Here is a 72,089-nt window from a genome sequence, read left to right as displayed (position 1 = left end):
TGCATCAAAGTCACACACATATAAGGAGAAAAGAAGTGTTTTGACATTTTAAGCGAAGACGGATCGATGAAGAGTTATTTCATGAGATCAAATAGTGAAGGTTTTAAAGAATCATTAAATTGTCAAGTTGAAGTTATCTATTTTTTTATTTTTTGTTTTCGGTATGGCAATTGTTGCTTGGCACCAGAATGCCGTGTGATGCTTTTAAGTGACACGGGATTTGGATATATTCTGCCTAATACAAGCTTGAATTGATCTCCATGATGTGGTCATCACTCTAAAACCTTATATAAATGCACCCAATCATACTGAACAGAGGAATGGCTGGTTATTTAAGCTCCCTTTGGTCACGTGGTCACATCACTCTCAATTTCCCCCTCCCCCTGCCCCCAGTTTATTTTATTTCTGATGACGTCATTAGGTTACACTGTGATTGGTCAGTATAAGTAAAAGCTAAATGCATTTTCACAGTTATTTTAGGATGAAACGACTTCAGTATCCATTTATGCCAATATACGTATAGGCATACAATGATTTAAACCTTTGGACAGCATGCACAGTACGGTACAGTATATAAATACTGTTTAATACAACTGTACAGTATATGTACATACTGTGTAATCCCTATCTACACAGTGCATACATACTGTTTAGTACCCATGTACAGTGCATACATACTGTTTAGTACCCATGTACAGTGCATGCATACTGTTTAGTACCCATGTACAGTGCATACATACTGTTTAGTACCCATGTACAGTGCATACATACTGTTTAGTACCCATGTACAGTGCATACATACTGTTTAGTACCCATGTACAGTGCATGCATACTGTTTAATACCTATGTACAGATTATGCATATTAATTAATACCTCTGTACAGTACATGCACACCGTTTAGTGCATGTCCACTGTTTAATACCTATGTACAGTTTATGCATACTGTTTAAAACCTATGCGCAGTGCATGCATACTGTTAAATACCTCTTCACAATGCATACATACTGTTAATTACCTCTATACAGTATACATGATAATGCTATATACATCTGTAAAGTTTTGTAATTCATATTCATATATATATATATTTATATATATATATATATATATATATATAAATATATATATATATATATATATATATATGCACAGTATATGCACGATAACATCTGTATACTATGCAGTAAATATATTACTTTAAATTTCATAGTTTTTCTTCAGCTCAGCGGCTAAAGACAACGAACCGCTTCTCAAAAGAAAAATTCAATTTGTCACGAATCAAACGTTATCCTGTGATTTCTTAGATTCTGACTCAAAATTAATATTTTGTCAATTTGAACTTAGTAGGCTTATACACTCTTTGTGTTTTGCTTTATTTTTTCTTTTCTTTTTCCTGTTGTTAGTTTGTTCATGTTTTTTGTTGTTGCAGAAATTATTGATTCCAGTCATTTAGGAATCGAAATTCATCTTGAATTTATCGAGATGTTTGGCGTAGCTGCCAAACTTCGTTTTTTTTTTCTCTCTCTCTCTGATCATTTGCTAGATTTTTCTATTTTTCTTTGTTTTTTGTCTTCTTATTACAATGTAATTCAATCCACGGTATGAGATAACAACAGAGAGAGGAAATCTCAACAGCTTCTGGCTTAGTCCAAGAGAATGGTCTATACACACAAAACACTATACATGCACTTGTAGTGTATCAAAACATACCCTTAAACCATGCAAGATTTTCCGATCGATATTGATATAAAATTACTTTTATTTAGGCTCGGAGATTTAATCAAATATGTTAACTTCTTCGCAGGAAGCGAAATTTGAGACTTTTAATAAGTTTGGGATGAAAAGTAGTGATGAACAAACAGGACTTTGTAGTGGTGTTTGTCATGTTCATTTGTATACAATGACGTTTTCAATAAGTTATAATAAAGAAACCAATTTAAAGAGTTAGGAATTGGGAAATGATCTGCAAAAGTTTTGTCTAAATTACGCGTCACTTTCACAATCCAGTCATAAGGCTGACAGGCTGCTGAGGTAACGCTTACAAAACACTAATAATGTCCAACTTTATGTAAGTCAATTCTTACATTAAGGCATATATATGCTTTAAGTTATCTTCAATCAACTGGGGACGTTGAAGCCAACTTCCTGTGTAGGGGAGAGGAGTTGGGGGGGGGGGGTCTGGGAGCAGCCTCATCAGAGAAAAGAAATTGTGCTAATAACCACTTGAATTTGAAAATGTGTGACGTTCAAAAGGTGGGTGGGAGTAATAACCCCCCCCCCCCCACACACACACATCCCCTGGATCCTCGCCTTATAGAGAGCAGTGTCTATAATTTGCCGTAGGCTTATTGTACTTATCATTGTTCTAAGAGTTGTCAGATTCAAAGATAACAGGATAGGCTCTAATTAAGAGCTCTCTGTGTGCGTTTTTCTGCTGCTACTTGTCGATTTATTGGACTTTCGATACCGAAAAGTGTGTGTCCCACAAATTTGATGAGTAGCAGTTATGTATTGTAAGCATTTGACTTTGATGTCTAATTTCGTCAGCTATTATCTCACCTCTTGTGGAGAAACGTCACAGATGATTTTGACCGTTAGCTAACTCTCAAGTCTTGACTGTCATAAATTTGTCCAAATAAATTAACACCGACATTGTCCACTGATGATTACATGTTTATTTGCACTAACAAGATGGGACACAGGCGTATTACTTCAATTTGACAAACAAAGTTGTTGTAATATTGTTGCTATGCAATTTCATATAGTAACAAAATACAGAGAACCAACTTGACGTAAACATATGATTATAAATCAGTTCAAGATGGCCTCTTCAGTAAAGGAAGTGACGTCATTCGTTTGCTTGAATGTATGAATCGCAATCGCTAGATTTATTATTTTCGTTTAGAAAAGTACAAAATCGAACAGATTTTGTTGCAGTTTTTGAATGTTGCTTTCTTGACGTCACACTCTAACAAGTGTTATGAATTATAAATTTTCACAATTTTCCATTCAAACAGACCTTACAATAGGCCCATTTGCCTATCTCCAAAATAATTATCGAGTGCGTGTTTTTTCTTTGTTCTTGAATGAGAAGGGGAGAGGGGGGGGGGGAGCTAGAGGCAGGGAGAGATGTGAGAAGATGCTAGGAATGGAGAAATCTGTTTCGTTCTCTCTTACATTCACTGCATCCGAACTTCTTCAAGAATATATATATATATATACATATACATATATACATTTCCGTTAGATTGGTCTGAATTGATTAAAATATTCTGAACTGAAGATATTTCAAAGCACGTCCCTCTTTCTGTATCCCTTAATAAGTTACCAGTTGTCATATAACTTTTAATTTTATACTGTATTTATTGAAGGTAGCATGTACGCCGGTGCTTTTAATTAAAGCATTTTCGATGCATCGTGACGTCCGTCCGACTGGAAGATGTCCTTGTTTCCATCCAATAAAGTGTCCACCAAGTAGGATATCGTTATTTGAAGGTGAATACAGATCAGCTACCTGAAGTGTTTATATTCAATCCTCAACGATCCATTCATACACACGTTATGAATCAAAAATTCAAAAATTCTAGTTTGCTTCAATTTTCAGCCGCCGATGAAATCAATAAATCAGTCGCTTCGGTGACACTCAACCTATAATTTGTCTTAATTATGCTTCATCCCACTGTTGACACCAGTTTATTTGTTGAAAGGGGAAGATTTATGCGTCCAAAAATCGGAAGTATCACCAAGCTACCGACCAGAATCAATAATAAAGGGTGGTATACAATGGTGTCTGTAAATTAAATAACAGCGCAATATATTTCACAAAAATAGACGAATCTGCCAGACAGTCAAGAGGCAATCTGACCATTTGTCTTCAGTCCCGTCCCTCGTTTCTGTGGGCCCAGAGAAAGGATAAGTTATAATTAACAGATTGTCACACGACCTCGTTGTTTCAATTCTTCACTATGTCACTGTTATGTAGGACATCACCGAACATGCATATCCCATTGGTCATAAATGCAAGCATGGTTTGAATTCAAATTCTTTGAGAAGATACCAGTCTTTCGTGGGTTAAATGAAGAGAGGGGTCATTAGATATTGATCAGATACAGGCAAACGAAATACATAGAAACCAGATGATTTGTGGATCTCATGAGTTAATCATAAAATAGTATAATTATTGTCGTAATTGAGTCATTACATAATTTCCGTCATGGTGAACCTACCATTATTATACAAAATTATAATATAGTCATCTTTGAATATTCATGTTATGATTATACATATATGTTATAACTTAAACACAATTCATCATGTAATGGTTTGGTGACTGTCAAATAGACTTCTAATAATAACCCTTGAAATATTAAGTAGAAGAATTGAAAGTAACATATCTGAATAACCTTTAAAATAAATATTAAATAATCATGCAATATTCATTATAATAAATCATCACAATTTTCAAAGTGAAGACTATACCTTATTTGTTTACATTTAAGTAGGCTGTTTCACATCATTACATAGGATGTTGTCCTCGTAAAATAAAAAAAAGGCTAAATTTACGAGTTCGATCTGATAAAAGCATGTTTACGCTTCCTTTTCCAAGCTTATGGTGAATTAACTCCAAACTTAAGACCATTTGTAATAATTGCTAACATTAATTATATTTTAACGTGCAATTAACAACTTTTCTTTATCACAAGTCTGCTCGATTTTTTTACTTTCCTTTTTTGATAAATTTATTTCATAAACCTTATCGATGTTGTTTATTGAACTTTATACGTTTTTGCCTTTAAACGGAGTAGGGTGACATGCACCCACTTCGATACTTCTTTACTGTGAACACGGCTGAGTATAAATTAGATATAATGTCAAAAAGATGAACTACCCGAGGTCCATTCGCGAGTAATAAATGGTGAATCTACGTGTTTTATGGCGGGTTTTCGAGTGCAGTGCACCAGAAATGTTCAGACTGAACATTAAAGTGACTTCTTACGTGATTTGTGTTTCATTCCAGGTTTCTTCATATAAATAAATCTGCTCTTTTTACTTGTTTTAGTTTTTATTGTTGACAGACTTAAAATGTAATGTTGAGGAATAAATTGTTAATAAATTGGCTCCATGACTGCGCAGAAACCCAAGACAATAATTGTATCATGTTATTAGATATAGATTTCAATTAACTGAACAAGACAGGTATATCATATAATTACTTCCAAATGAGATGGTTTAGGAAGCGGCCAATTAAAACGAAGCTGGTCTACCGTCCGCGCTCCGCTCCTCCTCGCCCGGCCCCGCAACACAAGCCCGACCCCACCGAAACGCCACCGATTGAAATTGATCTTATCTAGTAAGATGTAATAAAATAAAGGGGAATAAATTGATAATGATATAACAAAAACTTGAGCGTAGCCGAATATTACCCGAACCACTTGAGTTTTTTGGAACGGAATACAGAGCTGTTGAAGTAATGGATAATGCGATAATAAATCTGATTCTTTAGCAAACTCTAGAAAAAAAACGAAGTATTTGACTAAAATCAACACGTGTTCTGTGTTAAGAGGAACTTCTGGTGGCTAAAACTGATTTACTGCACATCTTTCTGCATATTTAGGTCAAATTCATATCCTCATAGCATTTTCTATGGGCAATATATATATATATATATATATATTTGCAAAGTTGGCAATATTTTGTGATTATATCTGGCAAGAGTAAATGTCATTGTTGTTGTCTTATTTTCGTAAATATTTATCTGTGGCAGAGGAAAATAGTATTTCTACTAAACAGTTGCATTGTGATGACATTCTTACTACAGAGAACACTGACAGCTTTGAGCAAACATTCCAAATGTATTCGTTTTCAATGATAATCATGATGAAGATTATAATAACAAGTAAAAGATCTTTGGAGAGCGTTTCCTTGTATGACGTCACAGACACCCTACTGCGATCTCCTACTCGCGTAAAAGATGGTCTATAGCTTCTCAGCACCCGATACACACAGAGAACACAGTAACTACTGTTACTCTTAAAGTTTTGTACCAAAGTAAAAACTGGATCGTGCTATAAATCGGTAGCATGTGATATTATGATTACAGTAAGAACTGAGGATATGTGTAATCCCAACAAATTCAGTTGTTTGGGATCAGATTTGTCAGCACAATCCTGTTTTTTTACTGTGGTGCAAAACTTCAAGATTTACAGTAGTTACTGGAATCTATGCGTGAATCGGCTGTTCTTACTCAAAAGTAAATATCATCCAATCAACCATATCTAAAGTGAAGGACAAGATATTGTTTATCAATCATCAGCGTGGAATAGCTTTCTCATCAATATCAGTGTTACATTGTCTCCTCCCCTCCTCCCCCTCCCCTCCCCGACCCGACCCCCAGAGCATCCATTTAAGTCAGTATTGCGAAGTGTTCATTTTGGTTCTGTGATTCTTAATGGTGAAAATTAGCAAACTATCTTTCATCCTATTTCAACTCTGTTTTATTCTTTGTTCACAGAAACTATAACCATGTCTCGACCGGACATAAGAACCTATCACCTTATCGCATTCTCATTATGCGCATGCGTACTACTTGCATTAACAACAGCGACACCGGTGCGGCGTCACGCAGCAGCATTCCCAGGCTATTTAGAAGAACCAGAGTACATTCCACTCAGAGAAATCAGACAGAGGCTGTTGGCATCACACGGTAACCGGAAAGGAAAGGGCAATTTTGGCAATTACGGTATGACGATGTTCGGTAGGAGAAGCGGTGATTTTGATGGTGAAAATTTCGGGCCTATTAGAATTCCAGATTTTGATGCCACGTTGGATTAAAGAGAACTTGCTCAATTTTAGCTTGAGAGAGATAGAGAGAGACAAAATAAGGAAAGAATGAGGCAATTTTTTTTTTTGGTGTGGAGACTATGCCTTCCAAATGGAGTAACAACGATGGTTACTACTTTCTCTACTGAGGTTGCGCAGTTGAAGCAGTTTATTGATCCACGACGCAGATGATGCAATGGTTTCTAACTCGTCTTTGCACGATGAATTTTAACCATTCCCCTTATTCAGTAGGTCATATTTTCGACGATTTCTGTACAACGACAGGGAGACACGAAAAAAAAAAGACAAATCTTGTCAAATATTTGAAGACAAAGAAGAAGAAGAACGTTTTATGAAAAAAAAAATGTATACATTATTCGCTGATATTATATTATAAACAATAATTCCCGATTCGTAAACAATAGAGTTAATGTTACGATCAGAAAAAAAAATTGGCTATGGTTACTTAAATTTGGTACTCATTCCATTTCGTTGTTGTTGGTTTTTCTGATGATGAAAAATAGAATTGAAACGAAAAACAGATCTTAAATGGAATAAAAAGGCTTCCTTACAACACAAGAAAAATGGTACGAAAGAATAAAAAGAAACTACTGATCGAAAAAAAAGTACCGCTTTTGATAATGTTCCTCTATTTATCAGTAACTGATTAGGGTCTACAAAAATAGGTCAAATAAAAGACGAGATATTAATTATTCAGATTTCAATTTACATATTCTAATTGTGTTTTATGGCCCCATCTCAGTAAGACATACTTTTCCTTATTAGCCAAAATCTAATTAATCATACACACAGGACTATTTGACGTTGGCACAGAGTAATACTGTCACGATTTCAGTTTCTTGATGATGAAATCAATCAAAACCACGTGGTTATATCAGAAAAAATATTATAAAATAGGTCAGTAAGCTTTGCTGACTTGATAACTTAATTCTCAAACAGCAAATGAGCCTGCTTGAGTTGCCTATTATATAGCATATATCTATGACTAAGAAATGTTTCTTTCTCATAAAAATTTTAAAATTTTCATTCGAACATTTTCTGTGGTATGTATTGGCATGAACATTCTTCAATTACGAGACGTCTGTAGCTTTTAGTCAAGCATTTCAGGACGGTGACACACATTTTTTTGTTTATGTAACGATCGATATCTCATGCAAGTAAGAATTGCGAGATTGTAACTTTAGTTTCGTTGATTAGCGAGCTCTAAATTAAAGAAGTGGGGGTCTAAGGTCTAGGTTTGCACTGTTTGATTGAATATTTTGACTGCTTCGTCTCTATGGCGATGGCAGGTGGCGCTGGTCGATATCTAATTTTAGAAATAAATACAGGGTACCGGGAGTATGTAGCTATTATAGAGGGGTTGACCCTGATTTATACTCGACCTAATTTGGAAAGAATTGCAGTCAATAAACATCAGTACATATGCCATCCTATCAACAAGGTGCCACTCTCCTATTTACGACATGACTAAATATGACGTCATTTTAATCTTATAAGTCACAGTTCTGAAGACATGATTTTCGCTGTGTTACACTTCGACATTTTTTTTCAATATAATTTCGAAACGTTGCATTGCGACTAATATTTTATGTTAACAGTTATAGTTGATTTCAGGGGTATAATCGTCCTCGACTAAAGGAGAACGACTGGGCATAATAAAGTCCCCCCCCGCTCCCTCCACCACCCTACCCACATTTGAAGGATCATTAATCTACCAAAATTATGGGTTGATAACATTTATATCAACAACAAGAAACTTGCCATCATAACTCTAATCTTTTGCTCAAGGACGAACTGTGTACCGTTTATATAATATCTTTATAAACGGACGTCGTTCGAAAACGGAAGTTTTAGCAATATAACCAAATTTCACAAACTTGAACTCCGATATAGTGGCATATGAACAAATTTTAATTAATTATGAAATGTGCATATTCAACCAACATTAAGCCCACTTAAAACACAATTGTAGCCCCTTTTGTTTTCTCCCGCATTTTTCTTTTGACGTTTTGATGACGTCAGATTTGTCGACGTATTTATTTTACTACACATATTTTTGCTCTTATTATTTTCTTTGAATGTAATTATAAAAAAAATTACGTATTAAAATTACAACAAAATGAAACAGAGAATAAAGGCATTGTTTTCTTGCTTTGATATATTGGAATTTACAAACAAAATCTGCCAACTGTCGATCAAGTGGATAAACAAATAGCCTAATAGCCTTTTCGGTTGTGTGCATCGTATAAAATTTTCATAGGAGATGTTTTGAACACTTTCAATTTGGCACGGCTGATAAACAAAAAACACACTTAACTTTGGAGCCAAGATGGATGCCTTTCGTAAACAAAGTGTAATTAAAATGGGGCTTTATCCTTTGAGTTGATCATGTGTTCACCGTCCACAAAATGACGGATTAAATTTATTAGTTTTTGCAATATTTCCACAAAATAAAATTATTCGTATCGGTTAACCTTTAACCGACAATGTCAAAGAGAATAAACGGCTATATGTTATCTGAAATGTTGATCGGAAAATTGTTCAAATTCCTGAAAATGACGTCATCGACGACATTGGTTTCTTGTTGAATAATTGAATCTCTAAAAGTTCTCCAAAATTTATTCGTTGTTTTGCCTTGTATTGTCACAGACCAAAAGAGAGAAAAAAAATGACCATAAAGCATTTATGACTTTAATATGAATTATGAATATGAATTATAAAACTATTGAATACGGTAGTTCTCCAGCATTATTATCACAATTATTATATTATTCAATTTATTTAATTTGACAAAAAAAATAGTATCTTATTTATTTTGAAATGTGCTAAAACTTTAGTAATTATGTCTCTTAAAAACAGTGAATATACGATTCCGAAAATGCGATTAAATACGATTCCGAAAAAAGGAGAAAAATGTGGGACCATTTTTAAGCCAAACCATCGGAAATGAAAGTCTTTATCACAGATTATTTTCTGCTGATGTCATTTTTGAAATATAAGGATATGCACTTGCTTGTTTGAAACTAATTCTTGCAATGACCGCATTTTTTTGGTGTAAGTTTTAATTTGTTTATTTATTCCATTTATTCCATATTTCATGACTGCTGTATACAATAAACCATCAAAGTGGAGAACATTTTTTCTTTTTTGAACTGTATAATTGTAACATTGGTCATAAAGACGGTGCATCGTTAAAAAGTCGAAAAATGAACAAGAATAAAAGTAAAAAATGTCCATTGGCTGTTTTTGTTTCTTTGTTATATGTTTCCCTATCTCTATTGATTCTGAATGTCATATTTGAACGCAATAGCGATTCGTCCGCTAAATTCACTTAAACACTCGTAATTATTTATATTTTCATATCATAGACATTAAATACGTCTTTATAGCTTAACCATGGACATAATTTAGTATTTTTATTATTATCTTTATTTTTTAATGAGTACGATAATTTAAAGTCATCGATTATAAAATATCGGGTTTTATATGAATCTTTGCTTTATGTGAAGTGTTTGCCGATATTACCACAACAGTTATGATTAAATAACTACATAAATATATGACTATATGAACACATCGTACATGATTGAATGACTTCATACATATAAACATGGCTGCATGCCTATATATTACATTTACATGATTACATGCCTACATAACTACATAACTAGTGACTACACTAAACATGAGTACATTACTTCATATACATAATTACATTGTTGAATGACTACATACCGTACGTACGTGACTACAAGGCTGTATGATTACTTGGCTGCATGAATGCATGACTAAATGACTACATCATACATGATTACATGACTTCATATACATGATAACATTGAAGCAAGACTACATACATGACTTCAACGGCTGTATGATTACTTGGCTGAATGAACGCATGACTGCATGACTGCATGACTACATCAAACATGATTACATGAATTTATTAACATGATTACATTCATGCATGACTACATACCGTACGTACGGGACTACATGGCTGCATGAATACATGACTGCATGACTACATTACACTTGATTACATGACTTCATATACATGATTACATTGAAGCAAGACAACATACCGTACGTACATGACTACATGGCTATACGATTACATGGCTGCATGAATGCATGAGTGCTTGACTACATCAAACATGATTGATTACATGTTTACATGACTTCATGTACATGACTACACTGCTGCATGACTACACGCGCATGACTTTATTGCGGTATGATTACATTTCTGAATGAATACATGACTACATCACACTTGATTACATGTTTGCATGACTTCATATAGATGACTACATAGCTGCATGAATGCAAGGCTACATAAATATTTGATTATATAACTATATTATGAAACAATGACTGCATGACTATACACAGATACACTACACGTGGTATGTGACTAGATAAGTGTGTGGACTATACGTGCTTACATGGCTTCATGACGACATAATTATAGCATGTGACTGTATTCATGAAGCACGGAATTGCTGTATGATGATATTAGCAACGACGATATTTGAATGATTACTTAAAGCACGCACAATAATTTTCGTACATTGTAGACAGCTTAAAAATTGCTATCAGCCCAGGTGATATTTCAATCACACTTTTATTTATTTATTTTTGAGAAATGACCCTTCAAACAGTTGAGGTTCGTCAATTAAAGTGACTGAACTAGAGACAATAATCATTAGGTCAGTTTCTATATAGATGCAACACAAAAAGCGGAGAATATTGTTAGTTGCATAATAAACAGTTAGAGGTGAAAAATGTTTGAAAATGCTTGTTATACAATATATATATAAATATATATATATATATATATATATATATATATATATATATATATATATATATATATATATATATATATAAATATATATATATATATATATATATATATATATATATATTTATATATATATATATATATATATATATATATATATATATATATATATATATATATATATATATAATATATATGTAGAAAGCAAATATCCGTTACCGTTAGTACAATACCGACTGTGTACACAGTTTCGCAAAACCGATACTTGCTATTAGAACTAAAGCAAAGTATCACAGTTATGCATGATACAGAACAGTGTTGAATGGAGTAAATTTGCTTTAAATGAATATTCATGTGGCAGCCAATATAACACTTATCCTGCAAAGGGAAAAATATTCAACACTGTTAATTGAGAACCGCATTTCAAGATCTCGTCATTAACTCGAGATATGATTGATGGTGATGGGTGTTATCTGTTCTCCTTCTCTCTCGACTGGCCAAACCTTGTACTGCCTACACAACATGGATTTCAGTATATATGTGATCTGTGACGTCATCATGGCGAATGTTCTTCAAAAGTTTAACCTCCCCTACGAAAATCCTTCTACTGCCGATTTATCCTTAAAAATAAAATGACGTACCTATAAAATGACGTAAATAAAATGACGTGCCACGTAAAGTGACGTACCTTGGGATGTTCGCTTAACTGAAAAAATTATGTGTTTTAGAAATTTCATCTAAATGCAACAATTTGGTACAAATATGATTTTAAATTTATGGATGAAAATGACTTGAATATTTTAACGACAAAGTTGAAAGTATTTATTTGTTCAACTCAATTGTCATGTGTAATGAGTTGAAGCCATCATTAACCCTGCTGTTGTCAGATGCATTTACAAATTATCATCAAATTGGCAAAAACAAAATAAAAAATAATCATCATTTCTGCGGCATATAAAAATATATGAGAATATGGTATTTACCAGAGAAATATCCAACACTTTTGTAAAAGCAACCAGCATCAGCCACCGAATTATCTCTGTGAGTGATATTTTAATTTGCTAGACGACAGGTTTTGTTTTGGGAACTATGCGAGTCAAAATTAGACTCTTTTATACCAAAAGGCGTCGAACTGCTCAACTATATGAAACAGTTATGTTTTTTTATTTTATATTTTACGTATATGGGCTCTAAATCACATATGGCGTGGTGGAATTAACAAAATGAACTTTACGCTTGACTGAAAAAGAAAATATACCATAACCAACTTTACTAATGTTTTCCTGCCAGTAATGTTCATAAAAACATGTCTAAAAGACAAAGATAGAGAGAGAGAGGGGTGGGGGGGGGGGAGAGAACAAATGTTATTGTTATGAACTGATTCATTGTTCATAATGCCAATTTTAATGTAGCTTCTTCTGATAAAATGACGACATCTCTTTGAAACAAGGACTAAGAATTATTTTACAATCGTCTATGAATGAACTAAGGTTATTACAATTGCATTTTTCATGGTCTTACAGTCACCGCCGACGCCAATTTCTTATTAACAGAGACCTTCATAATTATAACCATAAAATATTAATGATTATAGGTTATAGATTGAAAAAGGAAGGTTGAACGGAATATTGTAAAAAGAGAAATTTTCCAACTGCTAAAACATTTGGAATGCATTCATATCGCTTTCAAGTTCTTATATATATATATATATATATATATATATATATATATATATATATATATATATATATATATATATATATATATATATATTTATATATATATATATATATATATATATATATATATATATATATATAAATATATATATATATATATATATATATTTCTATATTTCATATTTGGAATGTTACTGTTAGTTCAACTATATACTTTGGCTTTCAATACAAGCAATGGCTTTCAATACAACAAACTTTGGCTTTCAATACAACAAACTTTGGCTTTCAATACAAGCATAAATGAAAACCAACCGTTTGCAATATGTTAAAACAACGCTGAGTACCACTTTACAGAACACATACTTTTATAGCCACTATATTATTATGATGACCCACATTTGCTCATGTTGTTTTTATACAATACAGATGTTCGTAAAATCAGCCACCTTGTTGACAAATAATATCGGACGGTCGATGCCATCGCTTGACAATTGAATTATACTCAATAAAATGTTCAACTCTTTTTTAATTCTCAGACTGAAATTTGATGTTACCATTGATTATAGTTTAACCCAACATATATACAATGTCAAACATCCCCCCCCCCCCACACCCCAAAAACAACGAAAAGTCGAATTCTCTGGAATTTTCATCACTTCAATTAGATGAGGCTCCGCAAAGGTTTTACTAGAATGTTAAGAACCCAAACATTTTATCTCTCTCTCTCTATCTCTCTCCCTCTGTCTTTCCTGTCTGACAAAATACCCAGACAAATGGTTACTTGGAAAAAATATTGCACGTTCGAATGAATATATGATAGTCTAAACGACAATTTTGAAGACTGCTTAAAATGTTTTCCGAACATTGTTGTCTCTTCTGAAATACGGTTAACCGTATATAAACTTATTTTGGAAGATACGTATGTATAGGTATAGACATATGTTGGTTTACGAGAATTCGAATAACCGCTATTTTTTTCTGGCTAGTATCCCCCATTTCCTTTCTAGCAAAAGCACTTCACAAGCTATGATATCCGAATAATCCAAATAACCGACGGGGAGAATCAGAATAACCGACAGGAAGAATACGAATAATCGACAGGAAGAATACGAATAACCGACAGAGAGAATCCGAATAACCGTCATGAATATTCCGAATTTTCGACAGATAGACTCCGAAAACCGAGGGTTGTTATTGCTTTCGTCCGATCCTCAATACCCCCAAATACGTATTTAATTTGCATGACCGACACTTTTCACGAGGTATGGTTTACCAGAAATCGAATAACCGAGGAACATTTATCAACATACAAAATATGCACGTCAGAAGCTATAAATTTATGACCCAGAATTCCCGTAACCGATGATTATTATCCGTTCATGCAGTTAACCGAGTAAATATTTACTAAGACACGCACGTCACCAATTATATGCATTAGGTTAACCATTCGAATTACTGACCAATCGTTTTTTGTTTTAAACATAACACCCAAATAATTCACCTCAACATTATCCTCCTCAATAGCTTGATGGTGGTTTACCAGAATTCGAATAACTAAATGCTATTTCTGCTGACATTTTCAACTAATGTATACTTCGACTGTTATTGCATGTCTGTTGCTATAGGCCTATGATTGTTAACAATAATTCCAAGGCCAGACGTAAATCTTTGCTGACGAGGAATCGTAACTAATTATTACTTTGAAATGAGTTGCACGACTTACAGACTATGTGATGGCTCTTTTTACTGACGCCTTATGCTTGGGAACACTTAGTTTCAATTACATGTTAGTTCGGAATCAAAGTGATAGCTGGATGTGAATCTTATAATACAATCTCCCCTCCGAAGATATATACGAAATGGTTTTCTAAAATTTGAATAACAATAATCTTTGTGACGTAGTATTGATGAATATTTATGTTAATTAAAAGACGTTCACCCAATCATTGCGCGCAAACTCGTGCGGAAATGTTTAATATTCGTTAATGAAAATGTCAGATGTAAACCCTAAATGGTATACCTAACTGTGTGATTGGTGGTAGCTGCATGATGCTGTTAGTACACATCGAACGCTTATAAGCCTAAGTAGCATTTGACCATGTTGAAATTAAAGAACTATACAACAAATTTGACCGCCACAGTATCCCCGCTGAAATTAATTTGTTTAACCCGGTACGGCCGAAGCTATATGCAAAGCCCCTCCCCCCTGCAAAAAATGATAACGATGATGATGATGATGGTGATGATGATGATGATGATGATGATGATGATGATGATGATGATGATGATGATGATGATGATGATGATGATGATGATGATGATGATGATGATGATGATGATGATGATGATGATGATGATGATGATGATGATGATGATGATGATGATGATGATAATAATAATAATAATAATAATATCGTTCCTGACATGATATCATAAACAATATTAACTTTAAAAGATGATAATCGTTTAAAGTATTTATCGTGGATTCAATAAAGAAATTTCAAGAACAGAAGAACATTTGTCATTTATGTTATAGGATTAATGACTCGGCTCATGAAATCTGAAATTCTTTACCGGAAAAACGAAGGAAAATGCATGTGTCATTTTAATGTTGAGGCAAATATTCTTTTACTGATTTTAATCTCACTTGATAGAATTCACACTGAGGGAGACTTTCTGTGGTGATGGAGCAGTACTTCTATGATTTGGGGATTTGCCCTTTGGACTAAATAATGTGCAAGAAAGCTAGGCGTATATATATATATTATGATATCATAATATATCCTTTCAGTCGACACTATCTTCTGATTTATTCATATCTTTGGTGAATAAGGTTTCTTTTATCAAAGGAAGTTTTTCTAACAAAACTTCACAAGAGCACCTCCGTAATAAGTCATGAATTTTATCAGATGTAAACATCGTTTAGGTTAGAAATTGTCGTTACACAGGGTAATGTAAAATATCTTCAAAAGTACCACAAAGTAATTGGTACGCTCAAAGGGTACTGGGTAAATGTCATACAACACATTTCAAATAAAACCTAATGGCGTAATTTAAGAAGAAATATCTTTTTTATACTACGATTTAAAAACCTATACTACTAGCTTGAGTTTACTAATTTACATTAAAGTCTTTATTTGTCTATCTGATCACATGGACAACTTCTTTCTAACAGCTAAGAAAATATCTAATTCCAGATAACACAGATGTATGTCTTCACACACACATACGTCTATAGATGACATCATCGAAACTCATGGGCTTCAACAATTTTTTTCTTCTATATTTCATTACAAGATTGACTTTATGTCGTGTGAACGTGTTTGTGCGAATGCCGAATTCTAAAGTATTGTATCACTTTACATAGCCTAATGTTGGCATTGGTTCCAGTGTAATTAGCATTATTAACGTATGACGATCTTCCGGTGATCAATTGATGGTTTTAAAGATGAAGATGAAGATGGCGATCAGTATCATGAATACGATCACAAACATTATAGGAGTGTGAGCTCAGCTCAGTGGTTACAACGCCGGTGCCTTCCAATCATAAGATTAATGTATGTCTTCCAGTTACAGTGTTGTTGACAATTGACAATTTAAAATCATGGACGTCAAATATGAATCTAAGAGACTGACTTCGGTCAGCTTGCGGCTTTGATAAGCCAATGAGGCTTCTTCGCGAGTTCCTGCTTGCATGAGGATCTAAAATACATACATACAATACATACATACATACAAACACGGTCACGATTAAGATCACATAGACAATAGCAATGACGATCAGATCCCTTTATTTTCAAATTATACGAAGATAAAAAAGATCGGAAACGAGACAACGGTTATCATTGCGGAATTGCGATCGTGATACAGACCGTTACTATAACAAACCACACGCATACAATGATCTCCAGTTTGGATCTCACTATATAGTAAAAATACGAATACGATCATTGTAACGGATGCGATCACAACCAAGATTACGAAGATCATATAATTAGGGAATGATTAATATCACTATCCCGATCGTTTACGATCACTGTTTACGATCACAAATATGATTACGGTAAAGATCGCTTGTAACCACCACGATGTTAGTAATCCAAATATAATGATAATGATGTCATGGTCGATCCCTCTCCCTTGGGGTGGGGTGGGGGTTGGGAGAGGGGGCACTGGCAGTATACATTCTGACTAGGCTGTTGCGTCTTAACATTGATTCTGAATTAAAATCATGTTATACAAACTCGGACGTAGGCAAAAAAAATGTTTTATAATACTTTTATACTTTTTTATTTCAGTTTTAATAAAGGAGTGGACATAGCGTAATTAACTGTATTTCCAAATCGTGACTGTACAAAAAAACAAATACCCTTAAATTCCCAAACGTTAATAAATACAATTACGTTTCTTGCTCGTGAAAAGTAATCCTTTTCATCCCTGTCTCTCTCTCTGTCCCTCTCTTAATCTGCCTTTCTCTCTACGGCGGTTGATCATACACAGTCATGTTTAGAATCCTGACGTAAAAGGCTGCTCGGAGAGATGCTAAATAGAAGAGGAAGAGAACGGTGGAGAGAGAAGGGAGATGAAGAATTCATTTTTCAATTTCCTTATCAACAAAACTATCTCAGAATTAATTAGACCCTTCAAGGACGATTGATTACCATAACTAGGATCAGCAGTATCTTGTGTAATGTTCACTCGCAAAAAAAAAAATTAATTTAGCTTTCGGCACCTGCTACCGTATATGTTACCATGTTTGTTCGGTTCTGGTCTGACATCTATTTGACATGAAAACGAAGAGAAACATTGAAAACAAATGAGAGTGGAAGCTTAAAAGCAAAAGTCAATTTCGGAATTATGTCTATATATGTCATTGATTTTGATGTAATATAAAATTAAGAAATGAGGTACGTTTTGCAATAATAGCGAACGATGGTTATACTTTATGATTTTTATATTTTTTTGCTCAATGACTTCCAACAAAATTTGAATCTATTTTCTTTTTAACTCGTTTTAGATAATTAGTTACGGTTCATGTCAATTAGACTGTAGTAATCTAAAGACACAGATAATTTATTCTTAGCAACGCTCCAACATAAGATTTTCTTATCATGGAGCTAAAAAACAGCTTCGGGTAAACCTTCAAATTTGACCATCTCAGGGACAATTTGACGTCGTCGTCGTCCTATGAGTCATGACTGACCCTTTGTGACCCTATTGATGATGACGTTCCAACCACTTCTATCCTGGGCATATCGGTGAGCTGCACAGATGTTCATGCCGGTGATCTCTTTTATTCCGTCAGCCCATCGAACTTTTGGCAATTTGAAGCTGGTCTGAAATTAATCCTAAATGCCATGTTGTTACGTGCATAAATAACTCTAATCATCTTTTCGGAAAACCTCGTTTAAACGTTTTTGTAGAATAAAATATATCATCCCATTTATGAAAAGTCTATACTCTATGCGCTACAGTATACTGTGCAAGTATGAGAGCGTTGTTTTCTAATTGCTAAGGCAAACTTGCAATCTAAGGATTACAGGTTCGAGTCCTAGCCAGATCATTACGTTCAGTCCTTTGGGCAAGTTATACTTATCCTCTATTGACCTTCTTCAACCAGATTTATTAATGGGGACCTACGAGGTAACTTGTAAATACGATTATGTGTGCCTAATTGTGGCTGCCTCCTATGGGAATCCCCTAGGCGACACATAAATGTAGCCAGCAGTAGTGCCCCGAGAGCGACTGTTTGAATTGTGAACACTTAAGTGCATCTGTTTTGTGTTCTGACTGAGAACAATAGAACTCCAAGTCCTCAGATGTCATTTCAATAGAATCCTCACGTCCTCAGAAGATTTGTTTTGTTCAGGGGGTATTGTTAAGGTTATGATACTCGGATAAGAACAATGGAAGAGACAATGGGGTCTCAGTCTGAATGTTAAACACACATGGGTGGATGAGGGTGTGTGTGTGTGTGACATGTTACCAATGACCATGCAGGGCTAAACTGTTATAAAGTGACGTGAGAAGGGCTTACCTTGATAAAAGACTGTGTAAACCTTCAATTTTTACTTTTACTGTTACTTTAATATAATACCCTGGTACATAACAGAACATTATAATGAACTATGTGTAAGTCTAAAGGCTTGGACGAAACTCCTAACATTTTCGTGAGGTCAGGTACAGGTTTCTCGCTGCCGAATGAACTCTGAGTTGCGATTCCATGTTCATTCAATACATGTTTCAAACATCTCAACTGGCCTTTAATTTAATTTGGTATTTCCCAAGGGTCAATAAGCCAACGGCAGCTCATTTGAAACCTTATCCAAGTGATGATCATGGGTGAACATCAGCTTTTTGATCAAGATTCTTCTTTGCTACGATGATTCATGTTCAGAGAATTACGATATATGTATATGTTATTGTCACACTCATTCCTGCTCTCGGGACCGCTACTTTTACGTCCCCTTTCCTATGGAACACCTCATCTTTTGACCACCTTCTCGAATAGAAGGGAGGTGAAGGCATCGCAATCAACATAAATGCCGTGTAGCTGATGTAAACAAAGTTGTTCTCAAACTATTGAAAAACAACATACCAAAACAATATATCCTAATTTTCAAATGAGAACGTATCAAACCCACGGAAAACTGCGTTCACCAACACCTCAGCAAACTTTGGTGGGGTTGGTGGGGATTTGATTTAACAGTGGAAATCCGGTTGTTGGGTGGACACGCTAACCTCGACACTTGTACTTATGCACCCGAGGAGGGCGTCGTGGTCAAATGGCTAAGACAATGGACTTAGGCAAAGCAGTACTTCATATCATTTGCCTCTCTTTACTCAAGCTCATAGATTTGCGTGTGCTGGGCTGCACCCTGTGGGAAGCCCCCCCCCCCACCCAAGGGGAAACGTTGATATGGCGAACTGCAACGCGTCTGGGGCGACTGTTTGAATTACACTTACTTAGTTGTGTTTGGTGTGACAAGCTACCAATAAACTAAGGGTTGAGTGATGTAAAGTCGAGCCTTAATACAAACCTGCTAACCATGAAACTTTTAACTCTTTTTAACCTACGAGTACACAAAAGTCGGTTCTTATAACACCTTAAATTGCTTCTTTCACAGTTAAAAATATGTATAAAATGCGACAGTTGGAAGTTTTATTCCTTGTTAATTAATTTTTTCTCCCAAACATGTTGTCTTATTTATTACAATGAGACAACCATGCATCACTTTCAAATTATTTATTCTGTTTAATGACATTAACACGATCGCACCTAACTTATATAAAAAATAATATAATTTAATAATAAACTCATACTTTATTCGGTTTTACTCTTTTTTTTTTGTCTTCTTAAAAATACATTTGAAAACACTCGAATACGAAATAAAAGTTCATGTGGCAGATTTGATATTAAAGATGGCAGCCGGGACCTCTATGAATAACATTTCATGACGATGAGATGAAGATACACACCGTGTTATATCGATTGATATCGTCTCATATAATGTACTTAGGATATGAGAGGCTGGTCGATGGAATTAAGGGGTGTATTAGTCTATTATTATGTCTTCTTCCTAAAGGGTTTTTCCATTATAATGTAGGGGTGTTGGTTTAAAGGCATTGAAGACTCGCCCAAACTGCGTGCGGCCATCTGAAAAAGTTAACTTTCTGTTGCTTGCAAGTGACGTTTTATTCGTGTCGCTACAAAATGCAGACACTAATGAAACGTGATACCTTGTTATCATTAGCTGGACCTGAGATGTCCATCACTGTATCGTTTATACACTGTGCTGTGGGTATTGACCGCAGCTGTATGTACTGACTGTACACTATTGTCTAACTACCGACGGTAGCAAGCTGTGTGTGTATATTTCTGGGATCGACGGTGGTGTCTAACACTTCTGTTACACCTCATTCGAAACTAGGTCAGATTACCGGCATTAGACGTTTCTTTTGGCGCGAGTCTTCACACCCTTTAAAGATATCAAATCTTGGGTTGGCAAAGTTCTACAACTGATACTACAAACCCATACCAAATATAATTAAAATGTAGATTAATTGATCAAACAAACACACCTATCAATTAGATATTTTTCAACAACTATTTTTATTTTGTGACTTTAATTTGAATTCCATGCAACAACCAAAATCAGCAATATAATCACCAGGATCTAAGGAAAACATAGAGTCTGTCTGACTCTATTAGTTCACCAAAATCTAACCAGGAACAAAGCCTCTGCGATTTACAAAAGAAACAATGAAACAAAGTTTACATTAATTTTTGGAAAACGACACTTTCTAAAAATTATTGTTTTTGAATGGTCCGACTAATTAGGAACAACCAATTAGTTGGAACAATATAATCAGATTGACCGGTATTCAGTATTGTCAATCAGGGGGTTTCGGAGACTACAAACCCTAGCCCGGGCTCAAGTAGGGGGCGAAGGGGTGCTGGGAAATATGTGATAAAGAATAGTGTATTCTCATTTTCATAATAATTGTAAAATGAAGAGTGCAAGAAGATGTTCCAGAGATATAATTCTCCATGGGACTGGGACTGTCGCCCCACGTACGTATGGGTATCCAGTCACGTGTGTATGAGAAATCGACTGTTTTATTGTTTGAACCCTATACGCATGGCTATGTACAGCATTAATATATTAACAATGAATCGGTTTTAATAAAATTTCCGATACAAAACACCGCTCCTTTGGTTTCCTCTTCCCGAGAAATGAATATTTTGTCGGCTTGGTATTAACGCTGTTTAATACGGAAGTCCATAGCTTTCGAACTAACAATAAGAACAACGAAATTACCCTTGATTATCTTAATTACCCTTGATGATCTTACTTACTCTTGATTATCTTAATTTCGTTTGCACTGCTGTAGAGTAAAACAAGTCTAACACTGAGTTGCTTTCATCCGAGCCTCACGAAATCCATTGACAAAATTGGTTGGTTTAAATAAGATCGATATAGTGGTTCGCTTATATTCACAAGGGATCAACGCTAACAAACATCAGCCGAATTGTGTATCACATGACAAGATATCAAAATCTATGCTTCCTTGGGGAAACAAAAGTAATTTGCAGCAGAAATATGAATGACGCCGCTTCAAACTTAAAGTAAAAGAGCGCCCTAAAAAATACAAAAAACGAAAAATCCATTTTAAACCATTTTGTCACTTCACACTGAAACGCCGAAGTGCTTTGATGTTTTAAACTTAATATCATATTATATCTTGTGTAATAATATATTGCCCACGTCTTATAATTAAATTCTTGAACTTCCTTTCACCCTATCAGATCGAAGTCAGATCATTTGCCTTGAAAATGTGAATTGATGTAATCGTTCAAAGTGGCTAAAATCGGTGACTATCAAGGTAACGCAACCTTTATATGTTGTAAAATAGTTTGTTGATTGTTCATTATATATTGATATATATATATATATATATATGTAAATAAATATATATATATATATATATATATACATATATACATATAGATATATATATACTTATTTGTCAATGGTATATATACATATATATATATTTTTAAATATATATATTTATATATATATATATATGTGTATATATATATATATATATATATATACATATAAATATATATATATATATAATACAATAATAATAATATAGGCTTATAAGCACAACTACTACAGAAAACTGTGTGCACTGCTGTGCTGGAAAACAACTAAATAAATCTCAAAGTAACGATACAAAAGTTAAACCTGGTCGAGATTCTGGCTGAAATCAGAACCATTGACAAATAAGTATGTTTTATATATATATATATATATATATATATATATATATATATATATATATATATATATATATATATATATATTATATATATATATTATATATATATATTTATATATATAAATGTATATATTTATATTTATATATAAATATATATATATATAATATAAATATATATATATATAAAATAATATATATATATATATATATATATATATATATATATATATATATATATAATATATATATATATATATATATATATATATATATATATATATATATATATATATATATATATATATATAAATTACACATACATATAAGCTCGTACTGGATATATGCTGATAGCCATTACAAAATGCATGTGTGCTAAAAACGTGTTGGTTAACACAATATTGTGTTTTATTTCCTTCTTTTCCCGAGTTTTCTTACTATTTTGTTAAAGCTACGTTCTTGTGTCAAAATAAGTTTCTATTCTCTTTTCATGGGAATTGTGATAATGGACCAGATTCAACACCGTCATGGCCACACGGTCATCCTCTCGGTCTATGACAATGTTCCATTACATTTAGTGAACTGGGTTGGGTTTCGTGCACAGGCTTTAAAAAGAAATTATTTTCATTTATCCATGAACACAAAAGATAAGTTTTCATACCTATAGAACAGCAATGTTAAAAGGTGTTGTTTGTTTAGTAATCGTGTTTGCGTCCGAAGTACGCATTTTTGAAATCTTCTCGCTACTTTCTTTTCCTTTTGTCTCCTCTTTTTAAAAAAAAATAAATATAAAAATGGCCATAAAAACCCCAATGAGAATAGATCAAGTAAAATTTGATAGGGTTGTACCTTGATGTGACATCATGCTTCAATTAGTTACACACATCTTTTAATTATTCATAAACTTATCGGGCCGTATCATGCGTGGCCATTATATTAATACTTGATTGCACAAACAAAGTTAAAAACATTTCGTTACGAAGAAATTGAGGACTTTTTTACTGCCTTGAGTAGGGATTCCCTTTAAAGGAAGTTAACAGTTCAATGAATTACATTTCCGTAAATGTAATACAGTCTTTAGTTCCCGTTCTACGCAACGATGCTTGCCCACCGTACACATACTTGGACGTTTGACGTCATGTGACGTCATTATATAAGTCATCATAAAGACGTCTACTTTATTTCACATTTCATTGATAACTACTAGTGGGATTCTGGACTTTGACGCTATTAGAGGGCAGTATATACATTTAGTTTGAGAAATATGATCCGTATGTATTTGTTAATTGACCAAACGCAGAATGTACTTTAAAGAAAGAGAGTGAGGTAGAGAGAGATAAAGTAATTTGACAATGTCCTTAAAGGAAAAGTGAAGACTTCTATAAAACGCAACACTACGACATCAGGGGCGTATCCAGGATTTTCCAATAGGGGGGGCGCCAGGCATGAATGATCGCCGTCCTGGGGGATGGGTTTAAGGGGAGGGGTGTACAATTTTTGCTTTCAAAGAAGGGTTGAAATGCAAAATGGTGTCATATGCATGGGCGGCGATCCGTACTTCCGAGTAAGGGGGGGGGGGGGGATATGACCTTGTTAACTATCTAAGCGTAGCGCCACCATGAGTTGGCGCGAAGCGTACAAGAAAATTTTGGGATTAACAAACCCTCTAGATGGCCGGAAACGGCACTTCCCGAGGTTTCCAAGCGGCATATACCCAACTTTAAAATAGGGATGTCATGTCCGAAATATCTCATAATCAGGATCCAAAATACTTTTTTTAAATTTCGGGTGTTATTTTGGGAAAATTGCCCCTGTCAATCTTGTTTCAGGCGCAACGTTAGAATGTTCGAGAGCTCTGTTATATTATTCGATGAAGAAAATGGCCTCATGCAGGCTATTATAGGCCTATACACATGCAATACACAATTACACATAGTTACATTCCTAGGTACCGATTGCTAGGGCATCCAGGTGAAACGTGTATTAAGCATTACCCTGGTTACATGAGATTCTCAGCTGTTCGAGGGAACATGTACGTGTGTAGGCCTACTATAGGGCCTATATGAATACTATGAGGGTGCATATATGTACTATATCAATACCGTGGGCGCAATAATACATTTTGTTGTTATAGGGCCAATGAAGCCTTACAGTCAACTATTTTTGCTTTATAAAGACGCTTTATTTGAAAAGATCGCACTGCGTTTATGGTAGGCGAGAAATGAAGCTAAAAAAGAGCCGTACATTAACGAAGATGCATAAATGTAGGCATGAAAATATTCTTATCCCTGGCATTTGGTGGGGGGGGGGGATATGGTGCATTACATCCCCTCCACCCATTTTCATGGGGGGATATATCCCCCCTCCACCCAGGATCGCCGCCCATGGCCATATGTGATCCATTTTTCGACCTTAATAATAAGCAACATTTCCAGTAAATATGGACACAAAATGCACAATTTAGTATGGCTGGCATGTCACTTAGTGTTTATAGTGATAATACAAACACAATTACCATCTATGTTTCTAAAACTATTATGCCGCCGAACTTCGCCAGAACCTTTTTTTGGCAAACAAAAAATAAAGCATACGGGAGGGGGGGGGGGGGGTTGAGCGATCACCGACATCTCACATAAAGGTCGTCATCAATTTTTTTTTTTTTTTTTTTTGCTAAACTTTTTTTTTTTTGGTGACGGCCAATAGGGGGGGCGCGCGCCTGTTGCGCCCCCCTGGATACGCCCCTGCGACATGATAATCCCGGTCCCCATTAGGCCCGTAGCCAGAGGTTCTCTGTTAAGGAGGTGGGGGGGGGGGTCCTTTGACTAATGAGCGTCAGGCTGGGGAGAGTTCTAAGGGAAGGGTGACACCCCTCCCGTTTGAGAACATTTTCTTTGGTTTCTTAGATTCAATGGCGCTATCATAGATTTATATAATATATTTCCATTGTCCTTGGGGTATATGTTGGCCATTATGAAGAAAGTCTGTTTCATAAGGATGGGGAAAGAGAACGTGCAATGTCCAGCCATCCACCAACCCCCTACTCCCAGCCCTGAGGCTACGACCCGCCCTGGGTATAGGGCTTTACTACTGCAATGAACCAACCCAAGACCACTTGAAGACAGATTCAATGTGTTCATTACTCTAAATCTTCCTCATGAAACATTTTCTCGACGTTCTCAAAAGTTTTTTTTTTTATCAAACTCATGTCAAACAGAAAATTTGTCATACTTTAAATCGAGAAGACAGGTCATGTGACCTCCTATCTGTATGAAGGACGTGTTTGAAATATGCATTTTATTTTAGTACACTCATACACACAAAAGCGACAGACCATCAAGCTGGGAGATTCAATGTATTAAATTAACCCACGTCAAGTCACGTGCTGGTATAACGCGTATAGCTTTAATCAGTTTTGTTCCATTTTTAGATTTCTCGGAATTTATCGCTTTCGTCACGAGCTATGCGCTCACGCATTCACACTTCTGCGCACGTCACGCTTATGTAATACTAGTCCGCATGGTATGGGATCATCAAGTAGTAAATATCTTATAAATATTAAAAACAATTAGAATGTCATTCATTCATTAATTCATTACTTCATTAATTATTTAATTCATTCATTCATTCATTCAAGTTCATAGAACTTTATTTCAGTCACTTTTGACATTAACGACTTAATAATACATAGAACATGATACTTGAGAATGCGACCGAGGAGTGCCCGACAAGAAGCTTGGAGTAGTTTATAAATGTGAACACCCCTTTACGAAATATGAATATGTCTAAAGAAGAGACAATACAACCAGAGAGTGAAAAAGCACAAAGAAAGGGGTCACGGCTATTTAAGGTGAAAAGGCTAAAACAGAAGTTATTAGTCACAGTTGTTTGGTAATAAGATGATGTTTAAGGGCACTTTTAAAGCAATATTTGAGAGACATTTGATAACATTATCGGGGAGTGAATTCTAGAGTTAAGGCCTTTGGAAACGGACACTGTGTTGAGAGGAAGTGAGTTTAAAACATGGAATCAAAAAATGATTATATATGTATTTTTATTTACACACACACACACATATATATATATATATATATATATATATATATATATATATATATATATATATGTTGATACTAGATGAGACTAGTGGAACACTAGTAGTTGTTCCTACTAGTGTTCCACTAGTCTCATCTAGTATCAACATATATTCCGCTCTGTCCAATGGACATAGAGCACTCTGCGCCAAGATAGACGCCAACCTACTCTCTCTCCACCTCTCTCTCTCTCTCTCTCTCTCTCTATATATATATATATATATATATATATATAATTGGAATCAATATAGTATGTTATAAAATAGAAGCCTGTTTTACCATATCTGCCGGTTTTTCCTTGATGCAGAAACTTGATTATTAACTTTTGTCGGTCGCTGTATACACAGAAATGAGCAAAGCCATCTAAGGATATTGAATAATTTAACCAAATTATAACACAGTGTATCACAAATTTAAAAAAATATCAAGCTCTTTTTGATGATATTAAATGATACAAATTTTGTTGGCAGCTTCCTGGTATAACATTTGAATAATAATATAGGGATCTCCAAAATTTAAAATATGAGGTGAAACGCCATGAAGATTCGTATATGTACACTCAGGTGTGCAGTACGAGCGTCCAAAGTTACACACATGCTGTTTATGAATAGCGCCATCTAATTTGGTCGTCTGCCACACGCGCGCCTTAGTTATGGTAGCATACTAAATATAATTTCCACCATTAGTTTGTAAATTAAATAGCCAACGCTAGGTAGTCTCTAATCCCATGGAGGTAAAAACAGCTAATCCCTTGTAGAATATTCCACTACGTTAACATTACACCTCATTGGATAACTGAAACGGTCATCAATCATGGCCATGCATCTAAAAGATCAAAATCACCTTAAAGTTTCCGAATCAGGACCATGCAGATTATTAGTAACAAAAGCCGTGACGTTTAGTCACCATATGTATTTGCATTCGTTCTCTACGACATAGGCCTACACTTGAGACAAAATCAAAACAAAAAAATTGTCACCGAAATAGATATTTTCCTTATTCCTGTTTAAAACTTTCAATGAAGGGGAACGGACGGATTGATAAGGATTCATAATTGGAGTATGCCGCCTAAAATTTAAATTAGATGGCGCTGTTCATAAATAGAGAGCAGAGCCGTATATTGTCAACTGTCTTCCATATAGAATGTTCTGTTCCAGATTTGATGTTGTTTTTGTAACAACATCAACAAAGTATCTCATATCAACTAAAAACATTGGTTTCGCTGCCGCTATTGGAAGGTATACTTCGCGAAAAGACCATCTTTGAACTAACACATGGTGTTTGTGGTTTATGCAAATTCAAAATGTTTTTTTTGTTTGTTTATTAATTTGCATATTTGTGTGCCATTTCGTCTATTTTTATGACGTCATTGTGACATAGGAGGTGAAACCTGTTACTGTTACCTTTTATTTTGTTCATTCATATTTTCAAAATTTGAACACTGAAATCAATGCCTGCATGTGTATTGTCATGTTAGAGACTGTATAGTTTAAGATAAATTAGCATTTGCAAATAAAAAAATAAAAAAAAACAATCGGTCGTTATCAAAGGCCACGAAACTTTAAACATAAGGATTTTTTTTCGTGCTGTCACAATTAAATTTTAAAATTAAGTATTTAATCATATGTGTGGCGAAAATTGTGATCCCCAAATGGAAGAAAAGTATTCTTTTAATTTTTTGGGGGGAAAATTGTTCATTACAAGCGATTCTATATCTTCAACAGATCTGCATTGATAATGATGGAAGTTACGTTCCCATTCGATCTGTTTATTATACAGTAATAGTCACCTTTATTATGCTTATGCAAATGTTGAGTTTCAGAGCTTAAGTTTAAAAGAGGAAATACACACAACTCATCCATGTGAAGAACAACTCCCTCAAAAAACTAAACAAAATCTCCGATACTTTGGGAGATATGGTATCGGTTGAAATTTTTTGTCTGTAATGGGAGCTGCCATTTTGTAAATTCTTATTGTCAGAATGCCATTCTAGGAACTGAAAACTGTTTTACTTAACTCTTTGTTTATTTTCTCTTTTCATATTTTCAATGCCAATTGTTAACAGTGTTGATATTGAAACCAATGACGTCATTAGGTCTCTTTCAATGTTGAATGCTAACAGTGCTGATATTAAAACCATTGAAGTCGTTAAGTCAATATTTTCAATGTTGAATGCTAACAGTGCTGACATTGAAACCGTTGAAGTCATTAAGTCATTTTCAAGGTCAAATGCTTACAGTAGTGATATGGAAACCACTGACGTTATTATGTATTTTTTAAGGTCAAATGCTTACAGTAGTGATATGGAAACTACTGACGTTATTATGTATTTTTTAAGGTCAAATGCTAACAGTGGTGATATTGAAACCGATGACGTCATTAGGTCATTTTTAAAGTCAAATGCTAACAGTGTTGATATGGAAACCAATGACGTCATTAGGTCATTTTTAAGGGCAAAAACTAACAGTTGTGATATTGAAACCAATGACGTCATTAGGTCATTTTCAAGGTTTAATGCTAACAGTGCTGATCATGAAACCATTGTAGTCATTAAGTAATTTCCAAGGCCAAATGCTAACAGTGGTGATATTGAACCCAATGACGTCATTAGGTCATTTTTAAGGTCAAATGCTAACAGTGGTGATATTGAAACCGGTGCCGTCGTCATGTTAAGAGTTTCAATATTTTAGAATCAGCATTTAGTGTCTCTCTGTTGTTATTCTTCTCATATTTTCAAGGTCGAATGTCAAAAGTATTTCAACCATTCTTACCATTCATTAGAGGTTATATGGTTAAGAGGGTTCAATCGTTTAGAATCAATATTTGAAAAACCCACCTCCATTACAGAAAGTAAATATTATAATAATTAAAGACAAACATAACAAATTGAAGCAAATATGGCTCGATGATGTCATATTTGGATCATTTCAAAATCGTCAGACTTGTAAACAGAGGAACATTTTGAAATCTGTGAAATCTCCTGAATATTGGAATAAGATTTGTTTGTCTCTTAGAAGGTTGGAATAGTTGTTAATGATAATTTATCTCTATTACATAAACTCATAATGATGGCTGTGTTGATGTTTCCTTTAACTGCAATGGCGACACTCCGGGCTATGCTGACGATAAACATTGAAAGAACACACTGTATATAGTCTTCCCCTCATCACGACCCAACTACGGTTTAGAAAGAAGGAAAAAAAAACACCTTTAGACTTACTGAGTTGCTTGGAACGACTCGGAGACCAAACGACTTTACTCATCTCTTTAAACGTTTGCTTTGGTCAGTAGTTCAAGTTTCTCTTACTCTGTACAGCGCATTTAGCAGATAACTAATTCTCTGGATAATGGGGCTTTATAAATTTTATTATGATTGTTATTATTATTATCATTATTATTATTGTCATTGTCGTTGTTGTTGTCGTTATGATGATGATAATATTTTTATGATGATGATGTCGTTATGTTGATGATGATGATGATGATTACATAATGATCTAGCCAGGACTCGAACCTGTAAACCTTAGCTCACAAGTCTACTGCCTTAACCACTTGACCACGACGCTGTCTGACCACATGATCACACGATCGTAGCCAATAGGTCGAGAAGCGATCACAACCCTACGTAACTTGATTCAGAGAGTCATTAAGCCCTAACCACTCCCTGCTTGATTTTTAGGAGAAAAAATGTGTGAGTTTTGATAGCAACCTCTTCTCTAAGCATATTACGTCGACATTTGAAATTTACACCTTAAGTAAATTATCACTAGTGCACTCCCTTTAAGTGTAACATATAAAACAACAATAACAACAACAATAAATAAACTATGACTGCATATACACTTATCAAAGTGCAATAATCTACAAAAGAAAAATGCATTGTTAATTAATATTTAAAACACTGTAAATTACTTTAACTTTTAACTCGTATTTATAACATATCCACGATAAGCCACGATATACCTTTAATAATTCATTTATGACCATTTATGAACGCACGTAAAAAAAAATTGTATAAAGTATAATCATATTGCGGCTCTACAATAGTACAGTGTACTTTATAACACGTTTCTGACTCATTAGTTTGGGCTCGCCCTCAATACGTCGGTTACTGGCGCCCGAAACAGAGACCGAAGGATTTGTACTATCTGGTTTTGAAATATAAATCGGGGTTATTCAATAATTTAGATGAAGCATTCGTTAAAAGCAGACCCTTCTACGATTTTTTAACGCAAAAGTAAAGTAATGCATTCAAATTGGGGCACACACATTTTTCTTTTATATAGTAAGTCGTTTTATATGCTGCTGTAACCGTTGTAGCCAATTATATATAATTGCTATAGATTAAAGGGAACGTAATCCTGTGTGCATAATTTATCCACAGTCTTCACATGCTGGCGCGAAAACGGCTGGGGTTGGGTAAGTGGGGGGGGGGGCGGTTGAAGGTGCATCCTTCCGGCCTCCCCCGCTTTTTCAACCCCACCAAAAAATGTCCAAACATTGATTGTAGTTATTGGCACAACCTTGCGTGTAGACGTAATTTGTATCCTAAAAATGCACCAGAATGCTTCATTTTACGTCTAAACCTTAAGAAGTTTTTTTTTGGAGGGGGGGGGGGAGGGGACTGCCAGACTCCCTGCATGGATATCGGATTCACCGTGACCTAAGGTTCACACAATCTCTTTTCTTTTTATTATAATATCATGGATCCAAACCCTGACATGGGTGGGGCTATTGCTAACACCCTCTCCTCTCTATAATATCCTAGATCCACCCCTGACATGGATGGGGGGGGGGTTTCAAATGACTAAGATCATTTAATTTATAGTCAATACTTTTGTTTGTTTCAGCTCAGAAACAAAGCACACAGTATGTATTGGCCATCAAACTTAAACCTGATCATGTGACGTACCAGTACCTATACAGGCCCCCTGTCGGATTGACCTTTGATACCCCACGTGAAGTACCAATCACCCAGTTACTGTCTCGATATAAGGGGCTTGGGGATTTGTTTGGTTTTCGTCCTCCGATTCTATATCTTAGGGGATTTTTCTGCAACGTTATGCAGTTCGTTCCGAGTGAAACAAAAGTAACAATCCAAAGTTGCAAAAGCAGTTGTGACGTTGGCACGCAACCCCTTTAACTGGGATTCATGAAATATTATGCTTTTTTTCAATCTTTTTTTTTGGGGGGGGGGGGTTGGCAAAACACCGATCGAACATCTTTTCTTTCTTCAGTAGGTTTGGTTAATGTATACACCAAAACCATAGCAACGAAAGCACTTAAGAAACGACTTGCGTTAATTTAGAGTGCGTTATTGCCAATTTTGTAAATGTACATCAGCGTATGCACGGAAAAGGCTGCCAACAAAATCATATTTTGTTTTCATTTTTTTCCATATAAAACGTGAGTTTAGTAGCAAATTTACATTATGGAAACTCAACACTCTACTATAGGCCTACCTTTAGCTATTACAGTTAGCTATTACCAATGTCGAGATGATTGAAAGGTTTGTGAATTATAGATATAAAAATATGTAAATAGAAGGTATATTACTTACAAATCTATACGCGTGTGTGACCTTCTCTTTATGCGGATCGCTTTTTGTAAAATCGAGCTACAGAAATTGATTCTCTCAAAGTAGCGTCTGTGTTCATGGAAACTTATGGAAGGCAAACAACAGTTAAAGAAAAGGCTTATAAAGTGTGGATAAATATAATAAACAGTTAGCGAGGCTGACTTTTCTATTCTACAATAGGATTTTCTAGCAAACTGAAACGAAAGCAAGCCAAGGATATGGAAAGTAGCAACTTAATCTAGATCCGTATGGCTTGGTATTCAAAGTGAAGAGCGCGATCCTTCTTTATGGTCAATAAACACACACACACACACACGCACGCACACACACACGCACACCCACACACCCACACACACGCACCTATGCATACACACGCACACGCACTTGTGAGGGTCGCCAAAACGTCCGAAGAAAGGAAGAAATATGCCTTTATTTGTGGGGAGAAAGTGGCACGATTGACTTAAAAAGTTGGAAAATGTAACACCGCTTTGCAATTGTAAGCATCCTGAACCATTTCTCAATAGGGATGGGAATATCTCCCCGTGGACACCTTTCCAACATCCGCGGGAGGGGGAGGGGGAGTGGAGGGTGGTTGTCGCCAAGATGGTGAATGTGATAATTGCAGCCATGAAGCAAAACAGGCTGAATACCGGGGGGTGGGAGGTGGGGGGAGGGGTATATTACCTTTTTGTTAAATTTACAGTCTGGCGATGTCGGATAGGTCCGAAGAATAGACTAGGAACCAAAGAAATTTGTAATCCATCAAAATCGCCACTGATATGAGGATTATAAGGCATAGAAATGACTAACAAACAAAATATGATAATCAATTTGTGGGATAATTATATTTTCTGTACTGTACAACACGATGAATACAAACAGCCAATTGATTACAAACTCGCAGATCTCTTGGATAGCTATAGTTAATTTGAATTGTTTCATACATTTTAATTAGGCGAATTATACTATAAACTATGAATATACCCTCCAATTAGCCTAATGATAAATGACGGTGATAAATTATTTTCATAAACGCTAGTGGTATACAGTTTTTGTCCGTTTCTTTTCTTCATTAGGTTCCAAACCAGTGATAAAAGATGATAATATAAACGTTTGTACACTTTTGGGGCATTTGCATACAATTTCAAGAAAATATATAGGAAATTTGAAGTCCTTAATTTGTCACCTTTTGGTCAATATAATTGTAATGTGCCAAAATATGTCACTACATTCCACTTATTATTTAAATACCCCCGCCTCCCCTCTCCCTCTCTCCTGCGTAGAGAAAGAGATTAAAAAGTTTCAGAGTTTAACATGTTCACTTTTTTTCCTTTTCACTGTCAGTAATGAACGGAAGCTTAAAAGTGCCATCAACATAAGAAAACTTTGCCCCAATAAGTCAACATTTTTCAGTAAATTGTTTAGATAACAAGATAATATCTTCTCAAAAATGTTGGATTGCTCAGTTGCTTTAACTGAGCAACTGAACATTATGCAGAAAAATGTTTAATTGACAACTTAACAGATCTCGTCAGTTCAACATTTTTCTGAAAAAATGTACAATTTTTCCTTCATTCCATTCGAGCAATTAAACAATTTTTTTTTTGTTTTTTTTTTCGTCATTGAAGAAAAGACGATATATGCATGATCGACTGTGTTGCTAAGACTTTGAGCAAGGCCTCGAGAAAAACCGACGGTGTCAATGTGTCGTAGAATATTTGGTTTAGGTATGGGCAGCAGGAAGGTATCATACTTGAAAGAGTTTTTGTGTTTTATCAAGGATTGAGTAGTGGTGTTGCAATGTGGGAAGCAATCCATATATAGCCCCGAGGGAGTTCTAACCATAGAACTTGAAGTAGAAAGAATGACATAATGCGACATATACTGAAGCCACTCAACCAACTGGTGGCGCTTTGCTTGTACGGCAAGAAAGTGCCGGCCGCGTAATACAAACACTACGTCTTTGACATAGCTAAAGTGATAAAGTTGACACAGATAACTCGAAATGGTGATATCGTGTGCAGCCTTTGGGTGTCAAAATCGTCAAAAATGTGGCAGTGGACTGCAGTTTCACAGGTCATTCTTAGGAAGTGATAGTAGAAGCAATTACATAGGAATCTAATTACTTTATAAGTGTCGTCTGCTCAGCTGATGCATTGTTATTCACTGGACCCTGGATATAATTAGACTAGGCCCCTAGACTGGCTACAGCTGTCCTTTCGGATGCGATATGACTAAAGCATTATGGCAACAATTATCACCACCTCATTTTACTTAAAACTGTATCCCTAACGATAGATCCACATGCCAGAATAACATGGGATGACGGTTATCATGTCCTGGGCTTATAAATAACAATTCGATACTAGGGATATAGGCTTAGCCTCACTTAGGCCTATGTACGTAGCCTTGCCCATGGTCTAACTTAGGTAAGCCTAGGTCATAACTTAAGCCTATAATATTTCAGTCTATTAACATATCTATAGAGTTGTATACAAATATTGAGACACATCCTCCATTTGCAACATATTCCCAACACTGTAAATGGATGGCAAAATGGCAAGAGCAGTATAGGCCTATAGCCAGTAATCTGAGTTTTGAGGTAGGCCAAAGCCTACTCAGCCTAGCCAGGTACTGTATGTTCTGGACAGTAACTTTATAGGTTATTTGCCTTACATTTCTCAACTATGATTTTAAGTCCCAATTCACTAACCATGTTCGGACAAAGCTTTGTAAGCAAAACGACACACTCAATCCAGTACTCGTGCTAACATCTCATCCTTTGATGACTGTGACTGAATGTAGACATCCATCAAACGTTTTGCACTCTCTCTTCATGGGATCTGTTATCTCTGCATAAACTACTACCCACTTTTAAACTGAGAACTGCATGCACAGACTAATATGGAGGTATTACACAAAAGAAGGTTTGTGTGGCAGGGGTGGGGTGGTTTGCTTTCCCACGGCATTTTCCAAGTACAACTATGAAACTATCTGAGTGGAGCACTAAAATAATACAAGCAAGAACAATGTTTGCCATGTGCCTCTCAGATCCCGGAAATGAAACTTTCCAGACATTAAAAGTTGCATTAACTCGCCACTTGCTCCAGTCATTTGAGGCGAAAAAAAAAGTTTTCAAAATTGTTTCTTAAGTCAGGAGTATAGCACTTACCACTTTGGTCGCCATAACAGGTCTCTGTTGTGAAAAGTACACATTCACCTACTCTTTCGAGAAAAAAAACGGGTAAAATCAAGTTCAGTTACAAAGTTGAAGGCACAATGTATGTATGAAGACGTACAAATGATCTGGCTTTTTGCCGTACAACGCAAAGCGCCCTCACATGTTGTCAAGGCTTCACTACTTAAATACACGGCGACATATTGTGTCAGCATTCTTCCTAGTTAAATTTCTATGGTTCTAACTCATCCCCGATAGACTGTATATGAATCACTCGAATGTCCATCTTTTTCGACCCGACTGATGATGGAGGTGGGAGCCCCTCTCCCCTTCCCCCTTCCCCACTCCCCTTCCCCACTCCCCTTCCCCACTCCCCTTCCCCACTCCCCTTCCCCACTCCCCTTCCCCACTCCCCGGGCAGCGAGTTTTTTTATGCAGGTAGGTTCGTACCATTGTGTATATTGAATAGCCAATGACAGCCAATTTCATTTTGACGTCATCAAATATGCACGTGTAAGATTTGTAAACAATGTCAATCTGATGTTGTATGAGCATTGTGAGTTCGAATCCCACATCTGCCGAAAATTTTTGTTGTTGTCATTAGTTCGTTTTTACCTTTTATTTTCTCCCAAACCAAGCATTTTTTTGTTCAGAAATCTATTTCATTTTTATTACTTCCCAAGTGCAACCTTTACTGTGAACTCAACCAAGAGCCGTTGAGACTTTTAAAGGTGGCAGCACCTGTCTCCTCATGGAATATCAAATTGGTACTGCATGGTCCAGTCAACTGCACAGAAAATTTCCTCAGAATAAAGAGAATTAGCATGATTAGGAACTGGTGAGGCGTTCTCATATTCTTTGGCAATGTGGCTGCAAAATTGTTTTGCATAAGGAGAGGGTCAGGTAGCACCTTTCTATTTTAATGGAAGCAACCGAGAAGGAATACATAGAGGAAAAAAGACCTATTTATTATCAATTAATAATTTATTTAATTCAAATTCATTTTATATATTTTCACATATTTTAACAATCATATCCTTATTTTTAGAAAATAGCAATACTTGGAATTTTTTTTTAAAGGAACTCTAGAGGCAGCCTGTTTCGAGGTAGATTTTAGTTCCGTCACTATACAACAGGTGTCACTAGTCACTACGAATTTATGAATTATGGATATGTGGACATTTATTGCATTTTACTTGAGAAATGATGTATCAATGTTAGCTCCTCATGCCCCCAATTTAGTGTAGTAATCCTATCAATATGCCAGTAAGTAGCTGCATCTAGGGGCCCTTTAAGGGTAGTTGACCCTGGTATATTCTCAGTCTCAGTTTGACAATGCATTTTCTGGTTGACACTAGTTGACAATTTTTGATTTGCCAACTGTCTTACGCACCTATGTTATGATTTACTGTGCGTCTTACCCAAGCTCCGATTGCCTTTCACACACTGGGAAAGACTATGGGGGGCTGCCTTTCTTCTCTTAGGCAAGACACTAGATTTAAGATCTCCAGATTTCCTTTTACCGAGGCCATGCTCATGCTCAGTAGACCGCTTTGTGGGCCTCCCACTAGTGAGACACTTGCGACCACCAACAGACATGTTCTTTCGCCGCGCAACTGCTGTTGGTTGCACCCCAATTCGTTTTAAACCTGACAACCGATTTCTTGTCTTATTCTTTTGCGGAAAGACACCCGAAAGACCTGCATATTTGCCAAAGGTCATGAGGGCTGACACTGTAGCCGAATCAGTCGACAACTTTTCACCATTCTTAACAAATTCTTTGACTGCAGGGAGAAATATACCAGGGTCACGCTTGAGTTTGTCAGCTAAGGACTCTGCAAAGGCCAACAGATTGCGCTTTGCCTCCAACACTTCAGTACGTGCTGTGATTGGCGGCTATTGGCCATTCAATGTACACAATGGTACTATAATAGTAATAATACTTGTGTCAACTGCAAATTTCGCAAAACTACTTCCTGAACAATTCTTATGCACAAAGATACGTTAAGAAGATCACTAAGATTTGATTTGATTTGATTTGATTTATTTGATTTTCCACTGGATATATACATGTGGAGGGAAGTCCTCTAAAAAGCCAATTCAGGCTTAACAAGGTAAAGGACTCCCAAGAAAGAAAGAAAGAAAGAAAGAAAGAAAGAAAGAAAGGGAAAACAAAAAAAAACAAAACAAAAAACATATATACATAAATGAAAATATAACTAGTGTCTTAATAAAGAATAATTAATAACATACAATATAAACGATGTATCAATACTGAGAAATTACTTCTTTTTTTAGTGCTTTTCTAAATGTTTCTTTAGATGGTTTAGATTTTATAGTAGCAGTTAGATCATTCCATGTCCTCATAGCACGATTCTTTAAACTTAACGTACCAAATGTTGTATTACATAAGTTGTGGTGTGCTTGACCGGCACTTCTAGTGCGGTGACTATGTATGGCGCTGTTAATAGTAAATAAGTCATGAAAGGCTGCAGGAAGTAAGCCATTCCAAGCCTTGTAAAAGAATGTGGCTACATTCAGCCTAACAATATCGTTAAATTTTAATAAGTTGAGCAATTTGAAAAGTGAGCTGGTGTGTTCAAGATAGGAAATTTGTGGCAAAGAATTCTTACCAGGTTTCCAAAATTTTGGAACGAACACAGATTTCATATTAAAAAACTAAAAATGTAGTCGGTGTATGGCTAAAGCTAAAGGAATAGCTTCGCTAGAGATTACTGCAGCAATGTTGTTGCATCAGGCTAGCACGTCAGGTTGAACTTATCGACTTTAAATATTAAGTGTTTCATGCTTTCCTTGTCATATTTGATGACGTCAAAATAAACTTGGCTGTGATTGGCTATTCAATATACACATTAGTACGAACCTACCTGCATAAAAAAAAACTAGCCCCCGGGCATGCCACTGCTTCTATTGAGTAAAAAATCGCACACAAACATGACACGGTCATTTCCATTACACTTTGGCCCGGGGGGGGGGGTGGAATCGTGGGGTCAACAAAACTCCAATGTCAGTCACGCCTGAAAGAAAGCGAACGAAAACATATAGTTGCATTTCCAAAACCTGGATAGACTATAGAAAAAATAACATTCGAGGAAAAACAAAAAAAGAAGATACAAAAGTTAAAAATTCAAGCATATACGGCCAAGTGATGTCATATTTAGACTTCTTTATTGAGACTTATGTTCAAGTCTTTAGTCTGATCTTTTGAGAGGGAATTGAATCCTAGAATGATTGTGTTTTCCTCCTTCAAATGGAATGAGATTCTTCTTATGACTTTATATTATGATGGTTGGACAGTTGTTTTTAACTTTAAGCTGCAGTTCAAAGAAATAAAGAACCGTTTCATTTGATTTCTTCGTGTGTATTTTTTTTTTCATTCGAAAACAATTATTATTCCGAGAAATAAAAATATATGGAAATGACGCCATGTTTTGTCGCGCTTAGTAAATCAATTCTAGAGGTTTAACTGTGTTCTGATATATCCCCCCGACCCCCCCCCCCCCAAAAAAAAGTTAGCATGAGAAGAAGCAGGTAATAATACTACCCGACTGTTTCACATTTCAATGGGCTGGGTGTAGGGAGGGGGGGTTCAATATTATAACAATGTTGAAGGAATGTGATGTTTGCCTCAAAGGGAAATCAAACACTGTGCTCGGTTTCCTGCAATCGAAATTTGAAACACTCATATCAATCATACCAAAATTCATACCAATCATACCAAAATCATACCAGGACTACCCTCATTAAAGATGACAATAATAAACAAAAAAAAAATTAAAAAAAGTAAGGAACAAGACATCGACGAATGACGTTGGAAATGTGGAAATTTCTCAAATATTCTCCCGGCCCCCCCCCCCCGCACCCCACGAAAAATAAAAAGGTAATAAATCCCGTGACAATCAAAGGTCACACAGTATCGACATGGGTAGTACTGGCTGCCACACCCTGGCAAAAGTAACATGTATAATATAAAGTATCTGGTCACACAACTGACCCTACGCAGATCAAGAACGCCAGTGAGCACCCTGATCTCTCCATGCCACATGAAGGAACGACCAAACAGAAGGCATGTATGGCGGGCCATCAGTCTCAAATCGTGGGGAAACGACATATACCAATTTAAATCGAGATATACCAATTTCCTTCGACTTATACCAGTTAAATCGGTAGAAGTCAATTTAAGCTGCTAGAAACTGGTATACGTCGAAGGACATTGGTATATGTCGATTTAAATCGGTATAAGTCGATTCCCCACGATTTGAGACTGATGGCCCGCCATAGGCATGACCTAACGCACGACATAAACATGAGGCACCCTCTCATTGGCCAAGAGGAAACACACTCACACTAATTCTTACCGATCGTCACCGATTGCGGTTGTTGCTGAATGACAGACATGTGTTCTACAAAAGAGTGGTGATTCTAACACTACGATAATAGTGTAAACAGTGCTCGTGTGATCAATATTCATCGATATATTATTGTTGTTGCTCATAATGGTGTGCTCTCGGGTAACCGAGTGTTCTCAAACGACAAAGGAAACCATTAAAACAAATATCGTTCATCTGCAGAGAGTACTTATGTGCCTCTTTTCAACTCAACGACGTGTACGTACGCTACAAGTGTAATAATGCAATATGTATAATACACTATAATTATAATCATGCAATACGTGTTGTAAAGATATTAAGCCGAAAATATGCGGGCTCAGTTTCTGTGTATGGACGATTCACATAAACGGATCATTTTTGCGCGATATAGTTATCCTGCAGTAACGCATGATAACGCTTATTGAAAGTTATGTTTACATGTTGAACGCTCTGCATACATGCACGTAATGTTTGAAGAAAAAAATAAATAAGGATTCACCTCGAAATCAATCGGCCAGCGAAAGCTTTATCGTCTTCATCAATCGATATTAGGAGACAGAGAGGATGTACATATATTTACATGTTCATGTACAAGAACCTTTCGCCACCGTGTGTTTTGAAGTTATTCTCGAGAAATGGAATACAGAAACTGTTTATTAATAATTTTTATCTTTGGTAAGTGGCTATACGTTTATTGTAATTTTGGTTATGTATAATTTTATGCATAAACATTGTGACCATATATATATGTGTGTGTATCTAAAGATCTATAGATAGATAGACAGACAGACAGACAGACAGACAGACAGACAGATAGACAGACAGACAGACAGACAGACAGACAGACAGACAGACAGACAGATAGACAGATAGATAGATAGATAGATAGATAGATAGATAGATACATAATGTAATAATTAAATTCTTTATCTCGGATGGGGGGGGGGGGTGAATCGATCTGATTCTTGAATAGGGAGATATTGCCCCCTACCATCTCCTAGTGCATGCTTTGTTAAAAAAGGAAAACAGCTAGTAGCTTTTTGATATTTTTGTTTGGATTTGAAATCAATTAAAAGACGCTGTCGAGAGTTTGTTATTTTCTGTTGTTTGTTTAACAACTTTTTGAATTAGTACATAGAACCTTTCAAGCATATTAACAAATATATATGCAATGTTAACCTTCAAGTTTATAGGTTATAGGCCGAGTCAAAGTTGTGTTGTGTAAAGTTATCATAACTAGCCCTGCGATATAAAAAAGAAAATGCGAAACGTGATTCGTTTTAGATTTATTTTAATGTCTACAGCAGGTATGCTCGGCCTTTATTCCTATTCGGCTGTGAGGCAAAGTGGTAAGTTTATAAATATTGTAACTCTTATTAAATCTTATTAAATCCGATTAACAGACAACTGATGATCGCCGCACACACTGCAGGCGTGAAACACGAGTGACAATATGCCACAAGTTACCACAAGTTAATATATATATATATATATATATATATATATATATATATATATATATATATATATATATATATATATATATATATATATATATAACTTCCATAAGGATTTCCTTATTACAGAGAGACTCACTGCATAGTAAAACTTCACACCTATACCAGGGAGTTGTTATGGAGTTAACAACTTCCTGCCTTTACCGTATATATCAAGCCATCTGTTCACGTTAAATGTAAAAATGTGTGAACTTTTTGATTCGAATTTTTTACTCTGCAACACAGTGAAATATGCCAGAAATTTAATTAAAATTCGATCACATTTTTTTGATACATATAACCAATAACTAAACCATAATTAATAAAAAAAAAAAATCAGTGCAACGGCACGTTAAATAAGGCGCCCATTTTGGCCTTTCAAAGCCATATTTTTTCCTCATTTCCAATTTTTTGTGGTGGAAGGAAAAAGTAATTAGCTTTCAATACAAGCCGAACTTCGAAATAACGACTCTATGATTTAATTAGATTTGACCCCCCCCCCTCCCCCCACCCAATATGTATTAGTATCATGCTCCATATGTGTACGAAATGTAATATAGGCACAAGGAATAAAGTGTGAAATTATTCAACTGTTTTTAACCAGGTTTCCGTTAAAATCATTTTCATCCATTGTGACGTCAGAGGATCAATATGAAAGTATTTTCAACCATATCAACTTCAAATTCGAAGTACATGTTAATATATAGGACGTATAGCTATTCTCCCATCACGTAGTATCCAAAATGGAAATTGCAATATTTAGTTTAAGGAAGAATTAGGTTCATATTTTGTAGTTACGTCACTTCTACTCTATCGAATTAGACGAATCGCCTGTGTTACTACAAAAAAAAAAACACTTGAGAAGTTACATCATAACATTTCAAAATTCTATGGCTAGAAGACTTGAAATTTTAATTTGCATATCATAATAAACTAGTAAACGATTTTTATTAAATTCAACCGTGACCTTGATTGTGCTCCGATATATATATATATATATATATATATATATATATATATATGTATATGTATATGTATATATATATATATATATATATATATATATATATATATATATATATATATATATATCTATCTGTTCAAAGTATCTCTTTCGAGATCCGGCTTTAGGAATCACAAATGATTTTCAAGTTGGTCAGCATCATGTTTGATCTCTAGAATAAGGCAAAATATGTCACCAAAAACAGAACTAGTATTGTTCGATACAGGTGACAAACGCCTACAGTGGAATTACGACCGTCCTTGCCGGTTTCGAACCTCTGGACATACAATCAGCGTCCATAGCCTAGTGGTTAGGGTGTCCACGTACAGAGCGGGAGGCCCGTGGTTCGAATCCCGGTGGAGGCTGAAAGTTTTTTCACTGTTCTTGATTTTCCAACTCATTACGATTTTCATTTATATATATATATATATATATATATATATATATATATATATACATACATACAATGGACATACAATCAACGTCCATAGCCTAGTGGTTAGGGTGGCGGCATATGAATGCGGGATGCCCGGGATCGAATCCCGGTGGATGTTGGAAGTTCTTTTTCACTGTAAGCGTTTTGTCACCTGTATCGAGGAATAATAGTTCTGTCCATATAAAAAATATTTTTATATGTTTGTTAAATATGACTTTAGTTGGTGAGATGAATATTTACCCCATCCTCTTGAAGACAAGACTTGGCACATGCAAATATACTCCTATGAATCTTAATAAGCAAATATTATTGTTATGTCAAATTTTTAACAATAAACCAATACCGGTTAATAATTCAATAAATGGGACAGTGTTTCAAAGAGGGGGGGGGGGGATTAAAATAAAGAAAACAGGACGCATCATAAGAAAGAGATAATTGGTATAAATTAGGGTATCCGATAAAATTGTTCACTCGTTTGAACCTTTTCAATATTCGTGGCTCGAACTTTCGGAACATTTGTGCAAGAGATTAGTTTATAACAGTTTATGTTTTTTTTCTTAAAATTCACTAGAACACCCACCTATATATATATATATATATATTTATATATATATATATATATATATATATATATATATATATATATATATATATATATATATATATATATATATATATATATATATATATAGAACACCGCTAAAAGTATTATTGTCCTTTTTTTCTTCTGTCATTTCAAGTGGTAATGAATGATACATGTATATACATACGCATCTTTCATAAGTGAATATTAATCTGTTAGGCCTAATTTTTCTTTTGTTTCTACCTAAATCCAGCGATCGATAATAATCCACGATATTGGGAACGAAGAAACGGTATGATATCGAAAGTCATCTTCCAGAAAAACATTACCGAATCTAGCTATTCATTAAACACATTACGGGAACTAGATTCTTCCGAAAAGGTAAAACGATGAATTTCCATTAACGCATTTGAATAACGACAATGACTTTTTAAAAGTTTTCACATGAAAAGATGACAATTTCTGTAAAGTATTCACAAGTCTAACCATCATTATTAGTCTATTTGATAAGGTTCACTGTCATAAACAACCTCCCTAAACAACTAAGACAACTTTTATTCCATTTATAGGTCACACTCACAAGGCATAGGACTTGGTCAAGCATAAATATGACATCATTAAACCCCACGTGCTTCATATTTTCTCTTTAGTTTCTTCAATGTTTATTTTCTGTAACTGCGATGGCCTTTGCAAATGAGTAATTTAAACATTAAAGCTCTAAAACCTACACTAATGGTCTTTTCTCACAACTTAAAGTGGTATTCAAATACAACCTACACTAATGGTAGTGTTTGTTTTATTTTAATGGTGGTGGTGGTTAAGGTGGTTGTAATATACCAAAAGTAGTATTGTACATAACATCATCCGTGCACATCCCTGCATTTGCCGATAAGATTTCTCGTTACTTCTTTCAATTTTTCATTTTGTTTTCTTCATTTTTGTTTTAGATTGATTGTAACGAAACCTGCCAAATTGAAGTTCAGAAGTACAGGAGAATTCTATTGAGAGATCAGTGTGCATCATTGGGATATAATTACTCCTTTGACTACCAACTATTAATTGACAATTCTTTTTTAAGGAAGTTAAATCATTTTATAGTACTAGATAAATATAGAGTTATTTATAGTTATATACCCAAGGCTGGATGCACGAATTGGAAACGGGTATTTTTAGTGTTGCACGGTGTTGTCAACACCGCAAGTGAACTGGAGCAGCACCAAACACACGAACTAACTGACAAATATATTAGAAAACTTTCATCTTACACCGTCGAGGAAGCTGCGAGAAGGTTGCAAACATACAAGATATTTACATTTGTACGTAATCCATTTGTAAGGTTGTTGTCCGCATATAAGGACAAAATTGAAAAACCTACTGGCCGAAATCTTCGCTATCGTAAGGAGTGGAGTCATCGAATACCAATAAATATGGCGGATGGTATAACCCAGGGACCTGATACTTTCGTCCAATATGTGAAATATTTATCACATTATACAGTTATTAATGAACATTGGAAGGATATGCATAAGCTATCTCTTCCTTGTCACATAAGTTTCGATTTTATAGGTAAACTGGAAACATTAAAACGAGACACCGAATTCGTAATGTACAATATTTTAGAAACTAAACCTGAAATTGTTACTTTTAGATCTTCAACCAATCCTACAAATAGCAACCAACTGGTCGAAAATTATCTTTCGAAATTGTCAGAGAAAGAAACCGATGAATTATTTGATCAAATGAAGCTGGATTTTAGATTATTTGGGTATGAGATGCCTCAGACATTTCGAAACATCCAGAATGAATCTTATAGAACGTAACGTTCAATTTTCATGACTATACAACCAATAATGGGATGAGAAAACCCAAAACATAACAGGTACAAACAAAGTACAACCACAAGGGGAGCTTATAGGAAATTCCACAATCAGAGCCGGATTGAGACTGTGTGTGTGTGTGTGTGTGGGAGGGGTTGGGTGGGGGGGGGGTGACCTAAGACCACGTGTAACGACAGCGCTGTAACATGAGCAGATGGCATAACGCAGTATGAACACTTCACTACTGTAAGCCTATCATGTCCATACAGCACCAGTGTTTGATATTCCTGTACAGTATGGTATTATATTATGTAAACACATTCAGATCGCGGTCAAACTCGTGTAGAGTGCCAAGCGTTTACGATACACCCATATATCATACCTGCCATCTTTATACAAAAATTGTAGGGAGCCCGGTCCGGGGCCCCGTTGTCTCTGCCCTTCATACGGCACTGCCCATCATTTTCACCAAGTAACCTATACAGCGCAATGTGGAACAACACATGAATATCTACATCAAGAAATCTTAATGGAGACCGAACAATCGTCTGTTCTCAACTATACCTCTAAATGTAACTGGGGGACAACAGCTCGCGACACAGATAAGAACTACACAAGAAGAGAGAAAAAAAAAATACCTTCTGTCACAAATATGGCTATATATTTTAAGAAGACAAGGAAGTTAACTACTTCTTACAGATCATCACCGATTGTGGTTGTTGCTGCATAACCAGTGTGTTCTACCATGGCGCTATAAATAGCTCCATGGTTCTACAAATGAGTAATGATTCTAACACTGTGCGATATTTGGGGAAACTGCTCGCATGAATACATCATTGTTGTGACGAATAATAGAGTCACAGTATTCTCAGACGACAAACAAAACCATAAAATCGTTCAACTGCAGAAAGTATTGATGTGACTATTTTCAACTCAACGTCGTGTACGTATACGCTACAAGTAGAATAATACATGAGGTATGATACACAATAGTGACAATAACAATGATCAGGCAATGCATGTATAGTAAATATATAAGGCCGGAAATATGGAGGCTCGGTATCTGTGCATGGACGATTCACATAAACGGATCATTTTTGCGCGATAAAGTTATCCTGGTAACGCATGATAACGCTTATTGAACGCTATGAATACATATTGAACGCTCTGCATACATGCACGTAATGTTTGAAGAACCTAATGAATAAGGATTCACCTCGAAATCAATCGGCCAGCGAAAGCTTTATCGTCTTCATCAATCGATATTAGGAGACAGAGAGGATGTACATATATATACATGCACATGTACCAGTATATTTTCGCCACCGTGTTTGTTAAAGATATTCTCGAGAAATGGAATACATAACTGTTTATTAATATTTTTTATCTTTGGTAAGTGACTATACCTTTATTGTAATATTGGTTATGTGTAAGTATATATATATATATATATATATATATATATATATATATATATATATATATATATATACATGTCTGTTGGCGTGTGTTGGAAAGTAAAATATATCCAAACGAGAAAAAGGGGAAAAAATGATACTTTCATTTCCAACTTTATTGCTTAAAACGTTCAATCAGTAACAAAATATTTCGAGCGTTATCACAGCTCTTCTTCAGTTGCAGGAATGAGATGAAAAAATGAAAGAAACTAGACCTTATAAGGATTTAACTGAGCATGGATACTCATAAAAGAGAGATCTCTGTTGAGCCCATTGTCGTGTATTGAGGCGTATAATTGTTTCCAATTCCCGGTTGCTTCTTTCCTGTGCAGTTTTGAAGTAGCCATATAGAGAATAACAAATTTCAGGTCAGATAGGCTGTGATTAGGAAAATTAAAGTGTTCTGCAACAGGGAAGCCTGGGTTGGTCTAACGGATGCTTAGTTTGTGGTTATTGAATCGAAGCCTGAACTTAGTGCTGGTTTCGCCAATATAGGTGACCTGGGGGCACTTGCAACAATACAGGAGGTGGGTGACATTGGCTGAGTCGCAACCAAATCTACCAGGTCTCAGAGTGGTGCCTGCGGCCAGGTGGAGGAAAGCGGGAGAGGGGTCGAGGTGTGTCCGCACCAAGCATCTCGGTTTGTTGCAAGTGATGTTTCCACTATCAGGCTCATCACTGGGTTGGGGGGGGGGGGTAGTTCGAACCAGCACTGATCTGATATTGCGTGGTTGTCTATAGGCTATTACAGTGGGAGCTTTAAAAAGTTCAGCTATCGTACTGTAAGCCTATCATGCCCATAAAGCAAACAACAACACTATAGTAACACAATCTGTACGCAAACGAGTCTGATAAATCAGACTATCCAGATTGAACGTTCGCGAAATGATATATATATTTGAAGGAAGGCGTATACAATGCTACATCAGCCGACTCACAAAGAGATTACAGTAACTATACTGTAAATCTTAAAGTTTTGTACCACAGTTAATACTGGATTGTGCTGATAAATATGATAAATCGGTAGCATGTGCCATTAGGTTTACAGTAAGAACTGATGGTATTTGTTATTCCAACAAATACCAAACAGCTGGATTTGTTGGAATTAACAGGTATCCTCAGTTCTTACTGTAATCCTAATAGCACATGCTACCGATTTATAAAGCACGATCCAGTTTTTACTTTGGTACAAAGCTTTAAGATTTACATTAGTAACTGTGTCCTCTGTGTGTATCGGGTGGCTACACATAACATACGCAATGTTGAATATAATATAAGGAACACTGTGGAGTTTCGTTTAATCTTGAAATTTACTGAAATAAAAAATAAAGAAGAGACTACAATAAATTATTTTATATCAGGCGATATGATGTGTAATGTGTTTGTTAAATAGCGATATTGAAATAATGAAGCAGTTCTAAGGTTATTGTATTTCTCTAATGCTGATAAATAACTATTTTTGTAAATTTTAGCACAAATAAATGTTGGGACAATTTGATTGGAATTTGCGGATTGCTTTCTCACAACAAAGCTACATATTAAAACTGCCCTTCGAAGATTTTGCCCCCACCACTCCCCTTCCCTCTCCCAAGTCCTAGATGGAACCCTCTCAGACTGCCTCCTCATTTGCTTGCCTAGCAGGACATATCATGAGCGATCCTTATTTAACTTGTCCCAATAAATTGAGATACAATTTTTATAATTCGAAATATTTCATATCTCGGGGGTATTTATTTTTTACTATTATATTCAAAGGATATCAAACGACTAACAAATTATGGAAAAGTTTACAACTTCTAGAAAACATCATCGCATATGATGCCGCGCTAAGTCTTTGAAATTCAAGTTCAGCTTGTTTTTACGGGTTTGTTCCCCTGCCCCTCCCATTTGTTTGTTTTTGTTACAATATTCTGTCGTGTAATAAAAAAACATGTATTGAAAGTATGAAGGAAGCAAGTCTTGAAAATCAAAATTCCAACGTAAGAGCAAAGTAAGTGATAAGCATATATATTTAGTTTACGCAAATTCGTCATCTTTCCTGTGGAAAATAACAATAGCATAGCGTACTTTCAATAGAATAGGCGCTAAATTATAACGTTTGTTACTGATGCCAAAGAGCGACACCAGTTATCACGAGAAGAAGCAGGTAAGAATACTACCCGACTGTTTCGCATTTCAATTGGGGTAGGGTTGGGGGGGGGGCGGGCATTGAACAGTAATATTGTTAAAGGAAATGTTATGTTTGCCTTAAAGGTAAACCAAACACATTGATCGATTTAAATTCGATCAAATTTGTAACAATTATACCTGTAAGGAAGAAGACATTGAGAAGAGGTTTTCATGGACGAATCACGGTGTAAATGTCTTCTTTAGAACATTGTATCATATTGCAATGATATTCTTAATTTGTGCAGTGGATGACGGTACTTAAAGGGTGTGAAGACTCGCGCAAAAAGAAACGTCTCATGCCAGTCATCTGACCTATAGTTTCGCATGAGGTGTAACAGAAGTGTTAAACACCACCATCGATCCCAGAAAGTACACACACAGCTTGCTACCGTCGGTAATTAGACATTAGTGTACAGCCAGTACATACAGATGCGGTCAATATGCACAGCACAGTGTACATAGCAGTGATGGACATCTCAGGCCTAGATAAAAGATAACAAGGTATCACGTTTCATACTGTCTGCATTTTGTAGCGACACAAACAAACGTCACTTGCAAGCAACAGAAAGTTAACTTTTTTTTTCAGATGGCCGCACTCGGTTTGGGGCGAGTCTTCAATGCCTTTTAACCAATTATTACTATAGTGACAATTTCTGCTACACATGCTTTACTTACGTCCACAGTTAACTCTAATCATACAGTTGAGTTACGCCACTATAGAACCCATACCTGCGATTTTTACTTGATACTAAGTGACATAACACTCACAAAGCAAAGAGAGGTCCCAGGACCTGATACAATTCTAATTTCCTCTATTTCCACATATTAGTAGTTTGAGAAAATGCTTAATTATTCGGAACACAAATTTCAAAAGACTCATCATTTGGAATTTTCAAAAACGTTTGTAATTAGCATAGTCTTTTAATTTGTTAAAAACAATTTGTATGAAACAATTTATGGTCAGCACCCAATTATTGGTGCATGCTTTATTGCATATTCTTATCTGTTAAACTTTACATTAAACGTCGGTGTTATAAGGAACGTCTCATAGAATATGGAAAACACATTACACTATAGTAATAGTTTTATATGATTGCATATCATATTAGATTTAGAGATGAATATAGTCAGCCATAATCTACAGCAATTGGTACCAGTGTATGGTTTATTAAACTAGTTTCAAGTTTCAAGTTTATTTTTTTCAAGTTTCAAGTTTATTTTTCCACTTTCCATATATATAAACAGTAACAGAGTCAATGAGTAATTTACTCACATTATGATGAAATAATAATAAACAAAGTTCAAAATATGCTATAATGGAAGTGGAGGAACCAGAAGTATGAAGAGACTACATACAGATAACTAATCAAACATGTTTTATTGATATATTTAGAAATAGCTCTATCAATTTATGGGCATATGGTTATCCTGACCGACTACAGGAATACATAGTATGCATTTTGACCACAAAGTGTGCTAGTAGTAGAACGTAGGTACCGAAATGACCAAGCTTTACACTCGAGATGCCTGGTCACAGACCTCGATTGCAGCATATGTTGATACATCCAAACACTTCATATATGCACCAAAATATCTGCAGTATCAATAGTAAGATGTTGATATCCTTCTTTATTTGCCCGATATCATATCAAACCAAATTAATGCAATTATTCATATTACTGGTATGATGTCATCGATTCTATAGGCATGTTGATATTAAAAAAAAATTAAAAAATACCAACGATATATATGCTTGTTACCAAATTATAAAAGAATCAGTGGAATTTACCAGGACGCAGATCTTATGAGCTATATATACTGTAAAGTTTCCTTTAGTAAATAACATAATGCATTTGCAGTATAAATGTGCTTAAATTTGTGCCCACGGACAATTTCGTCTGTTTAGTGTATTCAAGTTATTCTGTGCATAACGTATAACTGTTACTTTCAATCCATGTGGCAGCCACAAATCCCTTTTTAAAGCTCTTCAGCTTTCCACCAATTTTGTGATTCGTCGTAAATTTCATCTTCGTCGATAAGGACGTGACGTTTGTTGACGTCAGAATAAGGGACGACATCCGGGCTAGACACGATACGAGCGGGATTTGCTTTACTAACCGCCGAGTAACTTACACTTGGGTCATCATCTGTGTTATCCTCGACGTATGATATGTTATCGATCGATCTCTCATCTCGTTTTCGTTTTGTCTTTGGTGTATTAGTGTGAGTTCTGCAAATTGCGATTAAAATGATTATGATCACGATGATCAGAATCGCTGCCAAGCTTCCCCCGATCACAAGATATAAAGTGACAGGTGAATCGAAGATACCTCCATCCGAATTTCCGTTTTTAGGAGCCATTCCTTCAGTTTCTTCAGTGTCTTCAGAGTCTTCAGTATCTTCAGAAACTTCCTCACTTGTCTTGTACGTGGTTCGAGACGGTGATGTGGTGGTTGTAGAATGTACTAAATCTACTACCAGCTCAAAGGTAGCACTTGCTCGAAGCGAACCCAAGGTTGCAGTGCACTCGAAACTCAAGATAGCACCATCACTTAGACCTGTTGGCTTCTTGATCATGATCCGTAGTGACCTATCTAGAGGAACTACTGTAACAGTTTCGCTCTCTGTGTAATCGTGTTGCCACATTACGCTGGCAGTTGAAACGGAAGGAATGCATCTAACCTCTTGCGTCTGTCCAAACTCCAATCGCCCGCTTGCAATGGATGGAACAAAACTCACGGTGATGTCATCAACTATCGAGAGTACCTCCGTCATACACTGCCGCGTTCCACCCGGAGCAGTAGCTGTACATTGAAATATACTCCCATTGTCTTCAGCAGTCACAGTCAGCGATGCTGACGTCTTCCTCTTAAACTGATTGATTAAATCGGAGGTGATAGATGGAAGATCTTCATCCGTCGTTCCGTTGACTTTCGTTTGTGTCCATTCTACCGATGTAGCTGGTTGTGGATGACCCCCGTAGCATCCCACTTCAAGAGTATCACCGACCATTACATTTGGCCCTTTGCTCAACAGGCAAACCAGCTCATCTCTTGATCTGACGTCAAAATTGATTTCTTCTTGAGATACAAAATTGCCATCGTCAAAGATCAGACAAGTAAAAGAACTTCTGCTCTCATCGGTGATTTCAATTTGCAGGTTTATTGTGGAATCGTTCATCGTTAAGTACACAATATCACCGTTAGCCGGTGTATACACGAATGCATTATTTCTCACCACATCAGATCCCAGTGCATCCATGATACCAAACGAGGGATTTACTATGGTACTTTCTGCCGAACACGTCAATGTTATTTTTTCCGTTTCAAAAAGGATCTCGTTCAGGCCAGGGTTTAAGTTCGTTATAAACGTCCCATCTGTAACGCGAAACCGTTGAACAGAGAGAACGATTAAGAACATGGCACTGAAAACCCTGCTGGAGGTTTCATCTTGTTTAAACATTGTGGTAATCCAATATAATAATAACATATAACAAGTTTGAATCCGGAGGATCTAGAAAACGATGCAACCGCGTACGTTGAATTTATATAGATGCAAAATGTTTAACGAGTTATCCTTGTAGTCAAAACACACAACAGTTCCTCACGATACTACCTGAAACAATATGTATGTCAGCAATGTCGACATATGGCTGAAGTTTATGTTGAAAGTCATATGCCGGTTTGTGGGAAGTTCCGTCTATAGATTCTGCTTGTCATTCTGCTTCCTATAACACCTACACAGACGGTACAGTATTGGCAGCGTGCACTTTGCCATATGTAAAACTCTACAGTGCACCATTGTATAGTCTTATACAGCAAAGCAAAGGAATACAAAGACGGGGCCGCTGCTGGGTTCAACAAATTGTGCGCGTCGCTTTTGTATTTAGTCATATTTCATAAGTCGTTAAATATCATGAGGAAGTTAATATATCGGTTTTTGGTGAACAACTAAACTAACGGAACTGATCCTATTTATCAAAACTAAAAAACAACACAAAAAACAAACAAAGAAACCAAAAAAAAACCCCCAACGATTGCAAGGTGTGTATACAATTAATGTATGATCTATGACTAATGTTGAATTCTGAAAACTGAACGGGATAGGCCTATACGTTTTATATACTATTTATAATGTTGACATTTTGCAGTTGTAGGAGTTAGCTAGCCTTTTCCAATACAATGCAGTATAAAGTAGCTAACTGGTCGTATTTTATACTAAACATGCCCTCTGCACAGAAAACTATAGGATGATATGAATGTCTTTTTTTTGACATTATGAAAGATGTAATTCGCTTTTCTGGTTGATTTAATGATTTCTGTTGAGGTTGATTTAAATAGCCACACAAAATCGGATACTTCATATGCACCATGCGGATGGTCACAATTGTTTCGCTATTCTGCAAGTTGAGTTTTTAAATTGAGATTTTAAAGAAAATGATTTTCGCCCACAAATATTTATTATTTCCCTGTCAACTTTTGTAGTTTGCATTTTGCAATTGAGTTCTTAAAGAAAATGATTTTCGCCCACAGATATTTATTATTTCCCTGTAAACTTTTGTAGTTTGCATTTTGTAGTTTGCATATAATACCATTATTCCTTTAACTGTAACAGTACGTTCTTGAAGGGAATGTGCACTATAAACGGGACACAGGGATGGTAAAGCTTAGCTTTGGTATTTCGTCAACTCATCATAAAATGGAGGACAACGTCGCTGTGTCTGCGAAATACTTAAATTGTTTTTTTTTTATTTCTGGTGTCTGACAATGCAACACATACTTGTCTTAACTGGAAAAAATATTATATTTTAAGCTGTTATTTGAAAAACCTCATCTCAATATTTTGTCCCTCCCTCGAAATTTAACTGGTTGAACGTTATCTGTTTAGACTGACTAACCCCTCCCTAACTCCACAATCAAAATGAAAATTCTATTTTGAATCAAAATAGGAACATAAAGTCTGTGAAGACATCTTGACAGCCGTTCTTAGAACCCTTTACTTTCTTTTACTTATATTTCTTGGTACAATTTTCCTTGAAATATTAACCATTTTGTTGTTGTCTTTGTTGCTTAGCTGTCGATGTTCTTTGTCTTTGCAATACAAATTAATTGTACAAAATGCTAGCTCCCTCTGTGGGTAAATGGTCTACACTAAAAAACAAAACATTTTCAGCATATTTGCCGTGTACGACGTCATTTATTTTGCTGTTGCCAGATGCCTACACAAAATAAATGTAATATACTAATAATTTCGCCCTTACAAAATGTTTAGACGATGTGATGTTGACGTACATGTGTAGATTTCCAGCCAGTTCGTATTCAATTTTAGCCAACAGAACGAATACAATATTGCATAGATAAAAGCATCCGTGGAAAGGCATTGGGGAAAATATTTGAAAGAGTAAAGAACCGTCTCAGGTTAAAATGCAAAACAAACAACAAAGGTTACCGTAGAACTGAGGAATTTTAAATATAATTTTGAAACACTTAAGTTAATAATCATTTGCATAATATATATATAAAATTTACAATTTTGTGCGAAGCATAAGAAGAAGTTATCGTTGAGAACAAAAAGCCATTAAAAAAAAATCATTACAGTATAAAAATCGATGACCTCATACTACCATTCGATTTTCGTTACTTAATAAAGTATTTCGACAAAAAAATATAGTGGTCACCCAAGTCTCAAAATGTGTTGCCGATTTACCCATGAAGAGTTAAAAAGAAATTCATATAAAGCGTAGGTAGCATATTAAACAGCATATATAACACATTTATTAATTGATTTCCTCACTTGAACATTATGCTTATTTCATCAATAGTCTTGAATATTTGGTAAATAGTGTATTTGTTTTCAAGACAATAAATCAATTTTATATCTTTTAACGAAATGTCTCATAAAATGTTAACAGCTGCTTTCTTTCAATAGACGTTTAGTAAATAAGTTCGATTATACATATGGAATTAAGCACTATATTTTATACTTTATAGAAGTTATAGAAGTGCTGTGGCCGAGTGGATAAAGTCGGTGGCATTTGAAGCAATGAGGCTTAGCAATCAGGAGATTCCGGGTTCGATACCCGTGTTATAGTAAGGTGGGGTTTTCATTCAATATAGCAATCTAAGGTTTTCCAATCTGAAATGACTTTCCAAAATGAAAGATTCCAGATTTGATTTAAAATGTTGAATTGGAGGGCCCAGACTTGTAAATTGTAATCCATACGCCCTTGCGGGTTTCTCCCACATTTGTGGTCGCTTAAGCGTCGTAAAACTAACTACTGATTAATATTATTACTATTATTATAATAAAAAAACACAGAAAAGCTATAGTGTTTTGCATATCTCAAAATGCAAATGAATATGAAATGGATCACCGATGAAATATGGTATGAATAAGGATAGCAAGATAAAACATTATTACCTGTTTAATAGTCTAATCAGACAATAGACCTAATAATCATGTATCACATGCTGTCTAATACTCAATATTATTATTTTTTAATTATTATTATTATTATTATAATTTTATTAATTATATATTATGAGTACAATGACTATATGCATTCTAATCAGCTATAATATGTTGAAGACCAGTCTACTTAATACCATTAAACTAAAAGCCAAAGGTAAAAGGCTTTCTTTATAGCGATGAAAGGTTTTAAATGTTGTCCCTCTTTTCGTAAGTTTCCGTACATGTAAAAACAATATTGTCTTTGTCTTTTCAACTTTGATGCTTTTGAAAGTTGAACAAAACCTCAGTCTACGTGATACTGATAGACTAAAAACGGTGTCTATATTATTACAATTTTACAATTATTTACAAATTATTACAGACATAATATGACCTCAGCCCACTTGACGCTGCATCTAACAAAAAGAAAAATTTAACTCAAAAAATGTTGGCAAACAAAAGCATAACCCAAGGCTTTCTCCTGGTCATGCATGAAGTCATAATTCAGTTAATAGACGATCACTTCTTCATCAGCAAAGATGCCAATAACACAATTTTGATTGATTTCACTTTCAGCTATTATCAATCTTGTGATTGTCATTAGTTTCAGTTTTACACATTTACTTGTCTTTTTTTTTTTGGGGGGGGGAGTGAGATTCTATATAATTACCAACAGTTCATACCACCTCCTCCCCAACCCACCCCTTCATTGCAGTTACTTACACATAGGCCTAAAGGTATTTTTCTAATGGCATTTGTTATTACGAACAGGTCACAGACTGTCGCGATACCATGCATCGTTGATGGTAAATGCCTTTAGAATTTGTCTAGACACCTTTGCAAATAGCGAAATACATAGGAGAAATATTTAGTGGTTTTGAGGCGTATACAAGCTTTTTTCTATATTGAATAGAAATTCCATGAGTCATTGCACTGATTTGGCAGAGCCCATTACGCGAGTATCTACACAGTGACACACCATAACAACTCCCTGGTCACACAGTGTTGAAATATCACCTCTGTTTTTGGTAGTGAACAAAACTAAACACATCTGTTATGTCCTAATTAAGGGAATAATTTAGTTTTGCCGAGCAGTGTGTGTTTATCGACCATACATATGTTGTCTCTGTAATATTGAAAGAAAATTGACGCTTGGGTATAGCATATGTCACGTATATAGTTAGTTATGTTTATGTTTAAGTCGAGAAATTGTGAATTGCCATGCTATTGCACGTTTCATAACTGAAAAAGTGCTTTTCTTAATGAATATTCGAGATTAGCACGACTATTTTAACAATTCTTTTCATTTACTTAAGAAGAAAAACAGTAGTCTGTGTAACTCAAACATATCCAATGACAGATTGCAACATTTAAATGTCTTCAACATTTCTCCAGTTTTGTGATTCGTCGTAAATTTCGTCCTCGTCGATAAGAACGTGACGTTTGGTGACGTCAGAATAAGGGACGACATCCGGGCTAGACACGATGCGAGCGGGATTTGCTTTACTAACCTCCGCGTATCTTTCACCTTGGTCATCATACGTATCATCATTCTCCTCATATGATGAGTTTTTGATCGATCTCTCATCTGGTATCTGTTTTGTCTTTGGTGTATTAGAGTGAGTTATGCAAATTGCTACTACAATGATAAGGATCAATGCGATGAGAATCGTTGCTACGATTCCTCCAATTACGAAATATAACGTCATAGGCGGATCATCATCATCACTTCCACCAGAAGGTTCGTCGTTCCCCCCTCCTGCAGTTGTCTGATCCCGTGACGTAGTATTGCCAGTTGCTGGTATTTCCATGGTAACATTATTCATAACTGGTGGCATTGAAGGATAGTAACCCGCTGTAGTAGTTTTACGCTCCGTAACCGGTACAGATGTCGAAGGGGGTAATCCGGCTACAACTATTTCAAATGTACCATTTGCTTCACGTCTTCCTAAAGTTACGATGCATTCAAATTTCAGAATGGAGCCATTGGTCAGTGTCGTAGAATGTGGAAGTGAAATATGAAGTATCGCACTGATAATAATAATAACTTCAACGTCAGTGGATTGGTCATAATCATGTTGCCATACCACTTCGGCTGATTGGTCTGGTGGTATACAAGTAACCGTTTGTCCCTCACCGACTTGTAATGGGCTTGGAGTGACCGGCATGAATTCAACAGGGGAGTCGAAGATAGGTACGGATTTTGTAGAGGGTGGTAAATCTACTACTTCTACTACTACTTGAAAATTTCCAGTTGATCGAAGCTGACCTAAGGTTGCAATACATTCAAAATTCAAAACGACACCGTCGGGTAGAGTTGAAGATTCCAATATTTTGATTAAAAGATGCGAACTACTAATATCTAATACTTGAACATCAGCGCTCCCGTCAAACCCATGTTGCCACATTACACTGGCGGATGGATCAGAGGGGATGCATTGAACTACGAGCGACTCTCCAACTTCTAATCGTTCATCATTGGGAGAAGAAAAGTTAACCGTTAAGGTATCAACTACTACTGAGATCTGCTCTGTCATGCATTGGCTTTGTTCGTCTCCGGACATAACTGTGCATTCAAAGAAACTGCCAGTGTCTTCGGCCGTCACTGTAAGCGAAGCTGACGTCTTCATTTTAAACTGATTAATCACACCAGAGTTGGTGGATGCAAGGTCTTCAGACGACATCCCATTGCCTTTAATTTGCCGCCACATCACTATATTACCTCCTGTCACACGTCCTTGGTAACAACCCAGTTCAATATAGTCTCCTACTGATACAGGTGATTCTTTTCTTATGACACAAGCCGGCCCATCCCTTGATCTGACGTCCAAGGTTAGCGCTTCTTCGGATACTAAAATTCCATCTCCAAAGATCTGACACGAAAGAGAACTTCTGGACTGATCACTGATTGTTATTTGGAGCAATAACTGGTAACTGGTATTAGTGTACGCAGCTTCGCTGTTGTCTACCCGTGCAGCCACAAAGACATTATGTCGTACTATAAACGAACCCTGTGCATCGGTAATAGCAAACGTTGGATTTGATACGCTATTCGCCGCTGTACATTCCAACAATATTCTTTCCGTTTCAAAAATGATTTCGTTCTCATTAGGGTTCCTGACTAGGAATGTTGCATTAACAACCCCAAACAGAAGAAAACTGAATAAAGTGAGCCACAGAATCCTGTTGAAACTTCGAGTAGTGTGATATATGTCAGCCATAATGAACGGAGAACTAAAAACGAATGATCCGGGATAAAATAAGGAAAATGTGACATCTAGGCTCACCACGGAGAATCCGTACCGAATGTTTCTGCTATGTGTTCTTTGCCTAACACATAAAAGGCTTGTACTATACCGCGACTCTTAAAACAAGTAGAGATAAATGTACCTTTGAGCGGTTGCCTTGCATTAACTCTCAGTCAACGTATACTTGTAATCAGAAAAAGCTTATCATATTCTACTTTTCCTGCGCCTTTTAATCAAATAACCGTTCCAAATCTATTTTCAGAAAAGCAAACAATATGTCACAGTGTTTGAAAAGAACTCCGTTCTGCTTCATTTAACCCATAGAAATTGAATTTTATACTAGCTCAATAGGGGTTAGTGTGTAAATATAATATAAACACCAACTATTACACCAAAAACAAAGATATGAAGGAGTTTAGTAACTAGAGTTCACAAAAATAGGAACGTTGACATAGTAGTTAGTCATCATGAAAACATCGATGTAAAGCTGTATTTTGCGTGGACGTGAAGGGTTAATTTTGCCACAAACTGACATTTGCACATAATTTTGAAAATAGCACACTCACACACCCACCCACACACGCATATATATATATATATATACACACACATATATATATATATACACACACACACATATATATATATATATATATATATATATATATATATATATATACATATAGTAAATAAATAAAGAATAACACACCTAGATGAAAATCCACTTCACGACCGGTTTCGTCCTTTTGGGACTCATCAGGCGAAAGTAGGAATCGAACCCGGATCTTGTGTCACAAACCGAAGTCCGTACCACTCGACCATAGTGATTCTACTGGTGTGTTCATGCGTATAAATTGGCTTTGTATAACTGTCATTGAGGGCGTATTACCCAAGTGTTATGATTGTACAGACGGGTCAAAAATGAACGGAACACGTTGCAATTTGGAGACGATATGTGTGATATTTTTATTAACCCCCCCCCCTGTAGTTGCTAGAAGACACCCTCCCAGCCTACGCAACATCCTTGTTAGGAGTCTTTTACCCTCCACCGACACTTCCCAACCCAAGGGGTATATTAAATGTGGTAAACACCGGGGTATGGTCTGTCATCATATGATCACGGACCCTGATATTCATCTCTCTCCTTCAGGTGTGTGTTTACATCCAGGCTCACACAACTGTGACACTCCCTTTGTGATATATCTTATCACTTGTGTTTTCTGTCCTGGCATACAGTATATTGGCCAAACCTCCACACCTTTTCGTATACGGCTTAATTAATAATCACAAATGTACAATCAGACTCAACAAAACCAGTTTTGAACATTTTAATCTTCATAAACACAATATCGACTTAAGTTTGCCATAATCCTGGGTAACCTGTCTGACCATAATAAGAGAAGCTTGAAGGAAGTGGAATTGATCCTTAAAGTACGTTCACACTGTCATGGTCTCAATAGGGATTTGGCTTTGAGCCAGTTTAACTTTGAGCAGTGTGGGCGCATTCCATGTTGTCATTATCTTTTCCACTATTATTTCTATCCAACACGTGGAACATTTCATCATGCGTATATTTGTTATATATATATATATATATATATATATATATATATATATATGAATATATATATATATATATATATATATATATATATGTATATGTATATGTATATATATATATATATATATATATATATATATATATATATATATATATATATATATATATATATATATATATATATATATATATATATTACATATATCCTGTTCATGACTTGCATAAATTATTCCGGTTCGCGGTTTTTTTTCCCCTGATTATAGTCTACCTTCTTGGAACGCTGCAGCAATACCTAATGTCTATAGTGGGAATAAGGTTATTCAAATACATTGCGTTATTTGTATATATGACATGTGCCTGTTTTTTTTCCTGTGTATTATTCAGCGGTGAATAATAGCTTAGCACCTTGTCACGCTATGGACTCGTGGTTAAGCAAGAATATATTAGCTAACACAGTCAATCAATAAATCCATATAAAAATACAGATTTTGGAATATGGCTCCTGCGATTTGTTGTACAGAATGCATACAGGATTTATTATGTCGGATGCTATGAGGTGAATTTGTGATTTCTCTCACAGATCACAGTCACATATACCCGCTTCCTCTCGCAAGGTGTGTGCACCCTGCGCGATTGAACCCACTTCCGTCGCCTCTGCGTTTCGTTGAGAGACCGCGTTTATCATCTACGCTTAAACATGTTCGTTGAGATTTTGGAGAAGAGAAACAGTGTAGCTTCCTAAGCGTAGGTCTATATATGTGCAGTTCCATGTACAAGGTATGACGTCACTTCAAACGCCATTTCATAGTGTTTTAGGAAAGTTTCGAGCCTATTTATTTCTATGCTTCTATGTGTTAAGTATTCCACATGGTAGAATGCAGATTGTTTTTTTCATCCACCGATTGGAATTGACATCTTAATCAATTATCTTAAATTTAGAGAGAATATCTAGATCTAAGATCGCAAGACTTTTAACCGGAAATGATCGAAGTTTACAAATTAGTGAACAATAAGCAGATTAGTGATTTATTTACTACGACAAACATATAGTTCTCTCCCCCCTCTTGTTTTTGTTATTCAATCATTTGTCTCTTGCATCGTCAAGAACGGTGCATCTTTCTAACTAAATTCTAACAAAATTATCCAATTGATACCATCTATACCCATGATGTGGTACAAAGTTACACAATCTTAAAATTATTAATTCTCCTTAAGACTTTACTCAAACCTCCTACAAATTGTTAAAGCAAAGAATTCTTAATATTTTAAAACGTTAAGTAACTTCTTGAACAAAATGCAGAAGTGTTTACAAATGGAGGGGAGGGGAGGGGAGGGCATGCCCCCACCACCCCCCAACGATGGTTGAGGTCTTAAATAGTCTGCTAGAAACGAATCGCACATAGTGCTTCACTATTTGACGACTTATCCTTTAGATGTCTCGGGAGATCCACCAACCCCCCTTCCCCCCACCACCACCACAACATCCACTGTTTAACCACACGAACAAATGTAACGGTAACCTTAATAGGCCACAGAATGCACCCATCATATGACGGTTAAACCCATTTCTTAAGCGGATATGCACCGATTGGTGTTTCATTAGTCCCAGAGCATCCTATATGGGAGTTGACTTCAATAACTCCAGGGCCACACCCTTTCTTTTTAAAATCCTTGATTCCAACCAGTTTGTATACCAAAATGAGTCGTGTGATAAAAATTGAATTTCCCTCCCACCCTCCCCACCATTGAAATCTTGTGTTCGTCACTGTTAACATACATGGTAAACAAACTGTGTATATGTAGTCCGGCTTGACCTCGTAAAGTTCTCACCTCAATAATCGTCATTTAGGTGTAGAAGCAGGCTGATAAAGGACATTGACTTATAAGATTTCATAAGTAGTGAGCGTAATATACACATTTCTTCCATATTGCACAATTTCAGCTCATAAAGTATACATATGTTCTCTTCATCGTAAGTCCTAAGTTGTACTCAAACGTATTTCAGGTTCATTGCCCGACCAAACAGGGTAAAAAATTCCATCATGTTTAACTTTTTCCTTTTGGACGTCAGACTTATTTGTTTCCATTGTTTTATGGATACTTTTTTGAAGAAAACTAATGGATATAAAATAATATGATTTTAGTTAAACAATTGATAAGAAATACCTTATATCTGGTTATCAGCTGTCTGAAAAATGTGCATAGACACTTCTAGCAGGCCTACCACAAAAAAAAAATATTAAAAAAACATTTAAAAGATATGTCTATAAAACATTCTACACTGTATACAATATAATTACTTTCCCTTCCACAAAAAAAATATATTATACACATCGTGGATGAAGCACTCCGCCGAAAGTGAGAATTAAAAGAAGAATTGGTTATTTTGTGCAGAAATATAACACAAACAAGGGAAATTATCTTTGTTAAACTTGGACAACTCTGAGAGACCCGCAGCACACATTTTGAAATTTTAACACGGACATATTGATGATTAAAGTTCGTTAACTATGACCTCATTGTTCAGCTAATCCATCTGATCTCTCCTGAGCTTTATCAAACTTATAATCGTTTTGTAAAAAAAAAACTTGTTTGTAGTTTTATGACATTCGAGCAGTGGGATACACTCGCCATCTTGTTTACCAAACCAACACACACTGTGTACCACACGTCATAGCTACTGTTATTACGTTGCCGTTTCTTGAAATTGTTCTGGTTCGTTTCAAGAGCAATTATGCACTATTTCCCGTTCATCATTTGTTAATCTTTATATGATAGTCGAAGAGATTAATATGTTGTTTTCATCGACTGATGTTTTTCATACTTCACTATGCATGCCATACATTTGACACCTCACGGGCTGATAATATCTAATATCACAAATATGTCAATCTTTGATGATATCCGGTTAATGTTTGGCAGGCAATAGAAGACTGTGAAACGTCATCGCGAAAGATGAGCTGAAAAATACATTTGTTTTTCGTTATAATATAAATGTCAATTATTCAAGAAAGACGACATTGTTAAGGTCACAAAAGATAGCAATAAATATGATGTCATGAATGGAAAATGTAGTTTACATATAGTTTTTTAGTTATTGCTAAGGGCAAGGAAGCAAACAGAAGCTCATTTGAAACCCTTCTCATGTGATGGTCGTGTCGTGAGAACACCATTTTGCATCAAGTCATCTGTTTTTGATGAGTGTTCAGGGAATAACAAAGGCAGCTTCAGATGACAAAGCAAAGTCCACGAAAACAAATTCAGGCCTACACTCCACATTTACAACTAAGCAAATATGTTCTTGCAAATGTATTAATATTAAAGAGAATTTAACAACAAGATTATAATTTAGTAACATTACCATTATGAAGACCTTTTGCACTGGGTAATATCACAGATTAAATGGAGTAAACGAAGGAGTAAAAATCTAAAATATGCCGTCTTCTAACAGCCACATTAATAGTAATTAAAAAGGTCCTGGCTTCAGTATTTTCAGTTAGCATTGGAGGATATTGTCAACGGTTTATCTATTTACAATTAGCCTACCGTTCATTGTGTCACCTTGAATTTGAATTGGGAATCAAACTTATTTTCTCCAGTAAGTTTATTCTCGAAAATGATCAGCATGATTAGACACGTTATCCAGTTCGTCATCACCATAAAGATTTTCGTTATCGCGCTTTTCGTCAACGTCATGGTTAAGCGAGCGGTTCACTATGTCATATTTGTAAACGGATTGGCTTCTATTGAGATTGTTGTCGTTGTCGGTGTTGTTGTCGTAATCATTCGTTAACGATTCCGGCATAAAAACTATCCTATTGTTATCATAAGTTACACGTTTCCGATATTCAGAGGACCTGGTGCTATTACGATGCTGCGTTCCATCATCACTTCTTTGACCTCTCTTTACCACTGTCCCGTCATGAACGGTAAAATCTTGCTGTTCATTTTCGACGTCTTCTCCTTTTCTACACATACAATAACAAAAAACGACAGACAAAACCACTGCAAGAATCAAAGCAACGCTGGTGCCGGCTGTGATAACTAAAAGCAGAGTTGACAAGGGTTGGTTTGGTGTTTCATTAGTCCCAGGACCTTCGGAACCAGTTTGCATGTTGATGCTTGGCAGCGTTGATGTCACAATTGAGTCACCTACTGTCAACGTTAAGGTGTACGATATTTGACCATTACTTACAAACGCGATACATGTAAAATCTATAAGGGTGCCATCCTTCACTGAATCCGACACTGTGATCGAAAGAATATTAGAACCAAACGTTTGGAAAGAAACGTTTGTTACTTGTGTTTGCACTGGCCAGATAGCAGCGGTAGGGGTGCCCTGTATACTTACATCTTTGCATGTAACATTGCGACTTTCGCCTGCTGATACAGATCTGCGACTTGGTGAAAATGTAACTAAAGGCTGACTATAAACAACAAATGAACCAACTTTGCAACCCTGAGAGGGTTCGAGTAAACGAGGATTTAGATTAACCGATGTTTGACAGGAATAGCTAGACAGGCTCAATTCTTCCAACGGCTGGACATCAGTGACTAGAAGCCTTTTATTATTGCTCACTGCAATGAGGTCAGATGTCAACTGCGATAATATTCCATTTGAATCTGTCTTAATCCAAACAAGATTATCAGAATGAAAAGAAGATAAATAATAACAGGAGAGTTTAAGCGTGTCTGTAGATAACTTCTCATATGTGCTGTTATGTCGACACTGAGTTGTGTTTGAGGGTGAAACTGTCAGATCATAGAACTTCATTTGCGTTATCTGGTTGTTGGATGTAACCGCGCATTTATAGGGAATTGTGTTACCAACTTTGACGGCAGGTAAAACGAATCTTATTTCGTCGTCCATTGTTTCAAACTGAGAAATAGCACCGTCGGAAACGTCTAATTTGTTGATGATTATATTTGTTTCTCCTCGGGTTACATTAAAGGTCATAATTTCACCAGTCGCCACATCAGTCACACGACAGATGAGTGTGACATTTTCTCCTTCAAATATGACCTCATTTATACCTGGGTCTCCTGGTCCAAACGTTATTTCTGCCAACGCGGCGAAGAGTAAAGAATCGACGACCAATAGGATTGCGAATATAATAACGTAATTATTACATCTTCTTGGTGCCATGTTGCTGAAATACTGAACTAGAGCCTATATTTCTTATATTTTCTTCCTTGACATGAGAGGTGAAAATATCAAACACGCGGTGATAGAACTCTCACATAGAATTTTTATCAAGTACGTTATTCCTTCAGGAAAAGTTTGTAAATATAATCAATCATGTAGTTCCAGGCTACATTTACCAAATGAAAAGGATACCTGTAGTGTTATAGTCTTTAGCAGCAGCTTTGAAACTCGCAATAATTCGTTGAGAAGTACGGTGGTTGTATATAGCTATAGTCACGTCACAGATTTCGGTCACCAGCGTATAAACAACGTCATCATATACCACTAACACAGTAATCCGGCTTAAAACATTTGGCGTTGTTAATGATGTGAAACTGCGGCGATGACCAAACGATTAGAGAAAATATTGTCGCTTTCTGTTTGACAAAATACTTCTTTTCTCTTCAAGTTATGGTCATATGAGCCAAAGAATACTACAGGTTTTTCGTAAGTTAGTTTAGCTTTGAAATTGGTTTGCTAAGCAAAAACAAGAAAAACTATAGTCTCCAAAGAACAAACTCCGTTAGTTATTGAAATTATTCATTGAAGTGAACAAGGTCAAATATTGGGATATCGTTCCTCCTGGTATAAAATTATATTGAATAGTGTCTATAGGCCTACTTACTGTGTGGACGCATATAATTACTTCCTTATTTTAAGGGAGGGAAGACTAGCGCACCAAGAAGCGTCTGATGCAGGTAATCTGACTTAGTTTGGAATGAGGTGAAACAGCAATGTTAGACACCACAAATCGATCTCCGGCCCCTTCAATACGTAAAGTGTATACAACAATACTAGTTGCACAACGCCTAACAGAACTAAAGTACTGCATTGTAACTATATAGTAGCCTACCGCGCGTGTTGTTATTTCGCAAATCACAGTTTCACTGAACAAAATGGTAGAAATTCCAGATGCTCAGAAAACATATGGCTCTGATTATGAGCGAACTGATACCGATTGACTTAGGCAGTCGACGATTCCAACAGTGTACGTTATATTTTGAATGTTGACTATCCTCCGTGTGCAGTCTCGCATAGCTCCAATGTAAACAGATACCGCTTTGGTAGTTAGCCCTAGCTACGCAGTAATCTTTGCAAATCACACAACTTCTACACAACTTGGTTGACTTATCATGGCATCTGCTCCAAACCCAAGCAAGGAAGAGAAAAGCACGACTATTGAGAAGAAGGCAGATACCACTCGGTGAGGAATTTGAGGATTGGAAGAAGATATTGAAGCACTTAGGCGACTGGACACACAACCAGTTAGCATAACATTCTCGACGTCCATGCTAAGCACTGTCACGAGTTGTGTTCGTCGAAAAGATTTTCCCTCGATCAAAGCAACATGGCGAAGGCAACTACTTCTGCGGAAATATCATCAGACCCATCCACAAACGCAGGTGACCGAACATTTCTTGTTAGAATACACAAAAGTGTAGCATTGGATAGAAGTAGAAGTACGAGTGTAATATATAATTCGTAGGCTACTGGACCAGGTCGTAGATTTATGTGATAAAATTTAGCTTATGCCATAGGCTAAGCAGAATAACGAAACTAAGTTTCAATCACTTTCAAATCTGACTCCCGGTGGGTGTAATGGTTATCAATCAAAGCACACGATAGTTTCCTCCTTAAACGGTTAACAATTTATAACAGTTTCTTCATTTATTAGGCTTACGATCTTTTACCACATACAGAAGCCTATCCAATTTGTCTTTTTTGCTTTCCTCTTCTTAAATTTTTACTTACTTTCACTAATATCATTAGTTTCCTCTCCTTAATCATCAATTACGTTTACTAAAGTTACTTCACTGGGCCTACCCAAATGTACTCTTCATCCAACTTTCCATCTTGCTTTCCGCCTTGCATGATCGCTAGCGTAGCGCTAGGGTTTTCCGGGTGTTGTGGAGGGAGGTGGGTATTACAAGATTGGATTCCTGCAAGCATTGTCATTAAGTGGCAAGTACGTAGGTGACCGCCAAGCATGGTTGTGTGGGTAATTCATAGCTAAATGTCATTAATAATATTTCAGCTTATTGGGAAATGATAGCAAAATGCTCAAGTGTTAAGGTCCGCTCCTCCCCTGTTCCACTATGTTTATGAAATTTCAGAAATTGTCATTGCAAACATCAAAATGTCTATCAGAAGTAAAATAAATACAGGCTTTGAAATTAACTTGATCCCAATCAGAACAATGAAGACATGTGTACCAATAGGCACAGCTGTGAACAGCACCGTCTCCTCCCTCTTGTATGAAAACAACAACTATAGTGGACTGAAATAAATCTAAATCCAGTGCAAGGAACAAGTTCCCCCTGGTTGTTCAGCAAATTACCTCTAACAACCACAACATTCTCCTCACTTCAGATAAACTCCAACGAGCCGTCCATGAAAAACCCATCATCGCCTACAGACGACCCCGCAACCTACGAGACCTTCTTGTGCGTGCTGCTGTCCCACCTCTAACTTCTAACCCTACACCCATTCAGCATGGTACTTTCAAATGTGATCGTATTTCGAGATGCATCATCTGCAGCCATCAAATTGTTGAATCCAATTCCATCACCAGCCACAGCATGCAACTCACACACAAGACTAAGCGTCACATCACTTGCACAACCACTTATGTCATATATCTGATCTCTTGTAGAGTTTGCGAAACAAAAACCACTCTCAAGAAGCGATTCTATGGTCACAGATCCACAGTCAACATCATGAAGACTGAGACCCCAGTTGGAGAACACTTTAACCTTCCCAACCATACCATTGACGACATGTCCCTACAAGGGATTTAGTCCTTAGGTAGCCGTCCTGACCTAGTACGAATCAGCAGAGAGAGGCTATGGATGCAACGCCTTCGCACCATTCAACCTCATGGGCTCAACATTCAGGAAGGACATGAACAACTTTTCTTCTTTTCCCCCTCCTTCTCCCTTCCCCCCCCCCCCATCACTCCTCTTCTCATAGCTCTCTTCCACCCTTTTTTCTCCACACCTTTCTGTCTTTGTCCTTCTCCAGTTTATTCCCTACCCCCTTCCCTTAATCCTCTCTTTGTCCCTCTACTGTTTATCTCCTCTTCCCCTGTTGGTTTCTTTCTTTCTTCTCTCCATCCCTTGTCCACTAATCACCTTTCATCTATCTCTTTGTGTTCATCATGCTCATTAACCGGTCTCTTTACGTGTTTTTGTCCTTTCTGTTACTGCTACTTGTCATTTAGCCTTTGAAGAAGATCCTCTTAGAATCAAAACGTCAGGCCAACTTACTTTTACACATAAATCCAATGCAAACAGGAAATATGTATAGAGATACATATTGACTATGTAAAACATATACAGCTGGTAGAGATGAGAACGAAAGTAGACAACTGTCAAATGAATTAGGACACACATATACCCTTCTACTTTATGCTGTGACAAATCTCCATCTAGGCCCCACATTTCATATCATTTCGACTGAAGGTTTCAAAAGATAGTTGTGTATTCCATCTGTTCATGATTCCATACCTAAAAGGACAGTCAAACAGCATATACCCCCCCCCCCCAGTCTCCCTAAGAATACCCGGCAGCATGCCATTGCCATCAAATCATGACGTCATGAACATATTTTTTGATTGAAAGGTACAAATTGAGAAGTAAGATGCAAGTATGGTAGCAATCTCATTTCTACTGTATGGTTTTGCCAGTTTCATATTACTGAAGACAAGTTTTATGTATCGTGCAAAAGTACTCTCTTGTCTTTCATCAGCTACATTGGATACTTATCTAGAAACCGCCTTGCTGCCATTGACTTCAATCATCATCGAAATTGTCCCGATGTCATGGATGGAGATGGAAATGTCAAGAAAGTACTGTATGTTTAATGTATAACACCACATTGTCAGATAGGCAGAAGTCACCATGTTTATTCATGGGTAAGCAGTGTACATTAGTCAGTTATCATTTCCTTCAAAGAAATTTCTTTTTAGTATACATGTTGTTTTGCAATGTTTGTCAATATGTAATGATATTATCAAAGGTTTGATGTGCCATGTAAAGTCAATTTTCAGTGCCTCAATACATGTTACAACTGTTTTTAGTTTTTATGAAACCATTAATCTATGCACTGAAGTTGACATGTGTGTTTGCTATGCCCTGTTTGTTGAATAAAAAATTTGCAAGAAGGAAACCTTAGAGAGATCTCATAGTACGTATGAAGATGTACTACATTGTCTACAAGAGCCCTATACTGGTTTTGATGAGTTCAAAAATCGATTGGGGTAAAGAAAGGTCAATTTTTTTCAAACCCTGTGAGCATGAATGGCAGCTCTAATGTTTATTTTGCTGATTCATCACACATGTTATCAACTGTCATTGTGTTTGTTTCATATCAATCTTCCTTGCTGTTTTACCTTTATCAAGTATGTTGTACACCTTTATTGTACAGTATTTCAGATTCATACAAAAATAACCTAGGTTACATCATCAAAACCATTAAGACATTTTCAGATTATTTGAACTGAACACAGATTGAAGGCAAAATATTCTAGGGCGACTAATGAATTGCATCCAATACACGCCAAAGTACCCAAAGACTTCAGCTTCATACCAGGGTTCCTGAAGAGAACTGTAGCAGTCTGTGTTGCCAATTCAATTCCACTACAACAAGTGAGTGATCCTGCACCTGATGATCCCAGAAAGATCAGGCAAAGAATGACAGCGAATGAATCCTTCTATTGAGGAAATGCAGAAAAGGTTCCAAAGTAGGTTCAGTGGTGACATAGGGTTCAAGAACTAGTGTGTTTTTTACCTCAGATATGATCCACAACAATTTAAACTCATGATGTTGGCAATCATGTTGAGGAATTAAATGGCAACAAGCTGCCATTTTCTTGAAGTTAAAAGTGGCATTGCATGGATTTAGGCTCTCTAAATATTACAATAATTTTCGAAACTTCTTTCATAATAATAATGGTCTATTTTTGCAACAACGAGACGGATTATGAGATTATTATTGTCTGGTAGGTAATCAAAAGGTCACCAAAGAACCCACAAAGGATTTTTAAAAGAAATAAAAAAGTCACAAATTTGAGAGAAATCATGGGGCTATGTACCTGACAAAATGATTGTTATGGGCATGCTTTACCTCTTGCATATTCACGACTGCATTGACTGATGACGTCGTTTCTACGTCATCGCCCTCGTTAACAGTCCACGCTTATACCGCTTCCGGATACCAGTCATAGGTTTATACACCGTTGTTAGGGAACCATCGCCTCTCACCCCGTTCCAATAGCACGATTCTTTATTGCTTTGCCGTAACACTGCGTTACCGGTTTTATTCCTATCATTACTACATTCTGATTTGACTGACGGATCTTCAAGTTTTATTTACATTCAGTGAATTGAAGCGGATCCCTTGATGACTATTACAACTGTCCTTGGATTAACTTTTGATTTTGTATTTTCCTTTCTTTGCCATCTTTGTTCTGTTTTCTCTGTATACTTAAGCTTTCTTTCTATGTTTTGTTTGTAAAGGGGTGTCAACGTAAACAAGCTCTGCAGAGCTTCTTGTTGGCACTCCTCAATCTCTTGTTCTCTTGTACATTTACCCACGTCTATTGTCATAATTACATACTTTAATGCGAGAGATTGAAATAAAGTCTTATGAATTGAAATAATTGAATTGAATTTTAATCATTTAGTCATTCCGCCCCGCGCCTTTTAATAAAGCACTCTTTATGGATCATCGCAAAGGCCTAGCCCTACTAGGCTACTACATAATCGAGTTCATCGACATCAGACCCAGTCGTAACAGATAATTTCTTTCTTTCTATCTGGCGCCTTAAGTTAACTGCATCTTTGTTACTCATTTATTTGTACCATTCAAATTGATTATATATATTATTTGTAGAACATAGGAATATTATTATTCAAATTACCATTCGAAACCCCGTCCATCTTTTCTTTTATACGTTAACACCCTTGGAAACTCTTTCTGCACGATACTAAACTCTTTCTGCCCGATACGAATTATTTTAAATGTCATTTCCGTAACAATGATCAAATTTGGCCCAAAAATGACACTTCTCAAATTTCAGTTGGGATGCACATTTCGGATTCCCGTAGCTCATAAGCTGCTTTTCCTAAAGTTAAATGTGGCATTGAATGGAAATTTAGGCTCTCTTAATAGTTAAATAATATTCAAAATTTCTTTCATTGTGATAATGGTCTATTTTTGCAACAACGAGACGGATTATGGGATTATTCTTGACTGGCAGGTAATCAGGAGGGCGCCATCGGACCCACAAATTATTTTGAAAAGAAATAAAAAAAATCACGAGTTTGTCCA

The 72,089-nt window shown here is 35.9% G+C and overlaps 1 protein-coding gene and 1 long non-coding RNA gene across 4 annotated transcripts in view; both read left to right on the top strand.

Annotated features, from left to right (window-relative positions):
* LOC139964789 (uncharacterized) overlaps positions 1-10,075 on the top strand; it is a 50,153-nt gene extending 40,078 nt beyond the window's left edge. The window contains exon 2 of the long non-coding RNA XR_011792089.1: positions 6,513-10,075. This is a non-coding gene — a long non-coding RNA (uncharacterized lncRNA). The remainder of the gene's footprint in view (positions 1-6,512) is intronic.
* Positions 10,076-40,366: 30,291 nt separating this feature from the next.
* Positions 40,367-45,835, top strand: LOC139964795 (carbohydrate sulfotransferase 9-like). Of its 3 annotated transcripts, none has more exons than XM_071966763.1 (4): positions 40,367-41,029; positions 41,662-41,703; positions 44,126-44,253; positions 44,820-45,835. In XM_071966763.1, the coding sequence occupies exons 1-4, from the start codon at positions 40,990-40,992 to the stop codon at positions 45,690-45,692; spliced, it is 1,083 nt and encodes a 360-aa protein (XP_071822864.1). In that variant the 5' UTR covers positions 40,367-40,989; the 3' UTR covers positions 45,693-45,835. The 3 variants fall into 3 exon arrangements, with proteins under 3 accessions (XP_071822864.1, XP_071822863.1, XP_071822865.1); XM_071966762.1 differs by having other exon boundaries at positions 41,659-41,703; XM_071966764.1 differs by lacking the exon at positions 41,662-41,703.
* Positions 45,836-72,089: the final 26,254 nt, after the last annotated feature.

Source organism: Apostichopus japonicus, chromosome 23 (assembly GCF_037975245.1).
Source record: "Apostichopus japonicus isolate 1M-3 chromosome 23, ASM3797524v1, whole genome shotgun sequence".
NCBI lineage: Eukaryota > Metazoa > Echinodermata > Holothuroidea > Aspidochirotida > Stichopodidae > Apostichopus > Apostichopus japonicus.
Note: the sequence above shows the minus strand (reverse complement) of the source record. Positions and strands in the feature narration are given on the sequence as shown.

Excerpts from the sequence above, each read along its gene's own strand:
- LOC139964795 (XM_071966762.1), top strand. The coding sequence starts at position 40,990 with ATGGAATACAGAAACTGTTTATTAATAATTTTTATCTTTG. Across the intron at positions 41,030-41,658 it reads ATTAATAATTTTTATCTTTG|CAGGTATGCTCGGCCTTTAT; the intron begins GTAAGTGGCTAT and ends TAATGTCTACAG. Across the intron at positions 41,704-44,125 it reads TTCGGCTGTGAGGCAAAGTG|CGATCGATAATAATCCACGA; the intron begins GTAAGTTTATAA and ends ACCTAAATCCAG.